At 37.2% G+C, this 72,089-nt stretch overlaps 2 protein-coding genes across 2 annotated transcripts; one reads left to right on the forward strand and one right to left on the reverse strand.

Annotated features, from left to right (window-relative positions):
* The first annotated feature begins 6,629 nt into the window (after positions 1 to 6,629).
* LOC111919232 (uncharacterized) lies at positions 6,630 to 7,112 on the forward strand. The gene has a single exon (XM_023914848.3). It carries the CDS (start codon positions 6,689 to 6,691, stop codon positions 7,004 to 7,006), a length of 318 nt encoding a protein of 105 aa, XP_023770616.1. The 5' UTR covers positions 6,630 to 6,688; the 3' UTR covers positions 7,007 to 7,112.
* Positions 7,113 to 40,992: 33,880 nt separating this feature from the next.
* Positions 40,993 to 41,868, reverse strand: LOC111919352 (uncharacterized). Its single transcript, XM_023914946.2, has one exon. It carries the CDS (start codon positions 41,858 to 41,860, stop codon positions 41,120 to 41,122), a length of 741 nt encoding a protein of 246 aa, XP_023770714.1. The 5' UTR covers positions 41,861 to 41,868; the 3' UTR covers positions 40,993 to 41,119.
* Positions 41,869 to 72,089: the final 30,221 nt, after the last annotated feature.

A 72,089-nucleotide genomic window follows, 5' to 3' on the forward strand; every position in this document is an offset into this window, starting at 1 on the left:
GAATCCCTTACTGAGTAATTCATTTAGTTGGCTGGACAACTCATGCATCTCTGATGGGGCTAGACGATATGGAGATTTCGCTACTGGGGTAGCTCCACGAATAAGGTCGATTCTAAATTCGACCTGTCGCATAGGAGGTACTCCTGGAAGATCTTCAGGAAATCCGTCAGGAAAATTACAGACTTCAGGAATTCTCTTGAGATCTTTCACTTATTGCTTCTCATTCACGACATGTGCCAAGAATACTTGGTATTATTTGCACAGGAATTTCCGAGCCTTGGTGCAAGAAATGATGTGAAGGTTTGTACTGGGCTTATCACCGTAAATAATGAGGGTTTCGCCATTTGACAGATTAAGGCGAACGACCTTTTCGTAGCATAGAATATTAGCACGATGGGGACATAGCCAATCCATGCCGATGATGACATCGAAGTTTTTATTGAGACTGGCATGAGGTTGATTTGAAAAGGATGATTGTTTAGTGAGAGGGTACAGTCTACTTATATGTCGTTAGTGTTTTCCGTCTTTCCATTTGCCATCTCAACGGTGAATGTTTCGTTTAATGATTTTGGTTTTTGATTGAGTAAATTTTTAAACTGGTGGCTCACAAAACTCCTCTCCGCTCCACTATCAACAGTATGCATGCATAAGAGTCATTGAGGAGAAACGTACCCATAACCACAATCGGGTCTGCTATTGCTTCCTCCTATCCCATCGTCAGTACTCTTCTTACTCCCCCTGCATTCCTTGTTTTCAGGCAATCCCTCTTAATATGCCCTATATCTCCGCATCCGTAGCAAGTGCGGCTCACTCCGGCATTTGCGGTTGGGGCAGCTTGTTGAGCGGGTTCTTTGCAGAAACGGACTATGTTTCCTTTCTTGTTGCACTTCGTGCAATACATTTCCCGACACGCACCGACATGGTGGTAGTTATATTTATTGAATTTTGGTAGATTCCCATCATATTGCTTAACAAGTGTTGGGGCTATTGGGACAGTGACGGCGTGAGCTGCCACCACTTGTTGTCTTTTAGAGTTTTCCTCTGTTGTTTTGCTCTTTCTTTTGTTCCAAGGCCTTTTTCTATTGTCGCCTTCTTTTGGTTCTTCAGGAGCGGCTGTTATTGTTCCCTGACGGACTCCATGGTCAACGAGTTGTTGCGCCAAATATTTTGCGCCGTCGAAGGTAGTAGGTTAGAAAGCTATTACATACCCTTGGATCTGGGTTGACAATCCCCATAGGTATCTTTCCACCTTTTTCGCTTCCGGGGTAATCATCTTGGGGCATAATATAGAGAGATCACAAAATATGGCCATGTAGGCAGCGGGGTCAGATCCATTCATTTTGAGGGTCCACAACTCATGCTCCAAATTTTCCACTTCGCCCCTTGGGCAATATTCTTCTAACATCAAGATCTTCAGGTCTTCCCAGCTAATGGAATTTACCACTGGGAGGGTTAATGCTTTGACATGGTTGTTCCACCAAGGTGCATGTTGCATATTTGACTTTACTAGTTTCCGGACATGCGCATATTTCGTAGACTGATTCAGTCTTTTCGAACCATTGCATCGGTGCGATTACTCCTCCACTTCCCTTGAAGGTTTTAGGTTTCCCATTGGTAAAGTCTTTGTATGAACACTCCCTAGGGTGTCCATGGCTTTCAACATGGTTCGAGTGGTTAGTACCATTGCCCGCTCCACTGGCATTGCGTGCGTTTATTTGCGTTATGGCGGCTGCTACAGCAGCAGTTACCGCAGCTTGGAACATAGCGGCATCATATTGTGGAGGTGGTGGTGGTGGTGGAGTTGGTGGAGCATTGTTGAAACGTCTTGGATTCTTTCTTGGTGGCATCTTTCTGGCATAAAGTTAAAAAAGAAATGAAGATAAGTTCTTTATGGTAGTTATGAGTCATGTGATATTGAACAAGATATATCTTAGTTCTAAATGCATCATATTTTGATTGCTATACTGTTATAGGAAGAAATTTACAATAAAAGTCTACTAATATAAGTAAACAATCGCCAATTTCATTTATAGCAACACTCATAATGAATTTGTATAGTGTATTTTATACCATGTCCTTGTAAATTCACTTGGTGTATACAAGTTGTATGTAATTAAGACTGAATAGACTGTTAAACATAATGTGTCTGCCTTGAGTCCACAACCAAACAAGGAACATAGCCTAAAGCGGACCTATCTTTTCTAAGTCAATTCTTAATTACATAATACTTTAACATATACACTAAATAATTATAATTTTACCATAGGTAAACAAAATGTTATGAAAATTGTGATAGCTCCCAATGAAGTAAAATGCTTGTCATTTTCATTGATATATAGTTTTGTACATACAGTTGGGAAAATTTGACTTTGATATAGGTCTATATTATATCAACATAAGGGAAAATTTGATAGCATTACAACCTACGAGTAGTATATTTACTTAATCGTAGGGTGGAGTTTTACATATAGATAAAAGTAGTATACATATCCAAGGTCCTAGTCTATATCAAAAGTGGGAGTATTGCAAACACTACTTGTGGCGGGTACGACTCTAAGCAATGGACTCTACCACATGGTGCTCTTTTCCCATCAAACGCCTCTCTAATGTAGTTTGATGCTCCCAAAGTGCTTTGATTTCGGCTTAAGCAGCAACCATCTCTTTTTGAAGCCTCTCAGTGTGGTTTCTAGTTTGATCATGATCTTCGTCCAGACGACGAAGATTAACGACATTAATTTGGGAGGTAGCGTTAACTTCCAGAATTCGGTTGATCGATATTCGTGATTGATCATTCTGGCAAGAGATGGGGCATATTACGACATGGAGGGACCTGTCGGCGGAACTTCCTCCTTCAAGGTTGTAGAAATTTATGTCCATACCGAAAGGAGGGCGTTGGCCCTGTTCTCGGCTCGATAACCTCAATTCCTCAGCCCATTGGGGCATCGGGCCCTTAAAGTGTCGTCCGAGAATGGGGACAGGAGGTGGATTGTAGACTTCGGGCTCCTTGTCGGAATCCTCACCCATCTCCTCTTCATCCTTGTCCTCCTCATGATCCTCTTTTGGATCATCTTCAACCCAATCACCATTCCCTTGATCAGGGAAGTAGGGATCTCCACGCAGATGATACCCTACCATAATGTCTATGCGAGAATAGGGGTATGATGAATATATGAAAAACTCAAATGTATGAAAATAAATATCGAAGCTTAAATATAGTAGTCACATAAAATACCCCTATAGTATTTTAAATTTTACGTTTGGTTCTCGAGTTTATGGGGTTGGTAAGTTTTTAGATTTGTTGCCCACTACGACTATTACTAAGCGTATGCTAGTCACCTTTTGAATAAATATAGTTGATCAGACTATATTCATTCCAGACCTGATTACATACTCTCAGATGTACTCGTAGTGCTCAACGTATCTTTAATACTTTTGTTTTGTTTTTATTACGACACTGAACTAGTACGTATGTATGGATGTATACTTTTTATAAAAATATTATTATATTTTAAAAAGTATAATTCTTGATCAGAGTGTTTTTATTCCATTGTATTTATAGTTGTATATCATATGGTTCGATATAATTAGTTCACTATAAACATTGCTCTGATACCAATGTGTCACACCCCCAAACTTGAACGGTGGAAACATTCGGGGGCGGAGGACATCATGTATAGTATCATAACAATTGAATAGTAAAGAAAGTAAACACAACCATCATATACATAATTGAAAAAGTTACATCGTTGTTAGCGTTACATGTTTCCAAAAATCAAGTACAATATGATGTTCAAAAGGTTTGTTTCACACCTTAGCGCCAAATCTTCAAAAAGCTGTTGATACTTGTTTTTCTGTCTTCCTGAGAATACAAGTTATTTGAGAAAAAGTGTCAACATTTAAGTTGGTGAATTCATAAGCATTTGTATGAAAATATATGTCATTCAATGAGATGAAATCACGTTTGTTTCCAGAAAATCCGATATTTTCTATAAAATGAGTTGTAAGTTGTTTGTTTGTAAAGTAATCGTATCAATCCGGAAAAATCTTATATTTTCCATAAAACTGAGTTGTAAACTGTTTGTTTATAAAGTAATCGTATCTAACCCGGAAAATCCTATATTTTCCATAAAAAAATGAGTTGTAGTCTTATATATCCTAAGACCAAAAGTACAAGTATATATGTCATACTTAGTTTTGTAACATGTACTTTTATTCGAAAATAAAACCAGTTGAAGAGCTGAGTAATTACGTAAAATAAATATAATATTGATTTTGCGTAAAAATAACGTATTTCCGTTTATCATGTGAGTTTTCATAACCGTGTTATTAATGAATTGTCTGCCTCGACGTTCTTCAGTTGTCGAAAAGATATGACGTTTGTCACCCATAACCCGCCGGTCGTGTTGTAGCTAACAGTCAGGGTGCGGGATCATCAGTCTCGTATAGATCTATACACAAGTATCACGCTCTCCGGAATGAGACTCTGGTTATAAAATAACCAGGACTTCCATGGATACCTTTGGTAGGTACAATGAAGACGAATAACTCACAAATTTCCAACGAGATACGTGTTTTGTTAATGAAAATGTTCATACATGGAATTGTTACTCTTTTCACTATGTTTATAATATAAAAATAATCGTATTTTTATATAATCGTTTCTTTGCCCTAAAAAGGTAAAATAATGTGAATGTAACCCAAACTATATCTATTATAGTTTAAAAGTATTTTTTTCGTTGAAAATGATAACCGTTTCGTTTTAACGTATTTTGCATGTAACCTTTTGTAAATTTGCTAATAACGTTGTTCCGTAGGTTTAATATTTCTACGTAAAGATACTTTAATCTAATAAAATATAAAATAATAATTTGTATATTAATACAAGTTTCTTGTGTTCTACTTGTATTCTCCCCTTAAAACATGAAAAAAGTTATGAAAATATAGGGATATGAACTCACATCGAATGTAATAATGAGGTTGATAACGGGATAGGAAACAGTGAACTTTGATTTAGAGCACGTAACGATAGTTGTATCCTAATGTTTAAAAATACATTAATGTGTGATTAAGATGTTAATAATCATAAGAATGATTTTGAAAATACTAGGATTTTGAATGAACTTACCAAAGATTATTATCACTTGGAGCAAAGTCTACTGGAGTTGTTTACACTTTGCAAGTAAAAGGAAATGTGTTGGATATTGATAGAGAATGAGGGTATTTTCCTTTAAAGTTGTAAGAATGGGAATTAAGGGTATGTAGTGACTTATATATGAAAGAAGGGATAAGAGGTTGAGTTGACGTTTATATTGGTAAACGTATTTATAACATACAGAAATGGTATTAGGATAAAATAATAGGATATTTTAGTGACGATTACTATCAAGTTGAAAGAGTTCATGGCTAAAAGAAGGTGTTTTCAGCCACGAGTTCACGGCCTACAATTAATTGGGTGAAAACAAGAATATTTATGTTTTACATTCTTAGTCTTTTATCTTATTTTTATTTATAACACTCTAATTTAGTTTAGTTTTCAATCCAATCTTTTTTTTTTTAGTTTTTTAAACAAGTTCTAAGGCTAATGATAATACCATGTAACAAAAATTGCAATATATAAGTTGTTGTTTAGATTTTTATTATTTCAAAACAACGGATTGTTACATTGAGTATATATTTTGTAACTTCATCAACATTGTGCTGCTTCATTGTTACTCTTTTACATATAAACATACAAATAACGTTTACTGAATCAAATAAAAATTGTTCTTTTTTTCATTTAAATAACATACACTTAAAAAATAAAAATTGTTGTTATAAGTTGAATGAGTCGAATGGTAAAAAAAAATCTTATATAACATATTAAAGTATTTATGACTTTTTAAATTACTTTATAAAAATAAAGTAGTTTGATTTTTAAATAATAATTTCAACTATATGTTTATTATTTCTAACTTTCTACAAGGTAAAATCAAAAGATTTTAAATGGTGGTATGATGGTCATTAAAGAAGAAAAAAAAAAAAAAAAAAAAAAAAAAAAAAAAAAAAAAAAAAAAGTTAGTAGTTAATGAGATATAGATCATTGAGCAACCCAAGAAAGACTAGCTAACATCAAATATATCAAATGTATCCATTCGATGAAATTTATAGCAGCATTTAAGTTGTGTAATATTAAAGCTCTCAAATCCGTACCTATTTGTCTAACTTTCTAAGGGTTTCCAGCTGAGTCAATCCGTTATCGCTGTCTCAACCCGAGGACGAGGGATACAAAACGGTCGAAATTAAGAGTAGTTTAGGAATATGTTATACTTACCGTTTATAAAAAATAAATTCTAACTTCATATTTTTAAACAATAAAATTTTCGTTACCTCATAAAATCTATATATAACAAGATGATTAAACCACCTAAAGATAGAAAATAACATATACAAAAATAACTATCTATATACTTGTATATATATAGTTATTCAACTAGATGCACATACACTTAAAACTATATTTAATTTTGTTAAAAAATTATTTACCCCATCACAAAATCCCATCCGATGGATCTCTTTTCGCAAAATAGTCATAAAGTCATTGGGGCCCACCAAAAATTTCGATATAAAACAAACCATTCCTATATGATCTATACAGTCAACGAAAGAAGAAAGTAAGATCGAACACTTTACTTCAAAAAAATTCAAAGTGATGGAGTATGCGAACAAGAGGGTGCTGCCGTTAAGAATGGTGATGTGCTTGGTGCTCCTAGTGGTGTACACCACCATGAGTTCTACTCAAGCATGCTCACCCAATGGTGGAGATTGCAGGAACTGTATTGCAAAGGCGATGAGAAAAGATTGTCCAAAGTGTGCACCAATCATGAGGTGCATGGCTAGATGCTTGTGGGCGAATACACCAAAGTCCAAGTGTGTGAAGCAGTGTGACTGTAATACTGGTTCCTATCCAAAACTTTCTGATTGTAAGAGTTGTTTGTCACAGTGTAAATGCATGTGTGCTGTGTATTAGTTTGTGTATTTGTGTGTCTGTGTGTGTGTGTGTTTACGTCGTTTCAAGTTTAGTTTATATTGGTATCTAGCAATATTAATGGAGATATGAACAAGTTCCCTTTTACATTGGAAGTTTGCTCGATCAGAGAAATCAAAAACATGGTAAACGGTGAACCTTGTTTGGTTGGTTGAATTTGTGTACAGGTTTTGATGAGTAATGAGTAATAAAAAGGATAAATGAAGTCAAATGATAAACATATGATTTGTTACTAGAAAATTAAAACTATTTCAGAATCTTATATATCTTTTATGAGGTAATTGATATATAGGGTTTTGGAAAAGAAAAAAAAAACAAAGATGTTTGGCAATGTTTGTTCTAGCTTATTATACTAATTTAATTATAATATTTTATAGATAAGAAAAAAAAGATTTACTTTTGTCAAATAGTTACTATATATTTATATAGACCATTTTAGGACGTATATTATAAATATAGTACTATATAGTTATAGTAATAGGATTCTGAGTATCTGATTAGGGGGAAATTAAGATGGTAAAAGATAACGATTACATCAAATTTGCTACAAATAAGATCAAAATGAATGTTGGTTGGTGGCTGACATATTACAAAATATATCTAATTACTAAATATATGTAGCACCAAAAAAGATGTAAAAGAAATCATTTACTACATAGTTATATTAAATCTGATTATAACGGTGACCATAGCTATTGCTCATTTTTCTTGTAGTGCACCGAGAAAATTTTACTTTCCAAATGGAGAGTTAGGCCGTAAATTTATCAACAATCTTTTTCCAACTTTATATTTCACAGTGTTAAAGCCAACCAGGAGACATATATACACAAATACATAAACAGGAAACATAAGGTCGAGCAACCACTGATGCCTATTAAATTCTCCATATAACCAAAGTTCACTCCAATGATTATCAACTTCTATGTATATTAATTTATAGACACATGCAAGGAAGAAACCACAAAAGTTCACTCTAAAAATTCTCCATATCACCAAAGTTCACTCTAATGATTATCAACTTCTATGTATATTAATTTTTATACAGATGCAAGGAAGAAACCACAAAGTAAGTCTACAATGTTCCTAGCATTTGACTCGGTTTCGTTTGTCATAAAAATTGTGTCATCCACAAAAAAATGTTCATAGCACGTTGGTCAATGATAGTACATTGGTCAATGGAAGCGAGCTGCTTAACAACTTGGAAGCTCTGCTAGCCCTTGTGCTACTAGAAGGCGAGAAATTAAGAATAAACAAAGTTTGGTCAATGAAACCTAAATTTGATTTTGGTTTTGTCCTTCACCTTATTTTATGATTGTCGGTTTGAAATGAAAAATTCACATGGATAGGAATGCATACACCATAAAATCTAGGTGGCAAAAGGTTTCGCTCTACTTCATGAAAATGATTATGAGGAAACATTTCGCTAGTAGATTTTAAATCTGATTAATACCATTATGGTTAGCAATTGTGATAATTGTGTTCTCAAATTCGCATATGATTACGACATCCCTTTTCATAGTTCGAATTATGAGAAATGGCAAGAGATAGATTGAACGTTCAGGACTGATAGCTATAAGTTTTGAAAGGGTTTAAACACACACACACACACACATATGCTATCTAATGAAAGGTGTATGATCTTGAAAAGTCTAGATAAAGACTTATCAAAGCATCACGTATCAAAAAATTTCACTTTAGTAAGAAAGTCAAAAGTATTGATTTCTGGGTACATGTCAAAGCTAGTTGGAGCACAATTATTATGAAGATGGAAGCATAATTGTTATTTTAGTAAGAGTATAATTGTTATGCTAAGTATTGCAGGTTGGGAATACTAGTTGTAGGAAACAGAGATTTCAAATTTGCAAAATTGCAAAGTTTGGGAATTGTTTCGATACAAAAGGATTAAGGAGAGAGGACGCTTATACTTCATTTCAAATCTAAAAGTTTGGAATTGAAAGAACTTAATCATGGACATATATGAATATTGTGTTGAAATGATTCAACATAGGAAATTCTATATATGGAAATATTATAGCAAGAGACTGGTCAAGTATCATGTCTTTATGTAAGACATTATGTATTGAATCCCATGTGCTTCAGATATAGGAATGATTATGCTAAAATATTCACACTTTCTGATTTTCAAAATGTGTAGGGCGTTAAAAAGGAAAAGGACAAGAACTGGATATGAGTAAACTTGTTAAAGGAAAATCTGAGTTTCACTAAATATTGGTTTCTTGTGGACAGTTGGAAGTATAATATAAATTTTGAGGGACCATAGTGACATGTTTTAGATTGGGATAATTATTGATCAGAATTGATAGTCATATGGGAATATGGAAATCTTTCCATAGTGGGAGTTGTTTGTTGAAATCTACATGTGAGTGAGGAACTTTAATGCAAGGAAGATGTTCAAGGAGTGTACCGTGAATTTCATACTTCATTATCATGAAATGTTTTTAATAACAAAGTTTTAGTGGAGCATTTTGTGACATCGTTGGCTAAGTCTCGGTGACTTTAACGCCACGTCATCACAAAAGGATATTGCATACAAGGTTAGACTCTAACACATTTAGTGGTGACAATAATTTAGAATTCTTACACTTGTAACAAGGATTTGAAATTGTGATATGAGCATCATTGGAATTATGTCCAATTGATATGTTAACAAAGGAACGAGCATAGAAAGACATATTATGCATGTTTATAACATGGCATGACTGATGTTTATTTCAAGTGTTTAGTTGATTAATCGAAACATTATACAATTAATAAAGTCTAATTAATATAGTGATTATATAATAAGCGTTTTATTTATATTCAATAGTTTTGAGACCATAGTTAATTAGGTTATTATTGTGTTTCACTTTGCATGTTTTACTTCCCGAATAATTGAGTTATTCAAACATCCACAGTCGATCATACTTTTGGAAGAAAGTAGTAAATCAAGACTTTCATGAATTGAATTGTAGATTGTCTATGGTGATTAGACATAACAATGGTTTTGCTTTAATGTTCATGAATACTTTTGAAATAGGGATTTAAGTATTGGATTAACCCACGCTCAGAGAATTACTTTATGGATTTTCTCACGAGTAATTTAGAGACGATAATATCTTATATTCTTGAAACGAAGATATATGAGTTTGCGATTCAGTTGTGCATTGGTAATACGTAGTAGTTTGATATCAGTGGGGCCCTAACAGGAAAAGCGATATCTGTGGGCCCTCGATGATTTGATGATGACATCTAAAGTGCTTGGCCAAGCCAAGCATGGACTGTATTGATGTGTTTAAGTAGTAGTTTGATATCAATCGTCATAAATCAGAAATTAGAAAAAAAATCTTGGACAGAGAGAATGGTTATAATCCATGTCTCATGTCTATACGATATCTTGTAGCACGGAGGAATATTTTATCACTTATCTAAGGACACGTCACTGACTGGGTCAGAGTTCGACATCGACTTTTGGTAGCTACAATTTGTTGATCAATTTAGTAATTATACTGGCGGTTATAGTTATTAGACTTATCTAAGTGAGAGATTATTGGATTAGGTGTCTAAGCCCATAACTATAATTGATATAAACTTGAATTGATAGTAGCACAGTCATTTTGGGTTGCCTTGAAACTTGGCAATTGAATATGATGATTGTTAGAGAGAGAAGAATGATTTATTAATTTATTACTTGGTTGATAAATTAATTAGAAATCAAAATAAATGATTTATTAATGTATTATGGAAACAATATATTAATTAGAAATCATATTGTTTAATTAATATTTAATCAAAAGTTAATTTGGAATTAATTTGGGGGTTAAAAGAATTAATTAAAAGTGCAGGGACTAAAGGTGACAATGTTCAATAGTTGAGCATTGGGCAATTCTAGAACCTCCTTAAAGAGCGGGCTTCACTCTAGCAACTTGACAGGATGACTTTTGATGAGAGAGATGTTGAATTTATTATATTGAATCATAAATTGATTTATTAATGTATTATGAAAATAATATATTAATTAGAAATCATGTTATTTAATTAGTAATTAATCAGAAATTAATTTGGAATTAATTTTGGGATTAAAGGCACTGATTAAAGGAACATGGGCTGTTTTGCAAATCATTAATAGTTGTGAAACAGGGCTATTAGACTCCTTAGATGGGAGTGGATGAAAAAACTATAGGGAGGCCCTATAGGTTTCGTCCAAGGCCTCTAATATGTTGGGTAGAACATGGGTAGATGAGATAGTTGGTGTGTGATAAAATGATGAGGTAAATGACGAGGTATGTAAGATGCTTAAAGAATAATATTGGTAGATGCACCGAGTAAAGAATGTCATAATACTAGCAGATGCGCTTGAGAATAATATTGGTAGATGCACCAAATAGAGAATGTCATAATACTAGCAGATGCGCTTATAGGATAATCCTGGCAGATGCGCTTATAGGATAATGTCGGCAGATGTGCCTAAAAGAGAATGTCATTAACCTGGCAGTCGCGCCTCATAGTGTATGACGTAATCCTGGCAGAGGCGCTTAAAGGATGATGTTGGTAGATGCGCCTTATGTAGCAATGGATTTTGTGTCAATTCCTTAGGTCAATCCTTAGGAATGAATGAATGAATGATAGTTGAATTCTTAGGGTAAAACCTTGAGAAATAAAGAAGATAATGGGGATGGGTAATTGGGTTGATTGTTTGATGGTTGAATATAATAATTATATTATTGTGGGTCGAAAACCCTATATGCTCACCAGGATCCCAAGCCTGACCCACTCAGTTTTCTTTGTATCACAGGTATCAATACGAAGACATATTTCACTGAGAGATTAAAGGAAATGTAAATCATTAGTGTAAATAAATGTAAGTTCTGTTTATGCTTATGTGTCTGTATCGGAACATGACATCCCGAGATTTTGTTATATAATGAAAATACTTTTCTTTAAGAAATGCTTTGAGAAATTCTTATCATATTTTGTTTTGGGGACAAATTCCGCAACAATTTTCTTTAAACGATTACTCTGATTTTAAAAACAAAGCATAAACAAATCGGTCTTTTATGGCCGTGAAATTGGGGATGTCACAATATGTCCATATCCAACATTAATGCACGAATATGATTAGTTCACGGTTAGGTATTATAATTAATAGAATAAGGATACAAATAAAATTGCATATTGTTCAAAAGCTTGATACAAAAATATAAATTATATCAATCACTAATGGGGACAAATTTGGAAACTTGTGAAGTTGTTTCATATACTTAAGAATACTTTTTTATATTACCTCAGTTGTAAGTTGCAACCGTCAAACATAAACCGTTTCTCAATATCCTATATTACATGAAATACATCTTTCAAATTTGTTGATGGAAAATTTATTATATAATAAAAAAATACAAAGGTTTTAAAAGTGACTAATAATAGGAAGGGGGGGTCACCCCAGTAGATTCCTCTAGACCTCTTACAAGCATCATGGCTCGAGCAGTATATTCTTTTCATTACTTCCCAATTCTTTTAATTCTATTCATTACTTTCCATTTATTTCCTTTCTTTTCATTCTTTTCATTACTTTCCATGTTTTACATAATTCATACATCAGTTTCAAAATACTCATTTCAAAAGTAAAACATCTATATTTCAAAACATTTCAAACACATTAACAAAACATTCGTTCTTCCAAAACTTTCTTTTCTTTCAAAAACATTCTTGCCTTCAACGCGTTCTTTCAAAAAATTATTTCCAGAATATTTAACACTTTCATTTCAACACCTTTCATATATCAAAGCATTAATGTTTCGTTATCATAAAATCATATTGCCATGTACCCCAAAGTGGGAAAAATGTCAACACATTCTCACCTCAATCACATGTAGGCTAGCTAGTCTTCTTCTAGTTCCTTTCCTTCGGGCAACACTCTCAAACAATACCTATATAACATGGACATAACTCATTAAAATAACCAAAATACCCCTCAAAGCTTACATTACTAAATTTTGTTGTTTCATCTCATTCCTTATGTAAAAATATGAACATAGGCGAAAATCGCGCGTAAATCCAAGTCCGTATGAAAAAGTTACAAAAAAACTATGTGTCATTAATCAGGGCATTCCACACCCATGGAATGATTTTCCTTGCCATTCCACGTTCGTGGAATGAGGTCTGCACACACAAAATTCTCTAATTTTCTCAATATAACACCCTACTTTGCATAGTTCTTGAAGACCCTTTTTCTATTCACTTTGTACCATTTATTTAGGTTCTCATACATGTTTAGGAATTGTTTTATCATCTTAAAGCACTCCAATTAATCCATTAAGTGCTCATTGAAGCATTTAAGATCATATAAATTCTCAAATTCCATAAGAAGGGTTAACTTGTCCATTGATCAATTGGGCATTCTAAAACTTACAAAGCATGTTCTCAACTTATTGAACACTCAAATGAATGTTGTCAAGTACATACAACCTTCATTAATCTCATTGTAAGTACATAAAGTTACAATGAAAGGACAATGTAACCTTCCTTCTATAAAGAAACAAAAACATCTAGTCAATATCTTCTTCCTCCTCTTGTTCTTCATTGCTCGATGTATTATACTCATAACTATCCTCACTATCAGGAATACCATCATTGTCTGTATCGGCTGTAGTTGCTATAATGATTTAATTTGATTCAACTCCATCTTGTTGAAAAACAACGTTTTTCTGAGGATGGTTTTCACGTACATCAGACCAACTATGAGGTTTAACTTTAAATACAGCCCACCAGTCCAAGTTGGTTGTTTCAAAATTATGTAAGGAATGTAACACACCTGAGTGGCTTGATGACTAAAACAAACGGCTCGAACTTGTATTTTCTTTTGACATTTATTTTGACCGAATTATATTGTTTGTGTACCTTAACTCCTATGTTAGGTGTTGGTTCGTACCAATGATAATTAAAAAAACTATTGTTTTAATTGGTTAACCAGGGTACTTGACTTCTAAAATTTTCACTACCCTACCATAATAATCACTTCCTTGGCTACTAATACACAATCCATATTCATTGTGGATTTGTTCAGAACGTGAGCTTCTATGTGAAACCTGTAACCACTGATATAGTATACATTATATAATTTCACTTTCCTGAATGGCATTTTGGAAAGGTAAAATATATACTTGTTCTTTATCCGGTTCTTACGTGCCTATATGACAAATGGTAAAGAACTTAATTAGAGTTAATTAACAAAAAAAAATAATAAAATTAAAAAAATAAAATCAACACCCAAATAGTTTTGAAACCATACTGCAAAGTTCTTTTCAACTTCATATGCAACCTCTTGTTCATCCATATCCTCAATAAGTTCATTCAGATCTTCTTCAAATATTATATATTACAATGTATATAACATTTTGAAAGTTACTATAATGTAATAAACAAAATCATGCATGTAAATGTTATTCAGACAGTTATAAAACAAATTATTATTATAATTAAAAGAGAAGTATATATTAATTACCCAATGTAATATCTTCATTAAGAAGTATGTAAGTATGGGTAGCATGCAATTCCTCATCAGACAACATCCTATTACTGAATCTTCCATAATGACGACTAGGATATGAAAATATATCCAAAATTTCGTCGTTATCATTAGGTTTCTCATCTCTTCCTCCATCACCATTTTGAGGAAACTTTATTTTACGTGTTGGGACAAGATGGGTTTGAGCATTCGAACACTCCTATGGTGTGCATGCAACCCTAGTAACCTTGGATCTATGTTTTCTCTATTATACATGCAAACTTTCTTTTTTCCAAGGTTTCATCCTAAGTAGCATATGATTGGGGTATATGTAATATAAAACTAGTAGAATGACATACCTTTCTTGTAGCTTGGATTCCTTCAGACTTTGTGAGCTTAGCACCCCAAATGTGATGCCTCAAATGCTTCACACAACACCACCAACAATTGGAATACTTGAGAGAAGATTACAATGCACCAAAATCGGCTAGCCCTCACTAGTATCTCTTAAGTGCCGATTTTACAAGTATGAGGCTTCTTTATATAGTGTGCGTATTAGGGTTACACCATGTAACTCATGCCTTTCCACATTCCTCATGATCCATGGGTTTTAACCTCCATGGATAACCACATGGGTTTAGCCCATCAAGAAGAACTATGGATCATAAGCCCACTATATAAGAATGAATGATTTACCAAATCAATCCCCATTTATTTAATTAGTCTCTTTTGTTCATAAAATTAATTCCAAACTAATTCTTGATCAATACTAATTAAATAATTCATATTAATATATTAGAACTTATAATATATTAATAAACTATAAATATCCTCTTCTCACAAAAGTCTATCCAAATTGTCCCGATACCATGCAACCCAAATAGACCATGTCAAATTGGGTCAAGTACATACCAAATATAGTTATGGACTTAGACACCTTATCCAACAGTCTCCCACTTAGATAAGTCTAATAACTATAGCTGCAAGAATGACTTCAGGATCCAACCAGCAATCGTAGCTCTTTCAAAGTCTTGCGGAACTAAGTTGTGCCATTTTAGATAAGTGATCATATAATCCTCTGTTCAAGATATCAGTTGGAAAAATACATGGAACAACGTCGTACTTATTGTCCAGCAGTTTGTTTCCTGATTTTGGATTTGTTTGACATAGAACTTAATCGAACACATCAATTCAGTTCTGACCGGGCCCGGTACATAAGTCAAAACAACAATTGCAGACAAATCTAATACAATTGCTATGTCTAATACAATTCAGATAAATCTACAAACCCAATTCATGACAGTCCTATTTCAATACCTACTTCCAAACTATGATCGACTGTGGATAGTTTGAATAATATAATTATTCTGGAAGTCAAAACATGTAAAATGAAACAATAGTAAATGATTGACACAAGACAGTACCATACTAGTAAATAAAAACACATTTTATTTAAACATCAAATGTCAATTACATTTCAACTATTACAAGTTTCGAAAGCTATCTAATTACTAAAACTAATATCATCCTTCAGCCTAATGCGCCTCATATGCTGTAAATGCTTAACCCTACACAGTCCCTTCGTGAAGGGTTCTGTTGGGTTCTCATCCGATTATACCCTCTTTGCCACAAGGAGTCCTTCTTCTATTCGATGTCTAGTGAAGTGGTATTTTCTGTCGATATGTCTGGATCTGTTGTGATCCCTTGGTTCCTTGGCTAAGGCAACTGCACTCTCGTTATCATAGAAAATCTCCATAGGCTCCTTCATAGCTGGTACAACTCCATGGTCTCCAATGAAGTTCTTCAGCCATATTGCCTCCTTTGTCGCCTCGCTTGCTACTATATACTCTGATTCTCAAGTTAAATCAGCTACTGTCTCTTGCTTGGAACTTTTCCAAGTAACTGCTCCTCCATTTAGGGTAAAGACCCAGCCCGACTGAGAGCGGAAATTATCCATGTCAGTCTGAAAGATGACATCACTATACCCTACTACTCTCAATTCATCACTCCTACCAAGGGTAAGGACCCAGTCCTTAGTCCTCCACATGTACTTGAGAATATTCTTTACTGCAGTCCAGTGAGCCTTGCCAGGATTCCTGTGATATCTGCTGACCATGCTCAAATCAAAGGCCACATCAGGGCGAGTACAAGTCATAGCATACATGATCGAGCCTACAGCGGAAGCATATGGTACTCGACTCATCTCAGCTATCTCAGCCTCTGTACTCGGGCTTTGAGTCTTACTCAGTTTGGCATTACTTTGGATCGGTAAATCACCTTTACTGGAATCCTGCATGTTGAATCTTTTCAACACATTATCCAAGTAAGTACTTTGACTAAGTCCAATTAGTCTCTTACTCTTGTCTCTCAATATCCTTATCCTTATGATATAGGCAGCTTCTCCAAGGTCCTTCATAGAGAAACACTTCCCAAGCCAGGACTTAACCTCCTGCAAGGTTGTAACACCCAGGATTTTGAAAGCCAAGAAAGTGAAGGAAACCCTAAATTTAAGAGGGACTCGACGAGTCCAAGGAAGGACTCGACGAGTCGGAGCGGGATCCGGGTCGATAAGAAAGTGACCAACTCGACGAGTCAGCCAAGTGGACTCGGCGAGTCTGGTCTGTGCGAGGAAAACCCTAAATCCGGGGCTTAGAACCTATTTAAACGTCTCAATCTTCTTCCTAGGGCTCCTTTACAGCCTCTCACACCCAAAACGCCGCACCTTAAGCCCCCATTGTGTTCATTCAAGCTTTTAGCCATTTTTGAGTGGTTTTAAGGAAGAAGAATGAGTGGAAATCTTTGAAGCATCAAGGAGTGGTCTTGGATCCGAAGTTTGGGGAGCATTTCAGAGCATTGGAAGGTATTAGTCGTTTCTCTCCTCCAGATTTTCCTTGGTTATGAGTTTTGGGGCTTTTAAGCCATGTTTAAGACCAATCTTGAGCTTGAGGTCCAGATCTGAGGTTGCTACCTCAGATCCATGCTTGTTTTGGTATGGAATCCCATAAAGTATCAGCCATTGGGTGGAATTTGGAGCCTCTTGGTCCTAAACCCTAGCTATGGGTGTATTTTGCCTAGATCTCCCTCTCTACACGTAAAGTTTGCAACTATACGTGGGAAATAGGCTTGGGGAGGGTATATCTACAGTTTGGAGCTCATGCATGACTCGGAAGTCCTCTGCATGTAAGTGGATCTTAGTGGACTCGACGAGTCCTTCGAGTGGACTCGGCGAGTAGCTTGAAGATGAGGAGGAACTCGACGAGTGGGATGAACAGCTCGTCGAGTCGTATGAAGATAGGCATGAACTCGGCGAGTTGGATGAACAACTCGGCGAGTTGGATGAAGATTGTCGTGCGCTCGGCGAGTCTGTTCTTAGACTCGGCGAGTCAGGTCGAGTGGTCCCAAACCCTTCGAGTTAAGACTCGAGTCAGCGAGTCGAGCCAGGACTCCGTGAGTTGGACAGGACAGGGATCGGGAATCAGTAAAGTCGCGAGTGGAAGGACTCTGGATTTATGGACTCGACGAGTCAGTAGGGTGACTCGGCGAGTAGGGTTGACCTGGAAGGTTGACTTTGACCAGGACATTGAATTTGACCAGAGTTGACTTGGTTGACCTTTGGAGGTCAATTAGACTAAGTATTGGGTTGTTATTGGTAGCTCGGGGAGCTAGCGGAGCAGCAGTTCAGAGTTAGCGGTCAGGTAGCGGTCAAAGGGGTTAGCAGCAGCAGTTCAGCAGTATCAGGTGAGTTTCCCTTTGTATGAATGGGTCTACGGCCACAATGCCGGCCCATGTAGCTATGAGTAGAAGACTCGGGGGTTAGCCCTAGGCACAGTATGCTAGTGTGATATTTGGACGAGGTCCAATGACGGAGGGCGGGTGCCCAAGGAGCGGTTTATGTGATAGTTTATACTTGTTGTCTGTGTGATACTTGTATGTGCCTGGTAGGGAGGTGAGAGAGGGCGAGGTCCCGTATCTCACCAATAGCAGAGTGTGGATGGTGTTCCACATCTCAGTAGCAGCAGAGCAGGGGCGAGGCCCAAGATAGGAAAGGAGTGAGGGTGGGCTGGGACCGAACCTCACTATCAGCAGGAGTATGGACGAGGTTCCTTGACTCATCAGTAGCAGGACTCGGGCGGGGCCCAGAGATAGGCGAGGCCTTAGAGCAAGAGTTGTTAGTATATGTTTAGCTTATGTAATGTTATGTGATATGTTTATGTGCTATTATATGTTAGTGGGCGAGGCCCTGTGACAGGCGAGGCCTAAGTGAAACAGATCTGTATCCGAGCGGGGCTCGAAGCCAGGCGGGGCCTGGAGCGGCGGGGCCGTTGTAGCGGGCGAGGCCCGAAGTAGGGGGCGAGGCCCCGGATAGCGGACGTGGCCCAATATGTGCAGTATGTGGTTATGCATGGTATGTGGTAAGATGGGGAACTCACTAAGCTTCGTGCTTACGGTTTTCAGTTTTGTTTTCAGGTACTTCCGGTAGCGGAGGGAGGAGCTCGGGATGATCGCATGGCACACACCATGGATTAGTCAGCCTGGGAATGTTTACTCTGATAATAAACAAGTGTTTTGAATTTAATACTCAAAAGTTATGTTTGACTTATGATATGTTGTTTATAAATCCATTTTTAGTAATGTTTTAAAAGAAATTTTTAGTCGTGATTTTTGGGTCGTTACAAGTTGGTATCAGAGCCTTGGTTTGAGGGATTCAGGCATACTCTCGGGTGTGCCTGAACTCAAACTAAGGGGTCGGATGAAAAGTTTTCAAAATGTGAAAAGACAGTTTTGTAAAAAGAATTTTGAGAATGAAAAACAGTTTTAGAAAAGCAAAAAGAATCCAGAAAGAAAAGAACTTTGAAAAGAGAAAAGAGGTGTGGTGCATGCAATCAACCGAGCTCAAGTAAGTACCCCAAAATACCCATACAAGTTTATGTTATGATTATCAGTTGATAGAACAGCATGCTAGAATAGGACTAAGGATCTAGGGATGATGCCTTATGTGCCTGTTATTTGTGTTTTTGAGCTGCATGATAGTGCTGATTAGACAGTAGTAGGATAGCCTGTTTAGGTTATGCCTGAGTTTATGAGTTTGTGTTGCATGCTAGTTCAGGTTCTTGCTATGTGGATATGATTGCTTGAGTATGTTATGGTTAGATTTTCCCTTGACCGAATGTTGCTTGCTTTGTGCATTGTGGGATTCTGAGTGATGGGAGTTAGCCATTAGGTGGATACGTTACGTCACATGTGATCAGGGTTGAATAATCTCAGAGTACTAGAATTGATCCTATTGCGCAGCTCTCGTTTGAGTCTAACCGTTGTAGGGACGAGTCCTTTACTTGAAGGATTATCTGAGCCTCGTCGCATGTGATGGTATCCAGGTGATGGCTAATTGGCATCACAAGGAGACCTTCAGCGGCTGAGGACTGGTTTGAGTTGAGTCAGAGGTTTCCCTAGGGTAAGCCTAGGATGAGATAGATTTAGGAGCAGTATTAGTGGATAAGGGACCTGGTGGAGTCAAAGCAATTCCTAAGGAAAGTACGGATAGATGTGGAAGGTAGTATGGGCCCGTACTACTGAAAGCAGAGGATCCGTACTCGATTCGGGAAGGACAGAGACAAGACCGGGAACCTGGTAGGGCATGTTTGGTTTCGTATCAGTGATGAGTATTCTGATAGTGGTTGTGGTATATTTTCAGCATGGTGACATTGCGAGAGAGACCAGCGGGCGGATCAGGCACCGGAGAGGGATCAGGCTCGGGTTCAGGGACCGAGCAGCTCGAGGAGCGGATGAGGGAGTTGATATCAGCTGAGGTTACGCGCAGTATTCTAGCTCAGACTCCTGTGATCTTTGGCACGGTCAAGGAGGGTATACTGGAGATCTTGGAGGAGAGGCTGGGAGCCTTCCGTACTGAGATGATGGCATTGATGGGAGCGCGTACCTTGACATTTCGAGAGTTCAGAGCCTGCGGGGCACCAGATTATCATGGGGCTAGGGACCCCATTGCTAGCAGCAGATGGTTGGTTGATGTTGCCAACGCTTTTCGTACGAGCAAGTGTCCCGAGGGGGACAAGGTTAGACTCGCCTCCTGTCTTCTGAAGGACAGAGCGAGGGATTGGTGGGAGGAGATTGGTCATGCTTTGGGGGATGATGCCGCGTTGGACGCGATGAGTTGGAGCGATTTCTCGGCCAGGTTCAGGGCGGAGTTTTCGCCGATTATTGAGGTGCAGCAGCTGGCACGAGAGTTTCAGGATTTGACGCAGACTACTGAGACTGTGGCGGAGATCACCGCCAACTTCAGGGAGAGGGCTCTTCTTGTACCGCAGTATGTAGCGGATGAGGAGATGAAGAAGGCTCGGTACCATGAGATGTTGAGGGACGACATCAGGGAGTTCGTGAGCAGGTCCAGCTGTAAGACGCTGGAAGATATGATTTCTCGGGCTAGGGAAAGGGAAATTGATTTGGAGCAGATCCGGAAGAGGAAGCCGGATGAGGTTCAGGTATCAGTGGGTTTGGGCAAAAGGCCCAAGGGATCAGATTCGAGATCGAGGGATCATCAGGACCGCAGTCGGTGCGGAAAGTGTGGCAGGGCGCACGGGGGCACGTGCAGGAGTGGTAGCGGTGGTGAGTCTGGCTGCTTCAAGTGCGGTCGGACTGGCCATTTTAGCAGGGATTGTACTGTTACCGCCGCGCAGGGATCAGACATGATATGTTTTCATTGCAACCAGCGGGGGCACAAGAAGGCCCAGTGCCCCAGTTTGTCTTCAGCAGGACGGGTGATGGCACCCGCCCCTGCAACCTTGAGGATCGCAGATGGCCGTCAGGGCCGGGTAGAGGCACCTGCAGCAGGGAGCAGGGCTTTCCAGATGACGACTTTGGAGACGCGAGCATCGCCGGACGTTGCAGGTATGCAATTTCCATTCTCAGTTCTTTTATTTTGTGCATGATTTCATTGTTATGGTTCTGCATCATTATCGGTATGAGTATTTTATTTTGATTGGTTGATTGTGATCGAGTTATATGCCATCTGCATACCTTGGATATTTGTATGGTAGTTAGGGGGATGTGCTCTATTGAATAAGGTTTCGAAGGATGCAGTAACTGTAGCATGCTTGGGAGGGATTTGGTACGTTTCGCTAGTTTAGAGTGGTGCATTGATTGTGATGGATTGGCTAAATCCCTAGCTATGGCGGGCTTGGGTTCCTCAGTAGATGGGTTATGGAATGGTAGCAAAGATCGGGATTTCTTTGAGTGTTGAGCAGCAAGGGATAAGCAGGATCGGAGTGGGGGAGAATCCTCCGGGTGTGCCCAGAGAGGAGCATGCAGACCCAGAACGAGTACGTGACCTCCGAGAGGGAAAAGAAGTAGTTCAACGTTTGATGGATTGAGGATTTCAGGGTTGGGAGTTTGAGAAACTCCATATCAGCTAGCGCGTGGGATGGTAATGGTTGGTTATGGTTGAGAATTCAGGTTGTGGATCGCCTGAAGGACTCGCGAGAGTCGGAATAAGGATCTTGAGAAGCCTATGGCACGTGGGTGCCTTCGTACTAGCAGTCGGCTATGGTTGGTGATGTAAGACTACGGGTAAGCCGTAGCATTCCTTAGTAGTTTCGTTAGCGGAGTCGGGGCGAGGCCCTTATCTCCTAGTGATCAGGTAGGGATCAGGAATGGGTAGTGAATGAGAGTAGTAAGGAGTTGCTTGTATAGCTCTAGAGAGGTGAGACCTTGGGAGAGGCCGCTCCAGGATATAGCTGGGTGAGACCCGTGGGCGAGGCCCGTATGAGATTGGCAGTGTAGATGAGACCTGGGAGCAGGGTTGCTTAGTAGTATGGTTGGGTGAGACCCGAGGGCGAGGCCCGTGAGTTTTAGCAGCGCAGGTGGGACCTGGTCGGGATCTTAGTGTCAAGTTAGGGGATCGGGGATCCCAGGTTTGTAGTGCCTGGATGGCAGGATTGTATGAACAGTTATAGGTGGTCGAGGTTTCTTTGGAAGTCGCTGGGAGCGACCAGTGATGGTGTTGGGACTAGCTATCGGTGGGAACCGGTAATCCAGTCATTGATAGGTTGGTAGGGACCAGGGCGGTCCCGGTTTATCAGGAAGTCAGTCGGGGAATAGTTGAATTGCCAGTCGGTGGCAGTGCGAATATGCAGAGTATGGTGGAGTTCAGTTAGTGAGTCGAGGGGTGCTCGACACCAAGTGTCGCCAGGAAGGAGTGTCAGTGAGTGCTGACGGTGATGACCCGATCTGGGAATAGCAGGGAGTTAATGGAGTTAGTTAAGGATAGGACCTTCACAGTGTCAAAGGAAAAGTCAGTAATGAGGCTTTGCCTTGGGAAGGCAAGGGATTTGCGCAAGGAAAGAAGTGGAGAACCTCTGCGGGTTCAGTGCAGTATTCGGTGGAAGACCAACGCAGGTAGGCGACTGGTGTTGGGTATTGGAGGCAAATCGCAGGCGGTGGGCCATGGTAAACTTCGAGGACGAAGTTCAGTTTAAGTGGGGGAGAGTTGTAACACCCAGGATTTTGAAAGCCAAGAAAGTGAAGGAAACCCTAAATTTAAGAGGGACTCGACGAGTCCAAGGAAGGACTCGGCGAGTCGGAGCGGGATCCGGGTCGATAAGAAAGTGACCAACTCGACGAGTCAGCCAAGTGGACTCGGCGAGTCTGGTCTGTGCGAGGAAAACCCTAAATCCGGGGCTTAGAACCTATTTAAACGTCTCAATCTTCTTCCTAGGGCTCCTTTACAGCCTCTCACACCCAGAACGCCGCACCTTAAGCCCCCATTGTGTTCATTCAAGCTTTTAGCCATTTTTGAGTGGTTTTAAGGAAGAAGAAGGAGTGGAAATCTTTGAAGCATCAAGGAGTGGTCTTGGATCCGAAGTTTGGGGAGCATTTCAGAGCATTGGAAGGTATTAGTCGTTTCTCTCCTCCAGATTTTCCTTGGTTATGAGTTTTGGGGCTTTTAAGCCATGTTTAAGACCAATCTTGAGCTTGAGGTCTAGATCTGAGGTTGCTACCTCAGATCCATGCTTGTTTTGGTATGGAATCCCATAAAGTATCAGCCATTGGGTGGAATTTGGAGCCTCTTGGTCCTAAACCCTAGCTATGGGTGTATTTTGCCTAGATCTCCCTCTCTACACGTAAAGTTTGCAACTTTACGTGGGAAATAGGCTTGGGGAGGGTATATCTATAGTTTGGAGCTCATGCATGACTCGGAAGTCCTCTGCATGTAAGTGGATCTTAGTGGACTCGACGAGTCCTTCGAGTGGACTCGGCGAGTAGCTTGAAGATGAGGAGGAACTCGACGAGTGGGATGAACAGCTCGTCGAGTCGTATGAAGATAGGCATGAACTCGGCGAGTTGGATGAACAACCCGGCGAGTTGGATGAAGATTGTCGTGCGCTCGGCGAGTCTGTTCTTAGACTCGGCGAGTCAGGTCGAGTGGTCCCAAACCCTTCGAGTTAAGACTCGAGTCAGCGAGTCGAGCCAGGACTCCGTGAGTTGGACAGGACAGGGATCGGGAATCAGTAAAGTCGCGAGTGGAAGGACTCTGTATTTATGGACTCGGCGAGTCAGTAGGGTGACTCGGCGAGTAGGGTTGACCTGGAAGGTTGACTTTGACCAGGACATTGAATTTGACCAGAGTTGACTTGGTTGACCTTTGGAGGTCAGTTAGACTAAGTATTGGGTTGTTATTGGTAGCTCGGGGAGCTAGCGAAGCAGCAGTTCAGAGTTAGCGGTCAGGTAGCGGTCAAAGGGGTTAGCAGCAGCAGTTCAGCAGTATCAGGTGAGTTTCCCTTTGTATGAATGGGTCTACGGCCACAATGCCGGCCCATGTAGCTATGAGTAGAAGACCCGGGGGTTAGCCCTAGGCACAGTATGCTAGTGTGATATTTGGACGAGGTCCAATGACGGAGGGCGGGTGCCCAAGGAGCGGTTTATGTGATAGTTTATACTTGTTGTCTGTGTGATACTTGTATGTGCCTGGTAGGGAGGTGAGAGAGGGCGAGGTCCCGTATCTCACCAATAGCAGAGTGTGGATGGTGTTCCACATCTCAGTAGCAGCAGAGCAGGGGCGAGGCCCAAGATAGGAAAGGAGTGAGGGTGGGCTGGGACCGAACCTCACTATCAGCAGGAGTATGGACGAGGTTCCATGACTCATCAGTCGCAGGACTCGGGCGGGGCCCAGAGATAGGCGAGGCCTTAGAGCAAGAGTTGTTAGTATATGTTTAGCTTATGTAATGTTATGTGATATGTTTATGTGCTATTATATGTTAGTGGGCGAGGCCCTGTGACAGGCGAGGCCTAAGTGAAACAGATCTGGAGCGGGGCTCGAAGCCAGGCGGGGCCTGGAGCGGTGGGGCCGTTGTAGCGGGCGAGGCCCGAAGTAGGGGGCGAGGCCCCGGATAGCGGACGTGGCCCAGTATGTGCAGTATGTGGTTATGCATGGTATGTGGTAAGGTGGGGAACTCACTAAGCTTCGTGCTTACGGTTTTCAGTTTTGTTTTCAGGTACTTCCGGTAGCGGAGGGAGGAGCTCGGGATGATCGCATGGCACACACCATGGATTAGTCAGCCTGGGAATGTTTACTCTGATAATAAACAAGTGTTTTGAATTTAATACTCAAAAGTTATGTTTGACTTATGATACGTTGTTTATAAATCCATTTTTAGTAATGTTTTAAAAGAAATTTTTAGTCGTGATTTTTGGGTCGTTACAAAGGTTGGGATGTCATTTCCTATGAGTAGTATGTCATCCACATACAATACCAAAAAACTAACTATACTCTCATTAGCCTTAACATATACACAGGACTCATCCTCGCTTCTCGAAAAGCCAAACTCTTTGACTCTCTCATCGAAACGAAGATTCCATCTATGAGATGCTTGTTTCAATCCATATATGGATTTCTCAAGCTTACACACTCTATTAGGGTACTTTGCATCAATAAAACCCTCTAGCTGACTCATGTAAACTTCCTCAGCCAACGTTCCATTAAAGAAAGCAGTTTTGACATCCATTTGCCATATTTCATAATCATGAAATGCAGCTATGGGTAGCATAACCCTAATAGACTTAATATTTGCTACTGGTGAGAAGGTCTCATCATAGCCAACTCCTGGAGTTTGAGTAAAGCCCTTCGCAACTATTCGTGCCTTATAAGTGTACCTTCCCATCCATGTCAATCTTCTTCTTGAAGATCCATTTGCACCCGACTCTCTTACGACCTGGTACATTTTCAACCAAGTTCCAAACTTGATTTTCATACATGGACTGAATCTCGTTGTCCATAGCCTCTTTCCATTTGGCAGACTCAGGGCCTGGCATGGCTTCCTTAAAGTTTTTAGGTTCATCCAAATTTACCAGTGTACTATCACTGATAAATGCATCACCTTCTGTAGTAATACGAAAACCATAATAAAAATCAGGTGTGCTACTAACTCTTGTGGAACGCCTTAGAGATACGAACTCATCAATCGACTTAATAGGAGTTTCCTCATCAGATTGATTTCTAGTGTTTGAGGTTCCTTCACCGCTTGACTCTTGAAGTTCTTCAAGGTCAATTTGCCTCCCACTGTTTCCTTGGCTTAAGAGTTCTCTCTCACGAAAGACTCCTCTCCTCGCCACGAAGACAACATTGTCACTCGGTCTGTAGAAGAGATCACCAAAGGATTTCTGGGGGTAGTCGATGAAAATACACCGCTCACTTCGAGGTTCGAGCTTTTCATGAGTCTTGCACCTCACAAAAGCCTCGCAACATCAAATCTTGATGTGGTCTAAAGTGGGAACTTTCCCAATCCGCATCTCGTGAAGTGTTTTGGCAACCTTTTCGGTAGGCACTAGATTAAAGATATGGGCGACAGTCTCCAAGGCATACCCCCAGAATGAGATTGGTAACGAACCTCGACTCATCTTGGAACAAACCATGTCCAACAAGGTCCGATTGTGCCTCTCATCCACACCATTCAGTCGTGGTGTCCTAGGAGGTGTCCATTGTGAAAGAATTCCACATTCTTTAAGATAGTCAAGGAACTCGATACTAAGATACTCACCACCTCGATCGGATCATAGCATCTTTATCTTCCTGCCCAACTGATCCTCCACTTCTTGTTTAAACTCTTTGAATTTCTCAAAGGTTTCTGACTTATGCTTGATTAAGTAGACATAGCCATATCTACTGTAATCATCAGTGTTGTCACCCCGATGAAAATCCTTAGGCTAGGTCCCTTATAAAAGGTGTTTAGGGACGTAAAGTGAGGATAACGGGGACAAGTAATCATGGCTATTGTTGTTTGATGAAATTAATAAATTTATTGTTGGTTGATGAAAATTAATAAATTTATTATTTGTGGGTTGAAAACTCTATATGCTCACCAAGCTCCCAAGTCTGACCCACTCAGCTTTTTGTATTACATGTAGTGGACCCCGAGCATAATTGGAAGACAACGAGAGACATTTTGATTATAGGCCAGTAGTTGTAAATAACTGTTGTAAGGCTTATAATGTACTGTTTATGCTTTTGATCTGTATCGGAACATGACATCACGAGGTTTTGTTATATAATGAAAACATATTTCTTTAAGAAATTTTTTGATAAATTTTTATTATATTTTGTTTTGGGAACAAATTCTGCAACATCTTTTGGAAAATTACTCTGATTTTATTTTAAAAGCATAAACTAAATCGGTATTTTCTGGCCGAGAAAAAATGGGGATGTCACAGTTGGTATCAGAGCATTAGTTTAAGCGAACTAGGAATTTGTAGGATTTCTAGACTTAAACTTAGAATGCTAAGTGATGATCGTGAGATGAGTGTCTACCATATTTTAGACACGAGCAGTAGTATATTTTAGGAAAGATGCCTAAAATACTTTTATGTGCTATATGCTATATGTTTGTCATATATGCCATTATTTGTATGGATCTATGGTCTGTTGCCGACCAGATATGGAAACCTTATGTGTTTAGGATTCTAAGTGTACGACTATGATATTAGAACTAGCATGTAAACGTTTTGGAGTAATAAGGAGAATTTAAACGTCTATCGAGAATAAATATCTAAATTATCCTTATTAGGTGTATAGATCAAATGGTGAGAACCCGAAGTGGACCGGAAAATGCAAATAGAAACCAAAAACCCCAACCCCAAGTGGTGGAACAGGTGCCGATAGCAGAAGTTGCACCAGAACCCAACACAATGGCTGGAGTACGAGCCATGATTCAGACAATGATGGTTGATCAAAGGGAGGAAATGAGACAATTATTTTTGAACAACAGGAGTGAACCTTTTATGCCTGTTGAACAACCCGAACTAAACGATGGTCAATCGGAGGAAGGAAACTATAGTAGATATGTTGGTCAAGATGAACCAATTGTGGTTTGGAGGAATAACCCGGAGAGGGAAATCAACAGATATGGGCGTATGTATAAGAATTTTTGGGGCGCCAAACTGTCAAGTCTTTCTGGAAGCCCAAAGCCTGTAGAAATTATGGACTGGATCTCTGAAATGGATATAGTATTTGAAAATTACAACTGTAGTGACAAGCAGAAAACTGTTTTTACGGTCAGACAACTGAAGACCAGAGTTTTAAGTTGGTGGAAGTTATTGGCAGACATGATGCTACATGCAGAAGCCCTAAAAATGTCTTGGGAAATGTTCTTGGAGCAGTTAAAGATGTAGTACTGCTTAGAGAAAGATGTGATAGATCTAAATAATGAATTTCAGAACTTGAAGAAAGGAAAAATGATCATAGACGACTATGCTACTGCATTTACCGAAAAGATGAAGTTATTTCCATACTTATTGCCAACTAAACTCTCAAAAATTGAGAGGTTCGCAAACGGATTGCCTGCCGACTTTGGCCCAACGGTCAAGATGGTAGTTACTCTGAAGACAACAGTCTAAGCAGCTAAAAATGTGGAAACCTAGTTAAAAGAAACGAATCAAGAGCGGGCAGAAGTTGGCGAAAAGAGAAAGTTTGAAGGAACTTAAGGTTCCAGCAAGAGAAGTAAGTTCTCGAAGTCTGGTTCGAGAAAATTCGGAGGAGGAGCCGAAGCAAAATGGTGTGATAAATGTAAGAAGAAACATGTTGGGAAATGTGACGAGGAGGTCACTTGTTCTAAATGTGGAAAGCCATGGCACTACGCCAGCAAGTGTACAACCAACAAAATGGTGTGCTATGGATACCATGAAGAAGGGCACATTTTAAAGGATTGCCCGAAGAAGATAGAGGCAATGAAGCCCAATCTCCCACCAAATCCAAAAGCCATAGCTTTCCAAATGACATTGGAAGCTGCAAAGGATGAAACAGATGTCGCTTCAGGTACTTTTCTAGTAAATGGATTGCCTGCCAATTTATTGTTTGATTCCGGAGCGAATTACTCCATTATATCACATAAATTTGGTGAAAGACTAGCATTGCCTATAGAAAAGCTAGATGATGCCCTAATTGTAGAAGTTGCTAGTGGCAAATTCATACATGTTAGCGATTATATTACGAATATCGTCATCGACCTGAATGGAAACGAATTCCAAGAAAAGTTGTTACCCATCGAGTTAAATGGTTTCGACATCGTTCTAGGGATGGATTGGCTTAGCGCAAATGATGTCGAAATATTGTGCAAGAAAAAGATAGGAAGGGTAAACCCACCTAGAAAGGAGTCGTTTATGGTATACGGAGATAAGTGTAGAGTAAATTCTAGATTCATTTCCCTACTGAAAGCCAATTTTTCGTGATCGATGCTAAGAAGGAGAAAAAGGATATGCAAAATATACCAGTGGTGTGTGACTATCCGGAAGTTTTTCCTAAGAATCTTCCTGGATTGCCCCCTGATAGACAAGTGGAGTTTAGAATAGACTTGTTACCAGGAACAACACCAATAGCAAAAACCCCATATCGATTAGCACCGACAGAGATGAAGGAGCTTATGACGCAACTTCAGGAGTTGTTGGACAACGGTTTTATTATACCTAGTTCATCACCCTGGGGTGCTCTGGTGTTATTCGTGAAGAAGAAAGATGGGAGCATGAGAATGTGTATAGATTACAAGGAGCTGAACAAGGCAACAATAAAGAACAAGTACCTGTTGCCAAGAATTGATGACCTGTTAGATCAGTTGCAAGGTTCGAGCTATTTCTCGAAGATTGATCTTAGGTCAGGATATCATCAGCTAAAGGTAAGAGAGCAGGATATTGAGAAGACTGCGTTCAGAACAAGATATAGACACTATGAGTTTTTGGTTATGTCATTTGTTATAACCAATACTCCAGCAGCCTTCATGTATTTAATGAACAGGGTTTGTAAACCATTCCTAGATAAATCTGTGATAGTGTTCATACATGACATTCTGATTTACTCAAAAAGCCAGGAGGAGCATGGAAGACAGTTGCGAGAAGTGTTAGAAGTATTAAAGATGGAGAAGTTGTATGTAAAGTTCTCCATATGTGATTTTTGGATTCAAGAAGTCCAATTTTTGGGTCATGTGGTTAACCAAGAAGGGATTATGGTTTATCGAGCTAAAATTGAAGCTATAACAAAGTGGGAACAACCAAAGAGTCCTACGGACATCTAAACCTTTCTAGGATTAGCTAGATGTTATCGAAGATTTATCCAAGGCTTTTCTTCGATAGCTGCCCCATTGATAGCTTTGACCTATAAGGGAGCTACTTATGCATGGAGTGAGAAACATAAGGAAGCATTCGAGAAGTTAAAGAAGAAATTATGTGAAGCACCGATTCTTTCTCTACCTGATGGAGTTGAAGACTTCGCAGTGTATAGCGATACGTCGGGAGTCGGGTTGGGATGTGTTTTAACTCAAAGAGAAAAGGTGATAGTATATGCATCTCGACAATTGAAAGAGCATGAAAAGAACTACCCAACTCATGATTTGGAGTTGGCAGCGGTAGTATTCTCCCTAAAGACATGGAGGAATTATCTTTATGGCACAAAGTGTGAACTTTTCACTGATCATAAGAGTCTTCAATATCTTTTTAATCAGAAGGAATTGAACATGAGGTAACGACGCTGGCTAGATTTATTCAAGGACTACGACTATGAGACACTTTACCACCCTGGTAAAGCAAATGTTTTCGATGATGCTCTCAGTCGGAAGGTAAACCTTGAAAAGAAAAGGACCATAGCATTGAGAATTGAAGCTGTCTCGACAGTTGTGGAAAGTATAAAGAAAGCTCAAAAGGAAGCTTTAGAGAAAAATGACCGAAAGGAAGAACGTTTGGGCAAAACGTTAGTGTTCAGTACAAAAAACCAAGGGTTGAAGGTATTCCAAGATAGGATTTGGGTACCTAGGACAGGAGGAATGAGAAATCTTCTGATAGAGGAATCTCACAAGACCATGTACTCGATTCATCCCGGCAGCACAAAGATGTATAGGCATCTGAAACCCTACTACTAGTGGCCGACGATGAAGCTTGATGTTGCTAAGTATGTGGCCGAGTGTGTGACATGTGAGAGGGTTAAAGCACAACATCAGAAACCGTATGGGAGTTTAGAACCTTTACTTGTACCCCTGGGTAAATGGAAAGACATCACTATGGATTTTATAACTAAACTACCCAGAACAAAGAACAGTCATGACATGATTTGGGTGGTCGTTGATCGGTTCACAAAAAGTGCACATTTCATAGCCGCTAATGAGAAGTGGTCTATGGAAAAGATCGCAAAGGTTTACGTGAAAGAGATAGTAAAATCTCATGGTGTTCCCCTGACGATTGCGTCAGACCTTGATAGTCGTTTCACTTCAAGGTTTTGGAAAAGTCTGCAAGAGGAATTAGGTACGAAATTGTGTCTACCATCCGCAAACCGATGGTCAGAGCGAACGAACAATTTAAACATTGGAGGATATGCTAAGAGCATGTACCCTGAAATTCCAAGGTAACTGGGATGAACATTTACCTCTGGTAGAATTTTCTTATAATAATAGTTTCCACTCAAGCATCAGGATGGCACCTTATCAAGCTTTGTATGGAGAAAAGTGTCGAACGCCGTCGTGTTGGCTTGAAGCTAGGGAAAAGCAGTTTATGGGACCTGAAATAGTCCATCAGACTGCTGAAAAGTTGAAAGTGATTAGGGAAAGGATGTTAGCAGCCCAGGATCGTCAAAAGAGTTATGCTGACAAGAAAAGACAACTGATATCATTCAAAGTTGGTGATTCGGTTTTACTTAAAGTCTCGCCGTGGAAGGGACTTACAAGATTTGGTAAAAGAGGAAAACCGAGTCCAAGGTTTATTGGACCGTTTAAAGTTCTTTAGAGGATTGGGAATCAAGCTTACAAGCTAGAATTACCAGAAGAACTAGAAGGTATTCATAACACCTTCCACGTGTGTTATTTGAGGAAGTTCATGGGAGAAGTTCCCGACATCATTTTGGATGAAAGTAAAAGGTTGATTGAAGAAACAGAGGCAATTGTTGCTCGTAAGACTAAGAAGTTGCTATGCAAGATGGTCAATTTAGTGCTTGTGCGATGGAAACATTCGAATGGGCCAAATCTCACCTGGGAAACGGAGAGTGACATGATGAGTCGCTATCCGCATTTGTTTGCTGATGTGTGATTCCGAGGACAGAATCATCCTACGGGGGAGAGAATTGTAACGCCCGTGTTTCTAGGCTAGGCACTAATGATGATGTAATAGTCTAGGCCAACCTTTGTAATTTATTTTGAAATAATAACTTGTATTATTTGAGTATTATGTGAATGTTATGTGAATTATGTGCTTATTTACTTAATTATTATGATTTAATGAATTAAGAATAAAAATAAGCGTCGAAAATAAATATTAGATAAACCCAATATCTATGAAGGAAATTGTAGTGGTCGTGACAAGGATTCCATAGATATAAAGAATACTGAAATCCGAGTTATAACGAAGAAGTTATGACATGTCGAAGTTTCACGACAGAACCGGTACGACACTACGTGCCGTAAGTAGTGAATTTACGATAGAACGATTTTTAGCCTTAGTGATCTAAACGAAAGTCGTAGAATTCGTTAAACCGAGAGCGTGAATAAAAAGAACGCCCAAATCTGACTTCATATGAGAAAGTTATGATTTTTTAAGTTTCGACTTAGCAGTATGCAGCCCAAAACTCGAAATTTCGATTGAGTGATTTTTAGCCAAAACAATCTAAACAAGAGTCGAAGATCTCCTCGATATTAGTGCAACAATAAAAAGACAGACGAAAGCGGACGTCGGATGAAGAAGTTATGAATTTTTAACGGACTTTTCTTGTCCCGGCCTGTTAAAAATATAACTTTAAAAATAAAATCAAAATTAGCCAATGAAGTCTAAATGAAAATTGTAAAGCATAGTCTCACCTACTCGTGGATATAAAGAGCGTCAAAAACGGAGCTCGTATGTGAAAGATACAAATTTTAGAAGCTTGGAAATTCGGAGTACGCCCAGTGTAAGGGAGTATGCCCAACGTACTCGTGTTCATGGTATGATTTGGGCCATGTAGCCTACTGCATCGCATGGTCGACACGTGTACGTAGCTCCGATGCGTCCGAGATGATCCACCCGTACACCCAGCGTACTGAGCCGCAACACAGTACGCCTAGCGTACGAGGACATTAAGCCCAGCGTAACACCGATGTTCAGCCACTATAAATAGAACTCAAGGTTGCCCGATTTTTGTTTACTTTCTTTACATATCTCACCCTTATACTCTCTCCTAAATTGCAAGAAATACCCCCAAAGCCTAGTGTATCATCCTAGCACCCGAAGCAAGTTCTAGAGCCCAGAAGATCCCGAGAAAAAGAGTTTTCGAGCCGAAACTTTGTCTACGTGAAGCCCGGTTTTTTAGAAAACATCTCGGTTTTATCGGAAACAATCATTTTAAGAGACGAAGTGTTGCCCGATTACCATCTTATCAAATGAATGTATAGTCACTTTCTTCTTACACATAGATATGAAGTATCTTCTATAAAATACGTGTTATGTGTAACTATATTGTTTGTTTAATTGAGATGGATGTTGAATAGATGTTTTATACAAGTTATAAACTATATATGTATTTTTATCTACAAATATGTTGGGTAAAACATGAGTAGATGAAATAGTTGATGTGTGTTAAAATGATGAGAGGCCTCGATATTTTTATTGTTTCAGTCATCTAGTGGAGTATAGATGACGACCACAGACCTTTCTAGACAGTCCAGTGGAACGCTAGCAGACCCGCAACCTGTAGGTGCTTGTGAACTTAGTGTTCAATGGTATACTCCATCGCCCACATGGTTTCCTTATTTGACATAAATTGTTGAGGAATCCCCAAAGCAGTGTTGTCACCCCGATGAAAATCCTTAGGCTAGGTCCCTTATGAAAGATGTTTAGCGACGTAAAGTGAGGATAACGGGAACGGGTAATCAGGGCTAATGTTGTTTGATGAAATTAATAAATTTATTGTTGGTTGATGAAAATTAATAAATTTATTATTTGTAGGTTGAAAATCTTATATGCTTACCAGGCTCCCAAGCCTGACCCACTCAGCTTTCTGTATTACAGGTAGTGGACCCCGAGCATAATTGGAAGACAATGAGAGACTTTTTGATTATAGGTCAGTAGTTGTAAATAATTGTTGTAAGGCTTATAATGTACTATTTATGCTTTTGATATGTATCCGAACATGACATCCCAAGGTTTTGTTATATAATGAAAACATATTTCTTTAAGAAATGTTTTGATAAATTTTTATTATATTTTGTTTTGGGAACAAATTCTGCAACATCTTTTAGAAAATTACTCTGATTTTATTTTAAAAGCATAAACTAAATCGGTCTTTTCTGGCCGAGAAAAATGGGGATGTCAAATAAGAATCCCCAATTAAACACCCAAATGAGAAATTAGGTCTAGGACCCAACATAATTATTTACAATTCAGAAGAGGGATGTCGTAATCTAAGTGCAAATAATTTGAAGGTAGGTAAAAGACATAAGAATCTACGAGAAAATGAGGATGTCACATAAGAATCCCTAATTTCCACCACGAAAAACGTAAAAGACAGTTAAGTTTTAAATGTATTGAAACTCCTAGATCTTTTGAGATTCATTGAACTTTTCAATGGCATGTTTAAATCTCGATATGCCCTTCAAGTTTGTGACTGTGATACCGAGGATCACAAACAAGGTGTGAATAACCATGCAATTGTACTTGGTGCTCTCGATGTCATTTACCACCTAATCAACATGTCGGTCAACCACACACGTTCCATTGATCTATGATAAACATCGAGCCACCCTTTGCGACCATTGTTAGTCCCAAATTAGTGTGTCGGTTATTCACGCACACTCCACTAATGACTTGACAGGGTGCAAAGCGTAATTTCATGGAGTAGCATCATTTCACATTTTTCCTAAAGTAACTAAGATTGAGAATTTTTTATAAAAAAAAAAAATAGTTACTTTATTAATCATTATACGTTTAATGAGGAATTAGTTGCCCTATCATACTTGTTCGGCTAACAACCTCCACCAATCAAGGAAACGGTGGGTGAGAGTGGACACTTATTAACCTGTCATTTTATAGGCAACAACCTTAACCCCCTTTATAGATCGACTTCGTGAATGAGGCCTACTAACGGTAAGACTATCTTAATCTTATATATATATATATATATATATATATATATATATATATATATATATATATATATATATATATATATATATATACTTATTAATCTTATAATATTATAATAGTATAAGGGTTAGAATTTTAAACTTGTAAAATTCTAAGGTTTGGAATTTTAATATTTCAAAAATTAAAACTTTAATTAAAAATTTTAATTCCAAAACTTGAGGGGAAGTTTTGAAACTTTTCAAAACATATTTTAGATCAAATTTGAAAAATAATTAATTAATCATATTATTAATATTTATCACATAATTTGACATAATCTATTTTTTTGACAAGATAATTCAAATCAAAATACAAATAATTAATCTTTATCATATAAAACAAATAATTATCCTATTTATGACAATTATCTTTGAATTGCATTAGGATAATCCATATCTTATTGTAAAAATCGGATTTTCACAACCAAAAACGTTTTTGGTAATTATCTTAATTCAATTTCAGTCAAAATCCCGAAAAATCAGCCACCAGACTGCCCGACTCGTCGAGTTAGAGAATGGACTCGTCGAGTTGCCCTGACTCGTCGACTTCATCAGGTAGAAGCATGATTTTTCGATTTTCAGCTTTGAACAATTTTAACAATGCATCAAATACAAAAGAAAAACGACCTAGGCTCTGATACCACTGTTGGATTATGAGCAAAACATCAGCACATGAAAACCCTAGAAATTTGGATCTAGGTTTTTCTATTTGTACATGCAATAATCATCCAAAGCTCTCAAACCCTAGATCTAGCATATTGAAATCGAAATCAACATAAATAAACTAGTAAGAATGTTACCTTTGATTGTTGCTTGAAGATCTTGAGCTTTTGAGAAACCTAGCACCTCAAATGTGATGCCTCTAATGAATCACAAACACCAAAGCAAATTGGATGATCTTGGAGAGAGGGGAAGGGTAAAATCGGCTCTTGGACTCCTTCTAGGGTTTCTGGTAGCTGAATTCTAGTGCCCAAGGGTTCCTTATATAGCTGCAGAGTTAGGGTTTCAGTCAAAGACATAATTAGGTTGCATAGGCTCTAAGCAGCCCACAAGATCCTTCTAGAATCCCTAGTTTGGACGACTTCCATATGGGCTCCCATATAAAATCGTCCATCTCTTTCTTAAGGGATCCACAGCCCATATTGCAACTATCTTATAATTACAATATCATTCCCTTTAATTCAGTTAACCTCTTTTGACCACAAAATTAATTCTAAATTAATTCTTGACCAATGTTAATTAATTAATATGATTTCTCCTTTAATATATTATTCCTATAATATATTAATAAACCATAATAGCCTTTTTCTCCATTATTCATCCAGTCAAGTTGCTTCGGTGAAGGCAACCCAAAAGGACCATGCTACAACCGGCTCAAGTACATACCAAATATAGTTATGGGCTTAGACACCTAATCCAACACATACTTCTCATATACACTAAAAATGACCTTTTAAGGGTAACGTTTCCAACTTTACCTGTTAATAGCTTTACATAATGCGTTTAGCTCAAACCCTAACTCTTTAGGAGCTTAAAAGGCCAAAATGACATCCTATAGCTTGCATGGGGCTTTAATGGCCATAAAGTTTGCACCTTTCTGCCATGAAAGCCCTCCATGGTTCTAGATCTGATGGTATACACACTTGGGATGTCCATATCCCAAAGATCAAGCTTCTTGGACCAAAAACCCAATAAAATGAATAATAAAGAGATCTAAGAAGTTACTAAGCAAGTTTGAGACTTGCTTACGAGAAAATGATGAGAATGAAAATGAGTCTCTGGATCTACTATCTTCTTCTTGAATCCCCAACCTTCTCCTTTCTTCACAAGCTTCAAAACACACAAAGTTTCACTCAAAATTGGCTCACATGCTCACAAATGCATTAGGGTTTCTGAAATCTAGGGTTTGGGACTTGAAGGTTGGAAATGAGGTCAAAATGTGGGGATTAGGATGCTTAAATATGGTGCAAAACCCAAAAATTAATGTTTCATTATGGCAGCCCTACTCATCGAGTTGAGGCTCTCAACTCGTCGAGTAGGTTACTTAAAATCACGCGTCTCTTCTGATCTTTACTCGACGAGTTTGGACTCCCAGCTCGTCGATTTGCTCTGCAAAAATGAATAAATTATAATTAAATGTGTACCAGGAACCAGACGTTATATTGTTGGGCTACAGTGACAATAACCCTACATTAAAAATACATAAACATCTATAAAAAAAACTTTAAAAAATACATAAATACGTAAAAATATATAAATAAAAATACGTTTATACGTTTAAAAATAAATAAAAAGACATAAACATCTATATAAAAACTTAAAAAATACATATAAATACTTAATACATAAAAAAATAACACATAAAACTACATAAAAAATATGTAAAGTACTTAAAAAATAAATATAAATACGTAAAAAAAATATGTTAACGCATTTAAAATACATAAAAAATAAGTAAACATATACATATAAAAAAATTTAAAAATCATAAATACGTAAAAATTGATATAAATGTGTAGAAAATACGTTTATACATTATATATAAATTTTGACAAAATCTGTAGGAGTTTCATTAATTTGAAAAAATTAACGATTTGGTTTCATGATCTGCTGAAGGGCTAAAGTGAATAAATTAGCCGGTTTCTTCGACTTTTCTATTCGAAAAGTTAAATAGTCGGAACTTTTCTCCTAAAAAAAACTTAAGACTTTATTATAAAACTTTAGGATATATACAATAAAGTCCTAATAATTTTAACGATTTGACAAAAAGTCCTAATTTTTTATTACAGTAAAGTCCTAACTACTGGCAGTTTTTGACACGCTTACCATTTTTTCCGGTTACCTGGTAATTAGGACTTTACTGTAAAAAAAATATAAAGTTTAAGACTTTCTTTTCAAATCATGAATTAGGACTTTACTATAAAAAAACAAAGTTTATGACTTTCTTGTCAAATCATTGAAAATATTGGCACTTTGGTGTATATATCCTTTAAGATAAATTTGAAAATATATGTTTAAGAATGGCAATTTTGTCTGTTTGTGTTCGTACAAACCGGAAAACACAAACACCACATGCCTAGTCAAAATGGTTTGAATGTTGAGAAGGGGTAAGAATGACAGTTTGTCTTTTCCAGTTTCTTAGTTCTCCGTTTTTAGGACTTTAAAAAGCCAATACAACCATAGTTCTTTCTTTTATTTTTGATTATCTCCATTTTTTTTCAATATCGGTTTGTTGAGATTAAAAAAAAAACAAAAAAAACTATTTAACAAGAAGTAAACGTTAAAGATTCCAATAGGATCTAGCTAACTAGAGAGCATGTTCCACTAACTCTTATGCTTAAATACTATCATACCATTAAATTTCTTACCAAAAAAGGGATAGATGCACTAAAATCCCAAGATTTATAATGATTTGACAAAAAATTTCTAAACTTTATTTTTTTTATAGTAAAATCCTAATTCACGATTTAACAAGAAAGTCCTAAACTTTTTTTTTACAATAAAATCCTAATTACCGGCTAACCGGTAAAAAAGGGTAAGCGTGTCAAAAATTTCTGATAGTTAGGATTTTACTGTAAAAATAATAAAGTTTAAGACTTTATTATCAAATTGTTGAAAATATATCAGACTTTAGTGTATATATCCCTAAAACTTTCCTAAAATATTTAGACTTCTCTGAAATTAAACCATCACTAAATGGTTTTTTAAGATTGTTATTAGCTTGTTATACTTTATATCTAGGGATGAGAATTTGGCCCGAAAACCTAAACTGAATCGAAAACCAAACCGAACGGAACCGAATTAGGCCCAAATAAGCAATTCGATTTGGGTTTCGGGTATCTATATTATGCTTATTCGATTCGGGTTACCCGAATAAGAGCTTATTTGGTTCTAAATACCCGAACCGAATAAGCATTCCTCGTGCCCTTTCTTTGATCGACAAATATCAAAATCATGATTCACACTTATGTCTCATCGTTCATAACAGGAAAAAAAAAAACTCTACGCTCGTCCTTGTCGTTTCAAAATCTACTAATCTTCTCAACTATTTCTAAACTCGAAATCACTTCTGTTGATCCTTCCTCCTGTTTCAGACTTTCAAAAATCAACCCTTCCTATTACCTCTAAGTATTCACAAATTCCTACTTTTTCTAGTCATTAAAAATTGGGTTCCAACTCAAGAAACTCAAGTAAGCAACTAACTATCATTATATTAATCTACTATGTAAATGCTATTATTTCAATGTGTTATTGTGTTATGTTAGTTTTTAAATGTTTTATATTGATATATAAAAGTACATTGTTATTCTATATGGGTTATTCGGATTATAGAATCCTAATACGGTTTATTCGGTTTGTTTTGGTTATATTAGGTCTCTAATCATCTTGTACATGTTATTTGGGTAATAATCGAACCGAATCGATTAATACCCGAACCGTACCCGTCATGGTTAATTGGTTCATTTTTCGGTTCATGTAATTATTCTTATTCAATTTTCGGATTATTCAGGTTCAGATCGGTTCAGTCCGGTTCTAACCCAAATAACATCTCTATTTATATCTCGTGTGGTGTGCAAATAATCGGTAATCACTTCTTAAATCAGTGTGTAGTAAAGTGCACCGTTTTGAAAACCGGACCGGCCGGTTGAACCAGGAACCGATCACAAATCCAGTTCAATTAGCCTAAAAAACCGTCTGTTTTGGGAACCAGAAAAAACCGTCAGTTTAATCAAAAACCGGTGAAAACCGTTTTGGTTGGACTGGTCAAAACCAGGTTTTAAAATTTTAAACTTAAAAACAAAACTCAACACTTTGGACAACACACAATAATAAGAGACCAACTCAGTCACTATGGGCCAATTTGATTGTCTAATTAGCCCATTCGAATACAAATTGTCGTGAGCACCAGGAGGATATTAAATAATGGAGGGAGACCTCCACACTTCTTATAGCTCGTCGATGTGGGATAGCTTTCCCTTCTCTTTACTTGTACAACTTTTCTTCTCTTGTCATTCTTTCTTTTTTGTGTTCTATTCATTTTGTTGAAATAAAACCTGTCATATTTCTTTTTAATTTGAACTCTTTAGACATATTTGTTGTTTTCATATGGATAAATCTGACGTGATTATATATATATATATATATATATATATATATATATATATATATATATATATATATATATATATATATATATATATCCGGTTTTTCCGGTTTTTGGGACTGGTCCAACTAGTCGGACCACTTGAACCATCGAACATTTATGAGGACCGGTTCGATCTCCGGTCCGGTTTTAAAAACATTGATAAAATGTTAAAAAAATAAATTAGTTAGTACGTTAAAGTGGGCTCCAATTCATTTGTAATAATTAATGTGAATAGGCCAGTAGGACACGTATGGCCATCCTTATAGTTTTTGGCCTGTTGCTCCTTATGGACTGAGGCCCATATAAGTTACATCCAAGAGACCAAGACCCAAATAAGTTACATCCAAGAGACCAAGACCCAAAGGACTGCATGTCGATATAAAATGTAACGTAGCACACTTGACAGGAAACATCGGCTTTTTGTGACAGAATCGGCTTTTTTCCGGCTCAGGCTTTTTTTTGGGACCTGACTTTTGCCCGGGTTTGGCCCGAACCATGTTCACTTCTACTTCTTTCCTTTTCTACCTCGTTGTATCCGTAGATGAAATGGTATGTCAAGCACAACCTTGAAGGCTTGATGCATATGAAGCCATGGTAACGAGTTGAAGAACACGAGCAATTATGCACATGTAACTTTAGGCAACTCTACAAGCAACCAGCTAGCTTTTTGAAACAAATCAAGTACTATAAAGAATAGTCGTGTTAATTATATGTTAATCCATATATAATTATACGATCATACATACAACTTTAAAGGAGTTGAGACAAATTAAGTAGCTACATGAAGAACAAAAAAAGGCTGTTACTTTAATTAATCCAGTAATTAATTACATCTCTAATACAACATCTTTCTTGGAACCATTTCTGCTACTGCTGCAAAGACTCCACTGATCAGATAACGCCGAAGAGGAATTACATGAAACCGCAGCTTCGTTTCCACATTTCGCCACAGTTCTGACATTCTCGATCAACTCCTGCGTTCGCCCTTCTTGTGACAGTATCTCCAACAGCTGTTCAGGGCTTATCACAAGCTTCACCTTCCAAAACCCACATCCATTATTTCTGGAACTTGATGAATATGCGTCTGTGTACGACCTCTTGAAAACCCTACGGCTGTCGAAGGACATCCGGTACGGCGCTGCTGTGTTTTGCGGGAGGCTGTTGGATCTGACATGTCCTACCTTCATTCCTCTTCTCTTGTCGAGTGGCAGAAGGTAGTAGGAGTTTCCGGCAACCAGAAACTCGGTGTGGGGAATGGGTTTCCAGAAAAGATCGTTTCCCCGGAAAATCCCGTGGCCGGGGAACTCGTCGGTGATGCATTCTGCTGTGACAGGAGCGTAGAACTCCATGATGCCGCCGGCGGAGTTGATTACTTTGATTATTCTATCATCTTCCGATGGCCCTCCAAAGAGGCAGTTCCCCATGAATATGAATGAGATTGCTTTTGGGTGATGAAGATTTGGGGATGGTATTAAAATCTGGAGGGAGGGTAATGATGAAAAAGGAGGGAAAGTGAAAGGTGGTTGTCGTCGGTGGGATGCTTCTTTAAGCTTTCTTTGCCCGACCATTCCGAAAAAGAATGAAACGCAGCTATCACCATTTTTATAATCCAAAATAAATATATTTTACTAAATTGTTCATTTATGACAACCCACATAATCGGTTGATCAAATAATAACTAATTTATTGATTAAAGTTTTGTTTCCTTAATATTCAAAATGTTAAACCAATCGATTTGATTGGCCAAGAAAAGATTTATGAACTTAATTCTATTTAGATAATATATCGTGTACATCTTTGTTGATTATAACCATGTGGGGGCCATGAAGAACACCCCACATAGGATCCATGGAACTTTGACTAGTCAATTATTAAGTCTTGATTGATGGTGGCCCAACTCTCATGAGGTGTTGTTTATCAATCAAGTGAAGACGAAGGATGAGAGTTTAGGTTTGAAGATGGGATATTTATGGTTTTATAGACTTATATGGCACATTGTCTTTAATTCAATCAATATTTTTCATTGTTAAATAATTATTCAAATATCGAGGCAAGAAACCCTTTACTCGGGGCAATTCTAGGCAATTACGGTGAAAATGTCGTTTCCAATGAATTTCTTATCCATGAATGTCAGAGGTATTGGGGAGGAATACAAGGTGAAGTGGGTTAGAAGATTACGATCACAACACATGGTTTCTTTTTTAGCATTACAAGAAACTCAACTACATGATGCTGAAAACATTGACGTTTCGGCGTGTTGGGGTTCTGGAGAGGTGGATTCTGCTCGCATCAATGCTACTGGAAGATCAGGAGGGCTTCTTCACATGTGGGATACACGAGTGTTTAGTCAATCAGAATCAATTTCCAACAGGAATTTCATTGCAACTGTGGGTCATTGGGTAGGAATTCAGGAACAAATCATCTTCGTTAATGTTTATGGGCCGCAATCTATTCCAGATAAAGAAGCTCTATGGGTGGAGTTAACACATATGATGAAAAATAAAGGAGGGATTTGGATATTATTGGGTGACTTTAATGTGGTGCGTCGCTCGGATGAAAGATTTAACTCTATTTTTTGTGCTAGATCGGCTAGAGACTTCAACCATTTCATTCATGAAAACGGTCTCATTTACATGAGAATGGGGGACATAGATTTACATATTTTCGAAATGGCGATCTCAAAATGAGCAAGTTAGATCGTTTCCTCGTCTGTCCTAAGTTCGTTGATCTTGTTCCATCGGCGACCGTCACTGCCTTACCTAGAGAAATTTCTGACCATTGCCCGATTCTTCTTTCCTCTTCATGGTGTGACTTTGGAGCTCCCCCGTTCAAAATGTTTAACTCATGGCTGTCAAGAGAAGGGTTCGAGAAGGTCTTCATTAAAGCTTGGAATGATTTTGCTGGTTATGGTACCCCAGACTTGTACTTAAATGCCAAACTTAAACATATAAAAGAGGCACTTCGAGCATGGAGAAGAACAGACTACTCAAAAGAAGAGGCAAAGCTAAAAAGACTTAAAGATGAGGTTCACAAACTTGATATGGATGCTGAAAACAGGGTATTATCTGCAGAGGAGATTGAAACTAGAAGGGTTGGTTACAAAGACATTATTGAAATGGAAAAGATGGTTGTGATGGATGCTAGACAGAAATCAAAAATTCGATGGGCGATGGACGGAGATGAAAATTCAAAGCTTTTCCATGGATTCATTAATAGCAATAATAGAAAAAATCGCATTAACGGTCTCATGATCAACGGTAATTGGTGCACTAATTCGGCCTTGATAAAAGTGGAAGCTCTCAGGTTCTTTCAATCAAAATTTCTTGAAACATGTCCGGTCAGACCGACTTTTCAGAGCAATCTGTTTCGAAAAATCTCTGTACAGGATAAGCATGATCTGGAATCTCCTTTTTCTCTCCAAGAAATCAAAAGCGCAGTTTGGGCATGCGGAAATGACAAATCCACGGGCCCAGATGGATTCACATTCAAGTTTATTAAGAAATATTGGGATGTCTTACTTGGTGATATTGCAGTCGTGGTGAAGTACTTCGAAAGATATGGGAAACTTGATTCATCCTGTAACTCCTCATTTATCTCTCTCTTACCCAAAATCAAGGATCCGCAACAATTGAAAGACTACCGTCCAATAAGTTTGATTGGGTGTATTTACAAGATCATTGCAAAGATTCTCGCGGTGAGACTAAAGCAGGTTATGGGAAAATGTGTTGATGAAGTCCAAACAGCCTATGTGGCGGGTCGAAACATACTAGACGGACCTCTACTAGTGAACGAGATTTATGCATGGTCGAAAAAAGCAAAAAAGAAGCTTTTATTATTCAAAGTAGACTTTGACAAGGCATTTGATTCTGTTAATTGGGGATTTCTGGACAACAATATGTATCAAATGGGTTTTGGTGAGAAATGGAGGGGTTGGATCAAGGGCTGTCTTACGTCATCAAAAGCATCGGTTCTAATAAATGGAACCCCCACAAAGGAATCCATAGCATCCAAGGGAGTTCGACAAGGCGACCCGCTCTCTCCATTTCTTTTCATTACAGCAATGGAAGGTTTGACTGTTGCAATGAAGGAGGCCTGTAACAATGGCGTTTTTCAAGGGCTACAACTCCCAAAGGGTGGCCCAACCGTCTCACATTTATTATATGCCGACGATGCATTATTTATTGGTGAATGGATGGAGCACAATGTAAAGAACTTGGCAAGAATTTTAAGATGCTTCCATGTATCATCAGGTTTAAAAGTCAATTTTAATAAATCGAGAGTTTTTGGGGTCGGGGCACACTTTGAAGAAGTTGCTCGTTGGGCGACTCTGCTTGGGTGCGAACCAGCGAATCTCCCATTCAACTACCTGGGGGTGCCTGTTGGCGCCAATATGCGGCTAAAGAAACATTGGCAACCGGTAATTGAAAGGTTTCAAAAAAACTTACCATTTGGAAATCCAAGACTATCTTTCGGAGGAAGGCTTACACTCATAAAATCGGTCTTGGGAAATTTGCCCACGTACTTCATGTCTCTTTTTGTCGCACCAGCAAGGATAATCGACAAGCTTGAAAAACTAAGAAGGAATTTTTTGTGGGGCGGTTCAGAGGGTAATTCCAAGATACACTGGGTATCTTGGAATAAGATAATTGCTAACAAAAGTGACGGGGGGCTCGGTGTCGGTTCGATCAAAGCTTTCAATACGGCTTTGATCGTAAAATGGTGGTGGCGATTTCGTTCTGAGCCGGAATCAATATGGGCAAAAGCTATCTCCAGCATTCACAATCTTCAAGGAAAACCTGATCACATACTATCCTTAAAAACCTTACCTGGGGTTTGGAACAACATCGCTTGTTCCAAAAAAGATTTAGATAAATGCGGTATCACAATTAACATGGTAATGGAAAAACAATCAACAAACGAAGGTGATGATTTGAAATGGACTTGCCCTCTCAGTAGCAATGGCAATTATCAAGTCAACACATTAAGGAGAAAATTAGACAGTTGTAGTTTTGTTGATATCGGGAGGTTCGAATGGGTGAAGGAGATTCCAATCAAGGTGTCGACTTTTATATATGGCGAGCAAAACAGGAGCGCATTCCGACATCTATCGATTTATCAAAACGAGGTGTCAATGTAACCTCCACAATGTGTTATCACTGTGGAGAGGTAGAAGAAACATCAGATCATATGTTGATTCAATGCTCTTATGCTAAAACGATAATGAAATGGATCTTAAAATGGTGCAACATTCAGCCTGCAAACTTTTCCACGGTTCACGATACACTCGATTATGCATCAAATTTGGGGAATTGTCCAAAGAAAAAAAGGAGATTGCTGGGAATTTTCTATGGAACCATGTGGAGTATTTGGAAGTCACGGAATGATAGAGTGTTCAATAACAAAAGGCTGCAACCGACGAAATTGATGGATATCATTATGTCGACATTGTTCATTTGGGTTAAATATAAAGGAAAATGTGATTTGATTCGGTGGTCAGATTGGTGTCTTAACCTTTTTATCGGGTTGTAATCGTGCTTTTTATTTCTCCTGTTTTTGTTTTGCTTTCCTTCTTTGATGTACTTTTCCTTAGCAACTTGTTGGGGCTCTATTTTTATATAATTCTTCATTTGCCGGTTAAAAAAAAAATTATTCAAATATCTTAAGATACATTTTTGACCCAATTATACATGTGTTTGCTGTCTCATTATCGTATTATTACGTTTAATTATTAAATTAATTGGAACTGAAATTTCAAGCTTATAATTATTAAATTTCAAAACTTAATTAGACACAAATGATGAAAAAAGAGGTTTAGTGGCGTAAATTCTGGGTGGGTCTAAAATCCACTTGATTGGTGGTCAAACCACTGTTGTATTTACTAAAACCCACCATGCAAAGGAAAACACTGCCATGATTAGTTTCTGTTTTTATAATCGGTTAAAAGTTATATCAACCCGAGAAAACAAATTCGTTTCAAATATGAACTAACATGACAAATATGAAATATGAATTAACTAAAAAAGCAAAGCATTGAAAAAGAATGTGATGCATTAGTTATATATTTTGGGGTGTTATGATTTACTATTTAAAATACCTTAATTATTTAATACGATTTTTAGGTTAATAAATATTTTCAATTGTTTTGATGATCAAAAAATAAAAGTCATCTATTCACTTAAATAATTAGTTTTTAGAAAGCTATGTCATTATAACTTATTTATAACTATGGTCGTAAACAAACTATACAGTTAACAAACTATTTAATGGGATGTTTGTTTATATTTGTTTATTTAGTAAATAAACGAACATGAATAAGATTTTAAGATTTTTTATTGTTTTAGTTAACCGACCAAATATGTTCATGAACGTTTTGTTAATTTATCACTACAAAAAATATATCATTTAGTGGCATACAAAAAGTGTCACTAAAACCCAAAAAAAAAATACCACTAAAGGTTTCTCAAAGAATTAGCGACACATATAATAAATGTCACTACAAACGCTCCCACTAAAACCTTTTTGTGACACTTTTTGCTTTTGCCGCTGTAGTTTTTTAGGCTTTTAGTGACACTTTTTTAGATGCCACGGTAAAAGAAAAGTTTTTCTGGCATATATTTTGTGCCGTTGAATGATCATTTGATTAAAAAATTCATGCTACTTTTAGTTACAATTTAAGCTTTTAGTGGCACCTTTTTATTTGTCACAATACAAAACAATATTTTGTGGCACATTTATGCTAGAAAATACTAATGAGATTCAATGATTTAGGCTATTATATCTACATAACTTTTATCTCTAATATAAAATAAATTAATTAATTAAATAACATCACATAGAAGATAATAAAAATTTCATTTCATATGATGAAACAAACAACATTTGCTTTTTCATTACAATGGAATAACCATTCCATTCCTTTCATAACAATTAGATTTTCCAACCTTGCAAACTGCTAATATTTAATAAAATATTTTGTTTGACTTTGACTAAGCCATAGTGGTCACCAGTGGCGAAGCCAGGATCAAAGTAAAGGGGTATCCCAAAAAAATTTCGGATGGCCTAATTTTTTTTCGGGGTACTTCGGTTTCGGTTTTAAACCTAAACCTTAATCGAATCCTTAGATAACCTAAAGTCATCTTATATAAACATGAAGTTGATGTATCTTTTGATACTTGAATCGATGTGGGAATCAAGTAGATATCAAATGAAGCATGAAGATAATAGGTTAATATAATAGACGAAATTGGCTAAATTTACATGTGTTTGGCGATGTGAGATAGAATAGCCGGGAAAATAAAAATAAAAGGTAAACAAAGAACATGTAAGGAGGGAGATTTGATCCTTAGACCTCTACTTCAATATGCTAGCGCCTTATCCAGTAGCCCACATGTTTATTTGGGTTTATAAGTGAAGGGAAACATATATATACACTATATAAAATGAAATTTTGCTAAAAAGAATTACACTACCGAAAAAAATTTGAGGGGTATCCCGGGCTACCCCGGGCTCTACATTGGATCCGCCCATGTGGTCACTATCAAGCCTATCTCTTGCAACTTTTATGTCATATTCAACTTCTTCACTTGTTGTCCACCATTAGTAAAAATTGATATTGTCATTAGCATGCCATAAACCTAAATCAGAAACTACATTAGTAAAAGTTGATAATTATATAAACTAGTTAGAGTAACTTATATTAAGTGCAAGTGATTTTGATTACCTCTAAGTTCATCATCTATCCTATGAATGTTACCCTCGGACATTGTCTTTGTAATAGACTGCAAAAAAAACAAATCTAGTGAGATAAAGTTAAAATAATAAAAGACTCATGATCAACAAAATCACCATTAAACAAATATGGATTTTCATCTGGGGGAACACCATTGAGCTCAAAGATGTTTAACAAATAAAAAAATGCATTCACAAAAGAAACTTTTATAGAAAAGTCAAGTTCTTGACATAAAGAAAAGAAAAAAAGTTCAAAATCACGCAATAAGCAACTAACTATTTTATTTATCACTTTAAGTCACAATGATAAAGAAATTAGTTATTGGCTTAACTGTATAATCTTTAGGTACCTGAGATGTGGACAGTTTTCTTTTATGAGATGCAATATCGAATATAGACAACAATCTGTTCTCCAATTTTGTACAAACCATCATCATGATCAAAAAGCAAGATAAACGTATCATAAGTGAAAAAGTGAATTGTAATGTATATACCATTATAGTATTATTGAAGGTTGCTAACAACAACCTCCAGTCCTTTACTAGTAGTTGCATTCCCTGGAACAAATTGCATAGTCACACCCTCTCTTCCAATAGCTTCCTCTGTAAATGAACCTAAAATAAAAAAAAAGTGTTTTATAAACAAAGATTGTTTTTGTTTTGGACCCAACGAAGTGTTTGAATATGAAAATGATCATTACACCCTTCTATATAGATAAAGATTCATGTATATTTTTATTTGATACAAGTATGAAGTAAACTAGGTGATCGAGACCAAGGTCAATCATCCACCATGAACAATTCTTCACATCCTCAATGTGGGGCCCAACAAAAGAAGTTCTATGTTCCAAGATTACCCTTAGTTAACAAAACAATTCCATCATGTAATTTTGGTTATACCAAGGAAAATTAGTCAAATTCTCAAAATATTATAATGATTGTGGGTTACCTGGTAGGTTTGTGAAGCCAAGACCTTACGAACTGTGTATCTTGAAATAGGATTGCTAGTTGCAATGCTGATTTTCTGAATATAAAAATGAAAATGAATTATTCAAAGATTATCGGCAAGCAATCCTTTTTTTATTTTTCGTATTTAAAAAAGTGATCAAAAGATGTAAAAATTTACCTTAGCTAGAACAGGATTAACCCATTGGTGTTTCCCATATGATATAAAATTTTATCTTGAAAAATGAACAACGAACAATAGGTAAAGGTTATTGTCTTAACACATTAAGTATATATTTTTGGTTTATCTTAAAAAGCCATTTTGAGGATTAAGTAAACAAATGTATAGTTGTCCCTATGAAATACTTAACACATCAAAATGACATAGGTAAAAAAGAAAATGTTTAGAAAATAAAGAAAATCAGAGCTGCATGTTTGGACAGATTCAATATGACAGTATGTGTGATTTCTTTCTTCAAAACCATGTCAATATTTTATGCACCATAAATCATGATTTCCATACAACTGTTTCCATATGCCATATTGATATCAATTTCGGCTATATCTCAAGAAATGGGCAATCTTTGTGTAAAAGGGACTCACCAATATCTCTTGATACATACATACAGTCATACATATACATATAAATTCAATATCCTGCTTTATACATATATGTTGTGAATGACATATCATCTTGTGTTGTGGTTTACAATAAGTTATAGTGATGAGATTTTAGTTAACCCTTGATGTAGTTTTATTGATTAAGCGCAAAGCAAAAGCTTAAGTATTAAGCCAATTAGATCATATGAAGTTGCACCCAAGTTAACATGAAGTGATTGATTTCTTCTTTATATACAAACAACAAAATTGTACTCAATTAAGCTAGAAAGAGTTGAATCTTGTTTAAGAAAATCTCCATAACAATCGGTGTACAAGAGCTGAACCATATTCAATTAAGCCAGAACCTTATTCAATCAGTATACAAGAGCTGAATTCTATTCAATTAAGCCTCATCATATTCAATCAATATAAAAGGAAATAAATAACCATGACATAAGCTTGAATCGTGTCCAATAAAATGCGATAAGAGTATGAACAGAAAGCGAGGAGCATAAGATTAAAACTTAACTCGATATACAAGAGGATTATAGACGTCAAATACCTGTTGAGAAAGTGATGCCGATGTGGATCAAATATACCGCATTCCCGTTGGCGTAGTTATGGCGACTTCGATGACATAGATGTAATGGTGTGGCAGCGATGAGTTGGACGATGACGGTGTGATGGTGAGGCAATGACGAATGGCATCGTGGTGTGGCGACGACGAACTCGACGACAGCAAAATGATTGTGCAAGGAGATGAAGTTAGGGCGATCGATTTAGGGTTGTAATGAGAAGGGGAAACGAGATTTCGTAGAGGGAGTTTCAAATAATCAGGCAGTTTGAGGATTAGTATTACTAATCCTGTGATGCAACATACCATAACCGACTACAAATTAAGTTAAAAATGTCGAAATCAACCTCATGTTCTTTATTATGAAAACAAAACACATATTTCTTTTACTGGCACAAAGAACGGTAATTAATATTACAATAAATCTTTAGTGGCAAATAATTAGTTGTATGCCACAAAATCTATATTTTTAATGGCATTTTTATATTATCTTGCCACTAATAAATATGAATATTAGTGACATAATTTGTTAAACGCCATTAAATTCGTTCATTCTATAGTGACATATAAAATATGCAACTAAAAGCATAAGATAGTGGCATAAAAAAATATGTCACAAAAAACGTATGCCACTAAATGTCGTTTAATTTGTAGTGTCTGTTCGTTTATGTTCATTCGTTTATCTTATATATAAAATAAGACCAAAAAATTTCATTTTTAATTTAAACAAAACAGTATTTCAAAACATTGTCATACATCCAAGATAGACCAAAGTATGTCACTACATCATATCATATCAGAGTAAATCACAAAATGCGGAATATGGTGATGTGAGCTCTACAATCATTCTGACTCTTTCCTTTCGAACCAGAAGTACCTGAAACATAAACTGAAAATCGTAAGCACAAAGCTTACTGAGTTCCCCAAAATACCCCATACCATACATAACAAACACATATTGGGCCCCTGTCCTTCATCGGGCCCTGCTCGGCATCGAGTCCCACCCGGCCTCGGGCCCTGCCCGTCATCGAGCCCTGCTCGGTTAATAGATATGTCAATCACCAGGCCCCACCCAATACACGTATAAGCATATAAACATATAATCATACTAACACATGCGATAATCACAAAGATAATAGCATACAATACAATCATCGGGTCTCGCCCGATATCGAGCCCCGCTTATCAAACATACCAATGCATACATTTGCAAGAGTCATGCAGACATCTAGCATCCTAACATAATAAACCATGAGTTGGCATTGGTGTCTTCGACCCGTTAAACACGGTGACGAAACTCACCTTAAACTGTTGAATCTCACATATAAATCTTTGGCTACTGGCCCGCTATAATCCCCGCGCTATCAATCACAAAATAACATCCAACTAATAATTGGATCCCGACTCACACTAAGAATCCAAACTAGGGTAAAAGACCTTTTTACCCTTTACCTAACTTGGCCCAAGGCCAAGGCCCAAACTAACTATTCAAAAGGCCCAAATTTCAAAATGATAACCCAAAGCCCAAATATGGCCCAATTTTCTAAATTAGGCCCAAATCCCTTCATGGGCCTTCAACCAAAAGAGTCCAATAAAATAGCATCAACCCAAAAAGAGAATTCGTACGGCCCAACAAAGCCCTAGACTCTTAAGGTCCAACATGGGCCCAATACCAAAAAGCCCAAAACTCCGAAGCCCACTGCTGAGTACGTCGGGAGTACTCAGATCGTACGCTTAGCGTACACGCTCTGGGGCTTATACGCACAATGTACCATCTTATACGCCTAGTGTACTCCTCAGTTGGCCAACTTCCATCATTAAGCTCTTATTCGGTTAAGACGTCAACCCAACTTCGAGATCTAAGTTCCTTAAGGTGGCTTATTACGTAAAGTTGACAACTTTACATGCATGCTTGGCTTAATGGGGTTCTATAGCTCAAAAGAACTTAACAAAGGGTCTTAACACATGCATGAGTCCATAAACACCTCAAAGCTTGCATTTTTTTGGACAAAGGGACCAAAAGAACCCTAAAACATCCATCAATCACTTATGGAGTGAATCAAGATGCTCAACAATCACTCGAAGGACTCAAAAAGCATGAAATGGAACATAACTAGATCTAGCATCATAGATTAGCAAGATGGGAGATTTTTACCTCAAAAGGTTAGCAAATGATGAACTAATCCTGGATCCTCGAGCTCCAAGCATAACTCCAAATGGTCCAATTCTTCTTCTCCTTCACAAAGCACCAACAAACACACTTTAAGGCTCAAAACTCTCAAGAACTCACTAGGGTTTCGATTTTTTGACAAGGGGAGATGGAGGCAAACATGACCAAATGAGGTATCTTAAGGCTTAAATAGGGAGCAAAACCCTAAAAATTCGGGTTTCATTAACTACATGTGCACCATGCGTACTCAATGTACGCCTAGCGTACGTGGACCAATGGCGCGTTCATCTTCGGGCTAGTACGCTAAACGTACCACCTTGTACTCCCTGTGTACTAGCTTAAGGACCAAACTTACAAACTTTTTAAATAAAGAGGCTAAATATGAAACATACCAAATTCAAGTGTTACTATATATATATATATATATATATATATATATATATGTGTGTGTGTGTGTGTGTGTGTGTGTGTGTACTAGCTTAAGGACCAAACTTACAAACTTTTTAAATAAAGAGGCTAAATATGAAACATACCAAATTCAAGTGTTACTATATATATATAGGGCTAGATTAAAATGTGGATGACATATATTGTGTGGACGGTGCAATTCTATGAGAATGACTAAGATAATAAGTTGTTTGGTAATGTGAATATGTTCAACCTCACACAACTATCGTCATTATCATGCATTCTCATTAATTCTTAATTCATCTTTGTTTTCACGTATCGTTTTTTACTCATTTTTATTGTAACATTTCGACTCCCATGTACTATATATAATTAAGATGTATTCATTTTTGTTAGGGCAACTCGACGAGTTGGAGGCCCCAACTCGCCGAGTAGAATTAGAGACACACGCGTGATTTTTAGAGTCTAGTCGACAAGTTGGTGGACCCCAACTCGACGAGTAGGAGCTGAGTATGAAAACCCTAATTTTCAGGGTTTGTGTCATATTTAAAGGACCTTAAGCCTTCATTTCTGCCTCCCTTATCACTTTAACACCCTGAGAGAAACCCTAAATGAGTTGGTATCATCTATGTGTGTATGAGAGAGAGAGAGAGACTAAAAGTGTGTGATTTGGTGCAATCTTGGAATGAGAAAGAAGAAAATAAGGTTTGGAACGTGAAGAAGCCTCTGGATCCGGTGTTCTTTCAGTGCTAGCTGCTTGTTGGAGGTAAAAGGCTATCACCTTGATCATTGTTTGGTTAGATATATGCTTTAGGGAGTTTGTGGCCATCTCCATCTTCCTTTTTTAGCCTTTGAGTTGTTTGAGCATGACATGATGTTGAAACTTCAGATCTGGGCAGTATGAGGTCCCTTGGGCCTAAAGATTCAAGCTTTATCAAGCTATTGGCCAAGTTTTATGCATTAAGCCCTCCATAGAGCCTTGTTTCAGCACTTTGAGCCCTAGGTGCCATGGATGGACGTAAAGCTTGCAGTTTTAAATGGTATTTCAGCCTTGGGAAGCTAGATCTAGAGTATGAGGCTTTAGTTCTGCTTAAAATCGTCTGAATGAAAATTGGAATTAAGGGACTCGACGAGTGGATGAGCTAACTCGACGATTCGGTTAGGGTTTTCCCCGATAGTCTGGACGTGCTATAACTCGGCGAATTGATGAGACAACTCGACGAGTTGAGTTGGAGTTTTCCCGATTCTCTAGAGAACAGGAGGAACTCGAAGAGTTGGGTCAACATGGACTGTTGACTCAAGTGTTGACTTCCATTAACTTTTAGGGTTTGGTCCAGTGATGGATATGGGGACCATGGAGGGGTAAAATGGTCTTTCACCCTTTCCTGGAGTTAGAAAAGGGATTAGCCTAACATCTTTAGTGTGATTATTATAAAGTGTTAATTAGAGATGATTGTGATATGTAGGTGGAGTCCAGACCAATCGTTGAGTGCGAGACATATTTGCTTTGCTTACGAGGTGATAATGACAATAGTTATGTGAGGTTGAACGTATTCACATTATCAAACAACATATTTTCTTAGTCATTCTCACGGAATAGCAATGTCCGCACGTCCGCACACTAGATGTACATCCACATTTGAATATAATCATATATATATATATATACACAAACACACACACACACACACACAAGTATATACAGAGATAGGTAGGGAGAGAGATATAGAGAGAAATAGGTGAGAGAGAAAGTGAAACTTTTAAGAGTGATTTAAATCTTACAAATCAAAAATGACATTGCTACAAATGACCAATATATCACAAGTGTTGGCAATCAACTTTTACAGTTCTTGATTTGAATGTTTATGTGTATTTATGTCTGTTTATGTTCATTTATGTTTTTAATGTGTATTCATTTATGATCATTTATATTTTCTTTATTAGGATTTAAGTACTTCAACAAATGATAAATGATTTCTTAAATAAAGTATAATATGCAAAACAACAAACAAGTCACAATTAATTTACATGGTTTACACAATCAGGACGAGCGGATATGTCCATGGCAAACAAAAGAGGGAGTTTTTATTATTTTTGTTGTTAAATGATTCACTATAATACATTATGTTACACAAATTTATGGAGTATAAATACTATGACTTAAAACTCTCAATAAGGCCAAGCCCAAAAAACGTTGGCAAAATTGGCCCATGACGCATTTTGATGTCATTTTTTATAATGAAAAAATCCAACAATTTAACAATATCCCACTTGTAGGTTGATTAACAAATCTGCTACAATCTAAACTAGAACTTTGTAACCTTAATGTTTGTGACATTCGTCAAATTTTGGTCAAAAAAAGTCAACAAGGGTCAACAAAGTCAGTTGTGCGTATATTAGGTCAAAAAGGCGAAATGTGATTTTCGTAACATCCTTAATGTATTATTGAATATTATAATACTACATGCACAATTTTGAATAAATTATCGAATAAACGCTTTAATTGCGAACAATAAACTATGGAAAAGTAGCCGTTCGATAAAACACACAAATATTGTCGGGTATTGGGTAATATTCATGACACGAGGTTTACATGTTCACAAAGTCGTAAACAAGTTGCAAACATCACATGATCTAGTATTTAGCTTGATATTCCGGTTAATTACTAGATAAAGATCATACATCAAGAAAACGAAAGTTATCACGTTTAACGCTCACATTTTATACAACGAATTTGAGAAAACCAATTTAATCATAAGGTGTTAATAAAACTGTTAATAATATTAAATAAAAATATTTTTTGTAGTTATTAAACCTTACTAATTTCTCCAAACCCATCACACTTTTATAAAAATGACAAACTTTTATAAAAAGGGGCTAGATTTTTGTAAAAACTATAAGAATACAAATTATGTCTCTTCTTGTCCTACATAATCCACCATATCCCAACATAATCATAATCTTCCTATATGCCTAGAATTAAATATTCACAAGACCATGCTTCATTATTTTAATGGAAAAGTCTTACCATTGATTTTTATATTCAAAACACCATACTTCATTTTAATAATCAAGGAACCTTACCTTGATTATTTTAATGAAAAGGCACCACCTCTTGCTCCTATAAAACTCGGCCAAGAGGCCCTCCCCCTCTCTCTTTACACCTTCAAACTCACTCTCATTCTCTCTAAACTCTCCAAGAAACACTCTAGATAAATCAAGACTATTTGGAAAGTGTTTTGCAAGACATTTTGGTAATTCACTCGATTCTTACCTCCTATTTCCCACCATTTCTTGCCATCTTCTAGAGAAAGCACAAAAGGTGAGTTCATACACCATTTTCTACTAGTTTTCACTTGTTTTACTCTTTCGGGGAGGTTAGATGTCATGCAAACAAAATACATTTTGGACAACAACTTTACACAAAGGTCCTAGATCTAATATATGTTGGATAAAATCTTTAGCCTCTGATTTGATGAAAAACTAATTATTTGTAAAATTTGAATCATTTTGCTACAAGAGTTGAATTAGGTCAATTTAGTAAAAGATAAAATGATATGATTATTTTATTAGTATAAAAGTTTGATCTAAAGAGTTTATGAAGCCTCCATAAGTTATGGATTTAAAAAGTCTCATTCATAAAACCATTAACTTCTTAAGTTCTGAATTCTAAGAGTCTTGAAAGGTTACAAAATTTGGAGATCAAAAGTTTTTTGAAGAGTTTCATAACATGCCCTTAAGTTATGGAACATGGAAAGTTTTGAAGAGTTACAAATTTTCCATCAAAGTTTTGGAACTCAAAACTTTGTAAGGAGTTAAAAAAATTTATCATCAAATTTGGAACTCAAAAGGTTTTATAGAGTTATAGAATCCAAAGGTTTGCAAGAGTTACGAAACTTGCCCTCAGGTTTTGGTATTTGAAAAGTCTCAAATTATGAAACATTGAATTCTAAAACCCTTGGCTTCATAACTTAAAAATTAATTAAATAGTTTTTAATTTTGAATTTTATATTTAGAACCTTAATGTTTTGAATAGTTCAATTACCCCATTATGGACTTTATTAATAGTTAATTAAAAGAGTATTATTAAATCCATAATAACATGGTTTAAGTTTAATTAAATTAAGAGTATAATTTATTAATGAGTAAATTACTGAAATCGTCCCTGTGGTTTGGTCAAAATTGCACGTTTGGTCCCTAACTTTTTTTTGCACTCGGATCGTCCCTGTGGTTTGATTTTGTTGCGTTTTTCGTCCCTGTGGTTTGATTTTGTTGCATTTTTCGTCCTTTACATACATAAAGTTAGGGACCAAACATGCAACTTTTACCAAACCATAGGGACAAAAAACGCAACAAAAGCAAACCACAGGGACGATCCGAGTGCAAAAAAAAGTTAGGGACAAAACGTGCAATTTTGACCAAACCACAGGGACGATTTTAGTAATTTACTCAGATTAAACCACCAAGTATTTTAAATGTGTAAAATACACTCTTATACTATACAAAATTAAAGGTTTAATATATTATATATGTATAATTAAAAAGTCAGTCTTACAGTTAGTAGACCTCATTCACGAAGCCAATCTATAAGGGGGTATAAGGTCACTGCCTATAAAATGGTAGTTTAATAGGTGTCCACTCTCACCCACTGCTTCCTTGATTGGTGGACGGTCGTTAGCCGAACGGGTAAGATAGGAATCAAACTCCCACTTAAAGTATAGTGAAATACTAAGTAACTAAACATTTATAAATTCCTAATCTTAGTTACCTAGGAAAAATGTTAATTTGGTGCCATTCCATAAAATTGCACTTTGCACCTTGCTAAGTCGTTAGTGGAGCGTGTATGGTTAACCGGCACACTAATTTGGGACTAGCAATAGTGGCAAAGGGTAGCTTGATGTTAAACATGGATCAATGGAGCGTGTGTGGTTAACCGGCACATTGATTAGGTAATATGTAACATTGAGAGTACCAAGCTAATTTTCATAGTTATTCACACCTTATTTGTGATCCTCGGTATCCTAGTCACAAACTTGAAGGGCACAATCGTGATTAAACATGCCATTGAATAAATTCAATGAATCTCAAAGAATCTAGGAATTTCAATTCATTTAAAACCTAATATTCATTTTCATTTTTCATGGTGGAAATTGGTAAATCGTAATTTACCTACCTTCAAATATTTTACAATTGGATTACGACATCTCTCTTCCGAATTGTAAATTATTGTGTTGCGTCCTAGCCTTAATATTTCATTTTTGGTGTTATATTAAGGACTTAAATCAACTAACTTGAATTTCTCCCTTATAGATGTCTATTACTGACAACTATGGTCTTCCCGAATCCTTTGGAAAAAGCTTTCCACATGAAGATGATATTCCATAATATCATACTTCACTTCCTCCAACTCCTCCAATTATTCTCCGTAATCCACAATTTCATCGACTTGAAAATTTCAAGGTCACTCAAGCCCTTTTGACAAGCAAACATGAAGATGGAAAGTTTGTGTGTGCACATGTCTTGGAGATGAAGTCACACATTGATAGGTTGGGAATTTTAGGTGTCGTTGCCTCGAGGAAGTTGGTTATTGACTTGGTTCTTCAATCACTTCCTAAGTCATATAGTGAGTTCATTAGAGATTACCATATGACGGATCGCAACGTGACCCTTATTGATCTTACCTATTTGCTAATTACTGTTGAATCAGAAATGATTTAGCGCACTGGTAATGCAAATTTGATTGGAAGATCTACTTCCCCAACTTCCATGGACATTGACAATAAGAACATTGGAAGTCCAGAAAGTCTTCTCTTCCCAATGGAAAGGGATCAGCCATGGTCGAACCATTACACCAAATGGTAAAGAGAAAGGATAAGTCTGAGATTGTTCCATGTGTCATTCCAAAAGAGTATGTTTGTTTCTATTGCCAAGAGACGGGGGCATTGGTTGCGAAGCTTCCTTATCTACCTGAAGGACCACAAGGATGGTAAAGTCAGAGTGTTTGAATTTTCTTTAGATAAGTCCACTATCTAACTCTATTAAGTTCATATTTATAGATTCTTAATACATGATATGATAATATTACATTTTGATGTTTTTGTTGAATCGAAAGAAGCTTAAAGGAAGAGTGAGTTGAGTCTGATCGCGAAGAGATGGATTTCGATCGCATGGTTCGATGATTAGATTTTGAGTTGCTACTTAAGAGTTATGATTGATTGCTTAGGAATATTTAGTAACATAGTTTTCATTTCTAATTGCATTTTAAGGACAAACTTTTCCGCAATTTTTATAAATAAAGAAAAATTTTGATTTTATCTTATTTTATATTTCCTTACAATGGCATTTGTGAAAATTTGATGTTTGTATGTTTCTAATTTTAGCAATATTAGAAAATGGATTTGATTCTTTCTTTTGTGGTAGTGTCAAGATTTACCAAATAAGGAAAGATTCTCATCAACCAAGTTTCATTCGGACAAAAACTTGGAATCATGCAAATTGTATTGTATGATGAATGAGAACCTTAATCTTTGGGAAATTAAGACTAATTCCTTGTTTACATGTATATGTGAGTCAAGTGAATGACTAAGGGATCTAGTACACATCATTGTGCACTGGTCAGGTCCATCACAAAGAACAATGAGACTATTCGTTATGATTTACTAAAAGTTTGGTAAATATGGTTATGCTTACAAGATTAAGTGTGATTCTGAATCATTGAAAAAGTTTCAATGTAGAGAAAAACAAATAAAAAGAATCAAACATGCGGAAAGATTAAAAGTTTCTCCAATCTGAAAGGAAAGGATAATACTTTAGTATCATGTTTTATGATCATCTTAATGATTATGAAATTCATATCACAATTGATCCTCTAAGGACACCTTAGTGAATTTGTATGACTAAGAAGAGGAATCGGGAATTGTTGAAATGGTTAAATCAATTAAGGTGAATCATACTTCGTTCCAAAATCAAGACTTAGAGTCATACTCCAAGATTGTAACATGAGTGACATATCTTAAGTAGGTTATAACATATTGAAATTGGTAGTTGTGATGTTTTGGATAAAAACAAAGACCAACTAAGACCAATTCTGTGAAGTGTTATTCTTGATAAGAATCCACACTAACTCATGAATATTTATTTGTCAAGGAATGGTTCTTGACAAAAGAATCTTATATGTCAAGAGGACAGTGGGAGTCTTAAAGATCTTGAATAGTTTCAAGACCTAATCAAGAATAAAACCTATTGTTTATCACTAGTTCATGACTTGAGGTTTTTAACCTATCGTGTTGACATATTCTTGTTTTTGTGCCCATTCCAATTAAATATGACTATGCATGTGAGTTCTATGAGTTTATGATTGATTGCATAAGGCAAAGCACCTTGATCGGTGAAAGCTCATTAATCAGTAAGGGTGATCTGCTCAACAACTTGGAAGACATGGTAGGCCCTTATGCTGCCAAGTGGCAAGAAAATAAGTGAACAAGTTCAATTCATATGAGTTTGAATATGTCATAGACCTTGTCTTACGATAATAATAGATTCGTATGAATAGGAACACATACACCATAAAATCTAAGTGACGTAAGGTTTCTCTCCATTTCATCAAAATGAGTGCGAGGAAACACTTTCACTAAGAAGATTTTGATGAGATAGCATTTGGGTTAATTGCATTCTCAAATTCGATTATGATTACGACATCCCTCTTCATAGTTCGAATTGTGAGAAATGGCAATTAGTCCGAACATTTGAAACTTATTGCTGTAAGTAATGAAATAGTTTAGACACACACATATGAGATTTCTTATAAAACGTGTATGAGCTAAGATAAAGGCTTGTCGAAGCATCTCCTATCAAAAATCTGAACTTTGGAAAGAAATTCAGTACGTATTGATTTCTAGAAGTCCAGCTGATTTCTGAATACATGTCAAAGGCTCAAAGCTAGTGGGAGCATAAGTGGTATGCTAATAAGAATGTAATTATTATGCTAGTATGAGAACAATTATTACATTAAGTGTTGAGAGTTAGCAATGTTAATTATAGAAAAAAAAAAGTTTCAATTCGCAAAGTTGCAGGGTTTGGAAAGTTGTTTTCCTATAAAAGCTTAGATTGTGATATTTTTAGTCAAGGATATATATGAATGTTATGTTGAAATGATCCAACATAAGGAAATTCCAAAACACCTCACGAGATGTGGACATGGATGGTTCCCTCGTTAGCATATATCAAGGTTTGGGGTTGCAAGGCTTTCGTAAGACGAGAGACTCACGACAAGCTCGAACCTCGTAGTGAGCGATGTATTTTCACTGGCTACCCGCAAAAGTCTTTTGGATATCTCTTCTATAGACCAAGTGACAATGTTGTATTCGTTGTGAGGAGAGGGGTTTTCCAAGAGAGAGAAAGAACCCATATGCCAAGAGGACAGTGGGAGGAAAATTGCCCTTGAAGAGCTTCAACAATTAAGTGATGAAGGAACCTCAAACACTCACACTCAACCCGAGGAGCAAACTCCTATTGAACCTATTGACGAGTCATTACCTCTTCGACGTTCCTCTCGAGTTAGAATGGCACCTGAGTTTTATGGTTTCCATATTACTATTGAAGGTGATACGTTTATCAGTGATAGCACACTGGTAAATTTGGAGGAGCCATCTAACTACAAGGAAGCCATGGCAGGCCCTGAGTCTACAAATTGGAAAGAGGTTATGGATAGCGAGATTCAGTCCATGTATGATAATCAAGTTTGGAACTTGGTTGACAATGTACCAGGTCACAAGACATTCGGGTGCAAATGGATCTTCAAGAAGAAGACCGACATGGATGGGAATGTACACACATATAAGGCACGACTGGTTGTGAAGGGCTTTACTCAAAATCATGGAGTTGACTATGATGAGACTTTCTCACCAGTAGCGAAGATTAAATCTATTAGGGTTATGTTAGCCATAGCTCAATTTCATGATTATGAGATATGGAAAATGGATGTCAAAACGGCCTTCCTTAATGGAAAGTTGGCTGAAGATGTTTACATGTGCCAGCCAGAGCGTTTTGTCAATGCAAAGTACCCTAATAGAGTGTGTGTAAGCTTGAGAAATCCATATATGGATTGAAACAAGCATCTTGCAGATGGAATCTTTGTTTTGATGAGAAAGTCAAAGAGTTTGGATTTTCGAGAAGCGAAGATGAGTCCTGTGTATATGTCAAAGATAGTGGGAGTATAGTTAGCTTTCTGGTATTGTATGTTGATGACATACTACTTATAGGAAATGACATCCCAACTTTGCAGGAGGTTAAGTCCTTGCTTGGGAAGTGTTTTGCTATGAAGGACCTTGGGGAAGCTTCTTACATTCTAGGGATAAGTAAATTAAGAAACAGGAGTAGAAGACTGATAGGACTTAGTCAAAGTACCTACTTGTATAAGGTGTTGAAACATTTCAACAAGGAGAATTCCAAGAAAGGTGACTTACCTATCCAGAGCAATACCAAACCGAGCAAGGCTCAGAGTCCGAGAATTGATGAAAAGATAGCGGATATGATTCAAGTACCATATGCCTCCGTTGTTGGCTCAATCATGTATGCTATGACGTGTACTCGCCCTGATGTGGCTTTTGCTTTGAGCATGGTTAGTCGATATCAAGGGAACCCTGGTAGAGCTCACAAGACTGTAGTAAAGAACATTCTTAAGTACCTACGCAGGACTAAGGACTGGGTCCTTACCCTTGGTGGGAGTGATGACTTAAGAGTGACAGGGTATTATGACGCCAGTTTTTAGACCGATAGAGATAATTTACGCTCTAAGTCGGGCTGGGTGTTTACCCTAAATGGAGGAGCAGTAACATGGAAAAGTTCCAAGTAGGAGACTGTAGTTGATTCAACATGTGAATTAGAGTATATAGCAGCGAGCGAAGCATCGAAGGAGGCGATATGGTTGAAAAACTTCATCGGAGACCTTGGAGTTGTACCATCCATAAAGGAGCATGTGGAGATTTTCTGCGATAATGAAGGAGCGATCGCCTTCACCAAGGAACCAAGAGATCATGGAAGATCCAGGCATATCGACAGAAAATACCACTTCATAATACATCAAGTAGAAGAAGGACTCCTCGTTGTAAAGAGGGTATCGTTAGAGGGTAACCCAACAGATCCCATTACGAAGGGACTGAGTAGGGTCAAGCACTTGCAGCATGCTAAGAGTATCGGGCTAATGGACAATATTAGTTTTAGTGATTTAAAAAAATATTTAGAAACTTGTAATAGCTAAAATGTAATTGACATTTGATGATTGAATAAAAGGAGTTTTGTTTATAAGTAAAAGTTACTATCATGTGTCGATTGTTTACTATTGTTTCACTTTTGTATGTTTTGACTTCCGGAATAATAAGATTATTCAAAATATCCACAATCGATCATACTTTGGGAGTAGGTTATGAGGCTAGACTATCATGAATTGGCTTGTAGATTGTCTAAGGTGTTAAATATAGGAAAAGTATGCTACAATATTCATGAGTGTTCTTGAAATAAGATTTTAGTATTGGATTAAACCCACGCTCACATGAATCACTTCATGGAATTTATCACGGGTGATTGTGAGACAATAATATCATATAGTCTTCAAACCAAGATATATGAGTTGTTGACTACGAGTTGATTATGCATTGATGGTATGAAAACGCATCAGTAACTTGATGTTATAAAATGTATTTTTGTATATGATTTAACGAGTAGTTAGTGTTGGATTAGGTGTCTAAGCCCATACCTATAATTGGTATGTACTTGACCCGATAGTAGCATGGTCCATTTCGGGTTGCCTTCATCAGGACAATTTGATAGGATGGATATTTGTGTAAGAGGTTATTTGTGATTTATTAATATATTATAAGTATAATATATTAATTGAGAAATCATATTATTTAATTAATATTGATCAAGAATTAATTTGGAATTAATTTAGTGATCAAAATAGACTAATTAAATTAATGGGGACTGGTTAAGTCAATCAGTAATATTTATAGTTTGAACCAATGATCCATATTGATTAGGATGGACTAATTCTATGTGGAAGTCCATGAAGAGTTAGTCCATAAGGCCCATCATATGGATTATTGGATTGCTTAAAGGATTAAGTAAATGGAATAGGGTTTACAAGTTAAACCTTAGGAATTCTAAACTATATATGTGTAACCTCTTTAGCCAAAATTGGACCTAAGAGTGAAATTACATGCATATGGACGATTTTGGTGTCTAACTCTCTCTCTCTCTCTCTCTCATTTGTTCTCCAATTGTTCATGATGTTTGTGACTTGTTTGAGGCACAACACTTGGGGTGCTAATCTCTTAAAGGCAAATTCAACAAGCTACAACAAGAGATAATATTCTAATTAGTTTTCATGATTCAAATATCAATATTGTATGCTAGTGGTAGGTTTCAAGCTTTGGAAATTTTTATTGCATGTATAACTAGAGAAAAGTTAGATCTAAAGCTATTAGGGTTGTATGTGCACCATAGCAGTGTTATAGTACCTAAAACCCAACAGTTAGTACAAGCATATAAGTCAAAGTTTATCTATTCCTTTTATCCTAAGAGGATTAAAAGTGATATCTTGGGCCCCTCGGTGATTTTTTTTGGCTTATGTGTCAGGCACGGTCAGGACTCAATTGATGTGTTCAATTAAGTTCTATTTCAAACAAATTAGAAATCGGGAAACAAACTGTTGGACAATAAGTATGACCTTATTCCATGTCTTTGCCCACATGATATCTTGTAGAACAGAGGATTATACGATCCCTTATCTAAAGGACGTGTCACTGACTGGGTCAGAGTTCGACAGCGGATTTTGAGAGCTACGATTGCTAATTGGATTTTGAAGTTGCATTGGCAGTTATAGTTATTAGACTTATCCAAGTGGGAGACTGTTGGATTAGGTGTCTAAGCCCATAACTATAATTGGTATGTACTTGACCTGATAGTAGCATGGTCCTTTTGGGTTGCCTTCACCAGAGCAATTTGATACGATGGACTTTTGAGAAGAGGTTATTTATGATTTATTAATATATTATAAATATAATATATTAATTGAGAAATCATATTATTTAATTAGTATTGATCAAGAATTAATTTGGAATTAATTTAGTGATCAAAAGAGACTGATTAAATTTATGGGGACTGATTATGTAAATCATTAATACTTATAGTGTGGGCTAATGATCCATGGTTTATTAGGATGGACTAAACCTATATGATAGTCCATGAAGTTTTAAACCCAAAGGGCCTAAGAAATATGAAGGGTCATGGTGAATTAGGGTTTGCATGGATGAAACCATAGTCTTTACCACACTATAAAAGCAACCCATTAACCCTAAAATCAACCCCATGCATTCTTGTGAAGAGCCATAACCGATTTTGTGCTATCTAGCCACTTCTCATAAGCCTCCTCTTGAATTTGGAGTTTATGACACATTAGAGGCATCACATTTGAGCTGCTAAAGCTTTTAAAGGCCAAGAACTACAAGCTACACTAAGAGGTATTCATCTAACTTGGTTTTATGTTGTATATCTTCAATTTTATTCTAGTTAGGGTGTGTGCTTTGGAAAAATGAAATTGCATGTATAATTAGAGAAAACTTAGATCCAAAACATCTATGGTTGCATGTGCACCATACGTGTGTTATAGCGCTCAAAACCCAATAGGTTTATGGTGCCTATCGACCATAACAGATGTCCCGTGAGCCCGACGAGAGGACCTGTGGTTGGGGGGTTTTAGACATTCTTTCTAGGGGGCTGGGAGATGGCAGAAATAGTGCTCGTAAAGAATGTTGGTGTTATTGTCATTTTCGATTAGTACTCGATAGGTTTGCTTTTTGTGTACGTAGGCAGTTATCACAAGTGGATCCATGGGGTTTCAGTTGATCATTTGCGGGTCTTTTGATGAGAAGTTAACATTAAAGATGTTTTTACGTAGTGCCTCAATATTGTCGTCTATTTCCTGGCGCTCTCTCCCCTCGTGGGGTCTCGTGATGGTGAAGATTTCTTCCTTATTATCTAGGTGCTTGTCAGTATCCTCGCAAGCTCAAACCTCTTTTTGGTCAGCTTCGAACTTGGACCTCAGGTGTTTTGCAACCTCCGCGAGGTCGCCCGTCAGCTATTTTTCCTCCATTTCTTTTTTCAGTACTGTGCATTCACATGTATCGTGTGTCTTGCTCTTGTGGTATTCACAATATTTCTCTTTTTTCTTTGTTTGGCTTCAACAGTGTTTTTTCAACAACATGCACCTCGGTCGTACTACTCCGGGGGTCATCCTTGTCAAACGGATGGAATTTGCGAGATGGGTGCCTCGAGTGTCGACTATGTTTCCTAGTGGTTGGGGCTAGAGAGGGATCTTGCTTCCTCCTGTTTTAAGTATGCGCTTGCCACAAATTTAAGGTTGGCTTCTTTTCGTTCTTCGCCCTCGATCTGCTTGAGGTACTTTTCCACCTAATACTTAAGTTCATCTCTAGTCTTTAGCATTGTTCCTTGCATCTTTTTGGATAGAGGGTCGAGAAGCAGCCCTTGGGCAAAGGCACCCATAACGAAGAATTCATCGTGGCCTGGGACGCTGAGTGTTGTGAGGGTGAATGTGTCGTAGTATGCTCATTTGGATTCGACCTCATTTTGTTTTCATGCCATTATGTAGTTTTCATCCCCTTTCCCCTTCCTAAGTTGCATGAAATTATTGAGAAAGAGGTATCACAGTTGTTCGAAACTTTAGATGCTTCCTGGGTGCAACGCTTTGAACCACTTACTTGCGTTCCCTGATAATGTGACATGGAAGTACGTGTAGGTAAACCTCTTATCCATTTTGATCAATGTCATCGTCCACTCATAATTGTCGATGTGTTCATCAAGATCGGTCGTGCCATCGTATTTCGGTATGTTTGGTATCATAGTTGAATGTGGTATCTCGTACTGTAGGAGCTCTTGGCAGAATGTCAAGATGGCGCTTCCCACTAAGCTTTCCATCTGGGGGAAAGGGAATATGTCATATGCCATGAGTTGTTGGGCCTGGTACGGATTGTTGTACCCTGGTCGTATCCGTAGTTATACCATTGATTGTACATAGACGTATGTGGGATATATGGTGATTGCAATGTGTTTGCGTACATAAGCTGATGAGATTGTGAGTTTTTGACTTCGGCTGCTCCGATGTGTGCGAGCTCGTCCCTTGTGCCAGTGTTGTTTGGGAATTGTGCCCTTGCGATTGCGCTGCTTGAGGTAATGTTCCCTGGAGAAGGTGGGAGTAGGGGTTGAACATCGGTTGTTGCACGAAGAGCGGCATGTGTGGCATGCTCACAATGGGAGAGATTTGGTAGCCCATCTTCGGTTGCTGCGAGGAGGGCGAGATAGTGCATGGAGACCAATTACACGTCCCCGTTTATCGTGGTGGAGGTTGAGGTTGGTTGGTAGCTAGTTTTGATTGATGGGTTGGTGTCGCTTGTGGTGGTCGTTGTGACCCAATGCTCTGTTACGGTGGGCGACTGGTGGTTGTCGAAGCCAACAAAATTAATAACCCTAAATATTACACACTAAAATAGTGTATAGTGGTAAAGGGATCGAATCCACAGAGATTTGCTCAATTTTATAACTCTATGAAAAATCTCTTTGTAAAAATACTTGTAAAATGACAATAAATTAAAAATGGGGGTTTGGTCTTTTTGATTGTTTGACAAAATTAAAACTAGCTAGAATGTAAATATGACAAGTAAACAAGTAAAAGATTTGATTAGATTCAACGAAGTGAAATTGGTTGATTTTGGGATACACCACATGGATGACATAGTTGACTTATCATCAGGCTAAAAGAAACAACACTTGCGAATTGGTTTAACTTGGCTATAGCAATTCATAAGCACAAATTACCTCAACTCTTCTTAGATATTAAAATGGTTAGATGAGGTCTAACACATTCCCTTAATTAAAGTCACAAAATCAATGAAGCATATAATCTTGTGAAAATCAATTAGCTTTAGGTTTTAAGAGTTACCAAGCCCAAAAGATAATCAAATGCTTACATTATCATTATGGAGGAAGCATTCACATGGTCTAAATGAAATGAAAACACACATATAAACCATTTGTTGCTTACTAATTTGAGGGTTCATTACTTAACCAAGAAATTAGTCAACAGAAATAAATATTTATTCATCTAAGCTAGTGATCAAAGATAAACAAACATAACAAGATGTTTAGCTAGAAAACATTTCCATAAACTTCAAACACAAGATAATAATAAGTCTTCAAAGCAACTAATCATCCATGGGTTAAACCCTAAGCAACCAAATGAGAATTTAGCCAAGCATGGCCAAAATAAAAGAAATACAAGGTAGTTTAGTGGTACCAAACATTGTTCTAGTTGCAAGATGGAAAGAAATTACACCAATCTTCTAAATCATCCAATTCTTCCAAAACCTTATTGAGAGCAAAATGGAGTTCTTCTTCAAAGTGTTCATGTTGCAAAAAGGTTTCAAATCTCCAGTAAAAGGGGGCTCATTTTCGGATTCAAAAATTTGCCAAAAGCCACCCACTAACCTTCCACAAATAGAGTCAACAAGTCAAAACCCAGGTTCACATCACCACTATTCATGCGGACCGCATATGGTTCCACGCGGACCGCATGGGTCACGCTGAATGCATTCCTTGGCCCATTAAAAATGCAATCCAACCCAATCTTCTAACTTATGCTCCAGCCCACATGCATAATTCTTGGTAGCCTAATTGTGCTATTCCAAAGCCTCCAATGATGGCCCAGTGCTCCTTTAATCTTCTATAGCTCGAATTCTCGTCGTCCCGCCCGAAATTTAAGTTTGACGCGCTTTCTTGTTATGTTGACACCAAGCCCAATTGCACCACTTCAAGTTCATGAACAAATTACAAGCCTCCAGCAATCCCGCATTCCTTCCACGCCTCCAATAATAAAAAGTTTTTGATAAATCTTGTAAATAAGCTCAAAAGACTGGAAATCACCCGGTAAAGGAGAAAAATAACAAAAAGAGAAAATATGCATGAAGATTAACTAAAATGAGATGGTTTTAACTAAAAATAAACTATGAAAAGAAGTAATAGAAACGAAACTATCAACGACGGGTGTCATAGATTAGTTATGAATTATGTCGTGGAACTGGCTGTCAGCGTCACTGGTGTTTGAGTAGATATGTGCCCCTCTGGTGTAGATGAACCAGTTCCGCTGAGGGACAACATGGGTCTGGCTGGGCTGATTTCACCACCGTCCGGCATCACGAGTCCACCATCCGTCATTGCCAAAGTCTAGTGTCATTTTACAGGTTGTGTAGCACTAAGTACATGTCAGGATGACGCCAGATGTTGTGATATGCCACCGGAACTTAACACTGTCACTGGATGTCTTGTTTGGGTTAAGCCTAAGAATTACAACAAAGAAAGAATAGATGTCAATCGTCGTCCGGGAGGGGATCCCGAAACGAAGCTCCGACGGTCTAGTCAGTATCTAAAAGAGGGAATTAGGGTTTATCTTGAGATGGAGAAAGCGGTGATCACTTCTCTTGGATGAGAAGGGTTCTTTTTATGCCTGTTGTTGCGGGACAAACCTCGGACAATACCTTTTGTCCTTTCTGAGCCGACAGGACGTGGAGGCGTCCTATTGGCGGATCATGCACCACTAGCGGTTGCTCGTTATTAGTGTAGAACTACCATAGGGCAACATGCTAAGAGATACACCTTATGCTTTGGGAGGCGTTTGGTACTATTTTGTCTTGTTGTAGACCGAAGCTTCTCGTTCTTGGCTTGGCCTTGGCGCTAGAACATCAAGATATGAGTGCGAGGAAACAGAAGCGAGGGACCGAGCATAGCACTTGTCGAGCAGCGACCTTTGACTAGGTCGCTCTTAGGTAACGAACTCGTTATCTTTAACATATTACTAGTGGGATACATTAACACTAAGGTTCTCGAATCTTCTAAAGCTAAATTTTTATTTTTAGGGAGGGGGGGATCAAGATGAAAAACGCATTTCATGGGTTAAATGGAAGCTAATTTTAGCATCTAAAATTAATGGAGGGTTGGGGTAGGAAGCTTGAGGGCTTTTAATGAAGTGTTGTTGTTAAAATCGAGATGGAGGATGGTCAACAACTCAAAAGCGTTATAGGTTCAAGTTATTAGATCTATTCATGGTCACAATGCAGGGTTCAATCTTTGTAAACGTTTATCGGTTAAAGGTGTTTAGTCTTCTGTTGTGGATTCAATTTTGAATCTTCATTCTAGCTCAGTCTGTACACCTCTCAGCTTTGTTAAAAGATTTGGATAATGTTACATTTACTAGCAATAAAGATGTTTGGGTAAGGGATATTGCTAATAATGTTGACTTTTCCATTAAAGACACAAGGTTTGTAATTTATGATTTTTCTTTGTCTCATGGTGCGGAGGAAACAAGGTGTAATAAATTACTCCCTATTAAAATAAATCTTTTTAGTTGGAGACTTTCCTTGAATCGGCTTCCCACTAAAGATAACTTGCTTCTTAGAAGGGTTCATATTTCAAGCTCTCTTTGTCATATATGTATAGATCAAGTTGAGACAGTTGATCATTTATTTGTGGAGTGTATGGTAGCAAACACTTTGATGCAGAACCTGATTCGACTGTGTGATAATGATAGTTTTTTGTTGACATTGGTTGGAGGTTTCAAGTCTTTTTTGGATGTGATGCATTTGTCCTCTAGTAAAAGAATGGTGTTGAGGCTATTTTTAACACAACTTGGTGGACTGTTTGGAACTTTAAAAACAACTGTGTATTCGATCATATTGTTGTTTTTTCTTTTAATTGTGTTGTTCACCGAAAATATAAATTATGTATTTCTTGAAATTTATGGCTCCAAAATCCTATTTTAAACATTTTGATCTAATTGTCTCGTTTAGTCGTAGCTCCTTACTATGGACTTTTTATAAATTTATTCAGCCGTTCAAAAATAAACACGTTCGGAAAAAAGCTTGTCACAGAACTACGTATGTGTTGCATGTACTTTCGCATATGCTAGTGATTAAACTTTATCAATATTGTTATACAAGAGACTTCTATGATTCCACTGTGGATTTACCCCAAGATTTGAAATAATAATTAGGCTTCTTTCATTGAATCCCGATTCCTAATAGTCATCGACATTTTTTTATTAATAATATCAATAAATAATGTTTTGAAATTAGGCATTCTGACAAGAAAAAGAGGTCTTGTGGGGCATGATCACTTGTTGGCTTTGCCTAGCTTTGATGTGTTTTTTTTATCTCATATTATACTATATATTAAAAGCAAAGTTCTTATAGTGATTTCTTTTGGTTTTGAAGTTTTGCCACCATCTTCCGCCACTTTAAGACATTTGCCATAAAGTTTTTTAATTTTGGAGTTTTAACACAATTGTTTTGAATTTTGGCAAATTTAGCCCCTATAACTTTTTAATTTACAGAAAAAGTCTCTGTATTTGTTTTACAAAAACAATCCATATATGTTTAATATTTTTTTATGTTGGCAGGTATGACTCCTATATAAAAATTAAAATACAAAAATTGTACCTGTAATTTGTAGAAAAAAGTCTTTGTGTATTTTTTTATAGAAACAATCCATTTATTTTAAGAAAATCCTATAATAGTCCCTGGCTAATAAGAAATTTGCAAATTACCACCCCCTTCCACACGCACACCCCTTCAATATATTGTCATATTTCATCCCTACAGTTTTTTCTTTAACAATTTTGTCACATTACTTTTGTATATTTTTAGGTTTGTTCCTTACACTTTTGGCATTATACAAAACCTCCCATTGCGTCCCTCGCGGAGGGGGTGTGGACAATTTCTAGTTATAAATATATACAAAACCCAAATTCTCATTTGTGAGCTACATAATTAAAACTTAAAAGTACATGGCTTGATTCATAATGTACAATTGTTTAACGCGGGAAGTTCAAGTTCAATTCCTCAACTTTGTATAATCCGTCATTTGCAATCTATATTTTGTATAATACACCACTTGCAACCCTCTACTTTTAACATGATATTTTTAATCCCTTTATTTTTTTAAATATCATTTTCACCCCCTCCACCTTCAACTTTCTAAAATGTCACTTTCACCCCTTCATTTCCTAAACTTTTTTGTTTATCCTCGTTCGCGTAAAATTCATTGGGGCTAATAGTAAAAGTGGTAACCCCTCAATTTTGTAAAATGATATTTTTCATCCCCTTACTTTTTTAAAATATCACTTTCACCACCTCCAACTTCAACTTTATAAAATATCATTTTCACCCTTCATTTTTTAAACTTTTGTGTTTATCCCCTATCCCGCAAAGTTCATTGTAGCTAATAGTAAGTGGTAATGCAGAATGTACAAA

Source organism: Lactuca sativa, chromosome 3, assembly GCF_002870075.4.
Source record: "Lactuca sativa cultivar Salinas chromosome 3, Lsat_Salinas_v11, whole genome shotgun sequence".
NCBI classification, from domain to species: Eukaryota; Viridiplantae; Streptophyta; class Magnoliopsida; order Asterales; family Asteraceae; genus Lactuca; species Lactuca sativa.

Excerpts from the sequence above, each read along its gene's own strand:
- LOC111919232 (XM_023914848.3), top strand. The coding sequence starts at position 6,689 with ATGGAGTATGCGAACAAGAGGGTGCTGCCGTTAAGAATGGTGATGTGC.
- LOC111919352 (XM_023914946.2), bottom strand. The coding sequence starts at position 41,860 with ATGGTCGGGCAAAGAAAGCTTAAAGAAGCATCCCACCGACGACAACCA.